General features: G+C 38.7%; 1 protein-coding gene across 11 annotated transcripts; it reads left to right on the plus strand.

Moving 5' to 3' along the window:
- Positions 1–1406: 1406 nt before the first annotated feature.
- On the plus strand, positions 1407–45653 carry MDM1 (Mdm1 nuclear protein). 11 transcript variants are annotated; one of them, XM_032288022.1, is made up of 16 exons: positions 8470–8653; positions 9648–9762; positions 13822–14189; positions 15266–15400; positions 15589–15664; positions 17899–18066; positions 19496–19599; positions 19677–19776; positions 24471–24500; positions 24834–25009; positions 25832–26164; positions 27058–27170; positions 27265–27374; positions 38109–38361; positions 43508–43567; positions 44845–45653. In XM_032288022.1, the coding sequence occupies exons 7-16, from the start codon at positions 19535–19537 to the stop codon at positions 44955–44957; spliced, it is 1353 nt and encodes a 450-aa protein (XP_032143913.1). In that variant the 5' UTR covers positions 8470–8653; positions 9648–9762; positions 13822–14189; positions 15266–15400; positions 15589–15664; positions 17899–18066; positions 19496–19534; the 3' UTR covers positions 44958–45653. The 11 variants fall into 11 exon arrangements, 10 of the variants coding, with proteins under 10 accessions (XP_032143905.1, XP_032143919.1, XP_032143913.1 ...); XM_032288014.1 differs by lacking the exons at positions 8470–8653; positions 15266–15400; positions 15589–15664 and adding exons at positions 1407–3914; positions 7237–7387; XM_032288008.1 differs by lacking the exon at positions 15589–15664.
- Positions 45654–72089: the final 26436 nt, after the last annotated feature.

Raw genomic sequence — 72089 nt, forward strand, 5'->3', positions numbered from 1 at the left:
TATCTAGACTTTCACTCCTTTACCCTCTCTCACATCTGGTCAAGCTTACATTTCTATATGAAGCTTCTTATTCCTGTACAACCTATAGTGGCTCTGATTTCCTGACTGAACCATTATGGTACAGCATGCACAATCTAAAGACATGTAGCAAGGACTTAATCAATCATAGCCAATAATAATAATAATAATCAGAAAAGGCATTGTTTAGAATAATTTGAGACCAATAGATGAATGAAGTTAAACTATGTGAGTCCCATTGTTTAGGTACAGCAAAGATGAGGAGGGATACAAAAGGAGACAATCTTCATAACCTAATGACAAGAACTGCTCCCATTTCTGTAACACTTTTCAATTCACAAAGTATTTGCATATCAGCTGTCTCTATAGTTGCAGAGTTTAGGTTTCCAATCAATGAATTGACCACATGCTTTATTACATGTACCGTTGTTACTATGCTGCATGGTAATTAGGCATAAGTGGTAGTAGCTGGTTTATAAATGACTGCAATTGGAATTAATTTTAGGGAGCCAAATTTTTTTCTTTTGGTTCACAAATATGGACAATTTTTCTTCATATTTGTTTTATAGTCTCATAGATAAAAAGGCAAGTCTGCATTTTTCCTCAGATCCATTCCTTTTTTCTGCTCTCTTCCAGGGCTGGGGTTTCTCTTCTCCTCTCTACACTCAATTCCTATCCTTCCTTTGCCTATGGACGTCATAAGAAGAATGTCCTGTTGGCCTCTGAATCTGGCTTTCCTCATTGTTTAAATGGCACCAACACTACCAGAATGTCTGGAAGCACAAGGCTGTAGACGATCCGCCCCAGGAGCAAAGCATAACCACTTTGACACAAAGCAAGGAAGGGGAGACCAGCCTAGGGAAGGGGAAGGAGGAAATGCATATCCAGTGTTTTGTCTCTGGGAGTTTTGAACCAGAAGTAGACTGGAAAGCTTACGAAAAAGATAACGGATTCTTTTCAGGATCCTGGCAGTAGAAGGAGCCAGTTCTTTGCTAAGGCAGGAACTGGACAGGATGAGTCAATGTTCCATCTGGGACTCTACACTGTGGCAAAAGGAACTCGTGCTGACAGGTACTCCCCTTCACTTCTGAAGGTTTGAAGACTAAGCATCTAACAGCTGCATTGAAACTAGCTCCCAATAGGACCAGAGGGGTGTGTGTGTGTGTGTGTGTGTGTGTGTGTGTGTGTGTGTGTGTGTGTAAGGTTTCAAGTATGTGCTGCTTGTTAGGAATATTGACTGCTTGAACAGAAACATGCTTTCAGCGATGCACTGTCCATATTTCATTTCAAGGGAGGATGTGTTGCAGCTGCTACTGGGAGTGCTCTCTGCTGTCAGCCCCATTTAGAGGTTACCTTCACCTTTTTCAAGGTTACAGCCTTCCTAAGGAGGCTCATTTTGGCCCAAGGCAGGTCACCTCTGACAAACCATTTTAGTTCATGACTCCTTGTGGGGCTGGCTGAGGCTGTCAGGCCTGCCTTGCAGCTTGACTTCTCCTTCTACCCAGTTCTGCCCCCTGGCCCTCCCCTCCATAGGTGTTGATCTCAGGGGCCCTCACTAATAAACATTCAGCACGTTAAACTTCATCTCTGGGTCTGCTTTCCAGAGAATCCAGTCTGCAACAGACTGTTCTTCATAACTTCAATATTTGTTAATATCTCTATTTTACAGTTATCTCCTCTGCCATTTTCTTTGACCTCACTGCTTTATACCTGTTTTATTCATTTACTCTCATTTCATGAAGTTTTAAGAGGAAATTGAGATGAATGCATGTGTCTGCCCTGGCATTCAGTTACTGTCATTTTATGGAGTTTTAAGAGGGAATCAAGATGCATGCGTGTGTCTGAACTGGCATTGCATTGGTCACAGTTAAATTGCAGATAATATAATTTATTCTAGCTATTCAAAACAGAAAGGGTATTTTCAGGGTATTCAGTAATGAGGAAGACTATTGCAATACTAGTCTATGGATTCTTCATTCTTCCTTTACAATGTATCTCTGCCACTCCTTCCCTGAAGGGTTTGAGTCTATTTCCCTAGAGCTTGAATCTGGGCTGGCCTTTTTACTTGCTTTGGCTAACAGAATGTGCTAGAGGTGATGGTATGCTGTTTCTAAGCCAAGTTCTCAAGGGGCCTCGCATACTTTGGAATCCTGTGTACTTTGGATCCCTTTTGGAATCTTTCCTTTGCCATGAGAACAATCCAGCCTAGCCTGCTAGAAAGTGAGAGGCTACATGGAACGATGGTGAGTTGTCCTAACTGAAGGCATCTGAGACCAGCCAGCTTCTAGCTAACCCATCAGCTGGCCACAAATTCATGAGCAGGCTTAGTCGGATTAGCCAAACACAACCTACATCAACAGAACTGGTCAACTGACCCAGACATTCAAAAGCAATAACAAATGGTTATTATTTTAAGCTGCCACATTTGGGAGTGTTTGTTATACAGCATTATTGTGGCAACAGACAATTGATACAAGTGGCTTAAAGAATCATTAGGAGAGCTGAAGAAGTAGACTCCAGGGCCACATCACAGAACAGACTCACTAAAGGAGCCTACAGTCCAGAAGTCATGGAACCAAAAAGCTGCCTGCTAAGTTGAGAAGCCTTTGCTACAAGCTCTGACTTCACCTCTGCTATGATCAGGAAGCTGCTGATAGAGCTGCCAACTTTAGAACCATGCTGCTGTTGCTGCAACTGTCATGATTTACACCACTGTAATAGATGCCTGTGCTCTGCTTTTTTCCCATCTAACTCAGTTTATGCAAGTGCTTCTGATCAGCAGAATGTAAATTATACCCGCACTTCAGCTGCAAAGGGGTCTAAGGTCAAAGGGATTTTTAGTTTTCCAGCTTCTGCAGTAGGAGAAGGAGGTTGGAATGATTTTGGAATGAGTCAGTCTCAGCATCACCACAGCATGATTAAGTAAAATATATATGATTCCTGAAACTTCTTCCATAGATAGTACTCAATGATACTAAAACAATATATAGATATATATGCAGTGTTTTACATTTGGGCATATCATTACGTTGTCAACCATCATTCATTCAATTAACAGAAGTTGAGAGGCTAAAGGATGAACTGAACAACATGGTACTAAGATTTTATGAACTAATTGCTCCAGCAGAATACATGTAAAAATCTTTTAAGGGAATCAACAATTATAAGCCACAAAGGAGAGGAAACTGACTTTCTATTCTGAAAAATTTTTGATTCCTTATTGATACTTCAGATACCATAATTAGTAGAAAGACAGGCGATTTCAGAAAGAATAATAGTAGCCATCTGGGCTTAAGCTGCAGTTATTAAGGTGCATATACATGCATTCTGTGATAAAACAAATATTTAAAAATTTATTTTGGCATAAAGGTAGGGATTTACAAGATTCTTTGAAAGGCTGATCTGACCTCAAGACACAGAATCTGATTTTATGAGATGAGCGAATTAATGCTTTCAAATCAGCAGTTAGCAATTCCAGAAATTATCTGGGTCCCTGTGAGGTCTTTCCAAAGAGATGGTGAGTTAGGACAATAAATAATCAGTGAAGAAAAGGAAAGGCAATTGTTAGAAAACAGAATCATACAGTGAAGGTATTAAAATGAAAGAAATTTTGTGCCCCAAGTTTATTCCCTGGGCCTTGTTCAGCTGCAGCACAACATTATTACGATATGTGAGACTTGCCAGTGGTTTATGCCTTACTGAGAACTGCTTTACTCAGCATGGCCTTGTATGGTGAGGAATCCTCTAGGCTCACCAAAAAGAAAAAAATTCCTGTTGTCAAGAGAACCTGGAGTCCCTCCAAAAGGTGCCCCACTGATTCAAAAGCCAGACACTCCCTTGTCAACAAAGGCATCTCCCGGCTAAAGTCTGCAGGGCAAATTGCACTTGGCTCATTGGTAAGTCTTAATCATAGACCCTATTTATTCGATTCTTACTGACATTAATGTGAAGTATCAGCAATTTTGCTTCTCAGACAGAAACCATGGATTTAATTTTGTCATTTTTCTTAGTTGTGCAATCAGAAATTCATTCATAGGAGGAAAAATCAGTTAATACCTATGGAAAAATGCAAAAGAAAGCGGTTGTCAGACTGATTGCTTTTTGGCAAAGGCTGAGCTCAAGATTTACCAATGAAAGCCCAATTAAGTGTGACCTGAGAGAATGCTACAGAGCTAAAGAGCATTACTAAGCCCCAAAACTGGAATTTCAGTTACCTTGTAAGGTATTTCAGAGAAAATTACATATATGTAAATACAAGGCTGTGTATCACTATATTGATAAAACAGTAGTTTCTAAACAGCATTACTCTGATTTCTGAAGCAACAAGGAAAAAAAAAAGACAACAGAAAGCAAGTAATTTACCTTTCTGAGAACTGATCTTGAGCACATGTGAGTTGAATCTTCTTAAGGAACGTCTGGCTTGGATTCAGCTACCCAGGGCAGAACAAAAAAAGGAAAAGGCCTCTAGATCAGGTGTTTCCCAGGATGGAATTTAAAATCAGCTCCTTTATCCTGCCTGCTCTTTAATCGCCCATCATGGATCAAACTTTCTGGCTCCAGATTTAAAAGCAATATCTTTAGAATACCAAGGTGCTCACACTTAGCCCCTTTCTCACTTTCTCCTTTCTATTTCCTATGCTCTTTGTGTACGTATAGGTCCCCTATTAGAAGATTATAATCATATTCGAAGGCAGGGGCTATGTCTTATTCATCTTTGTACCTCCCTTCTTCAGCCTTCGTCTGATGTGTTTGCTCATATACACTTTTCTTTTGTTAAATAAAAATAAATATAGCTAGAGGTAAATACAAATTCTTCAATGTTTCAACTGCTACTGAGAAAATGATAGATTATTAATTTGTGAAGTGGTTGACTTCCTTTTTTTAATAGAATGAGTAGTAGATGAGGATATCTACATTTCAAGTGCAAACAAAATTTGTTTCAAAGGATTTTGATATGTTTTTGTCTCTAAAAGGAGCAACAGCCTTATTGTGATAACTATGTCAAGATAAATCTAGAAACGGCCAATGGAGTTATTTTATTTAAGGAGAATAGCCCCAATGGTAACTATCCATACCTTAACGTTTCCTTATCTTCTCAGTAAACTGAATAAAATGCTCTTTTCTTTACAGCTGCCGCTAATGGAGCTGGACTCATGAGTGAGGAAGTGCCTGTGAATGACATCAGTATACAACATCATACAACAGGTTTTCTTTCTTTTATTCACTTTTCTTTCTTTTATCTCAACTTATGGTATACCATACAGAGTCTTCTAAGCCTTGCTTTTTTTCTTTGAGAGTTTTCTATGTTAGCTCATAAAGAGGTGCCTCTTTCTTGTTAGGGGTTATATGGAAATATCCAATTTAATAAGCAGTTGCATGTCAGTTCCAGTCTTACCCTTCAAACTCTACAAACCACATGACCAGCTCCCTGTTATGTTTGCCAAGAAAGGATGCTAGGGAAAGACTGGGATGCTCTTTTTCTTGCTGTTCCTCCCCGCAGCACCTGAACAGTGATCTTCTACTCCACAGTGGCAGTGGGTTGCAGTCTCCAGCTTTTCTTTTTTCCAGATGTTCCCAGAGGCAGTCTCATTTTGTCTCCTCAGAGGCACCCCACCAGTGGGGTAGTGACCCTTTCTCAGAGGTCTGACCAACTCCAGGAGGCCTCTCCTACAAACCTCCACATTTTAGTAACCTCAACATTTTCTTTTTGTTCTCTCAGGCTTAGAGTGTGAGCTGCTTTCTGGACGTCCTCTTCTCTATTTCTCCTTTTGGCTTTAAGTTCTCCAGTAACTAATGAACCAATAGCTTATATTAAGTTCTCTTTGTTGAAATGCCTAGCGTAGGGTCTGTTTTCCTGATTGGACCTAACGTATCTGTGCAGGATCAGAAGGCCTAAAGGAGAACAGCTTGCACTACTCTTTGGATTTGGATGAACCGTAATATATTTGACTAGTTCTCTCTAAATGGACATTTAGGTTTTTTTCAACCTTTCATAACTAGAAATAGTACATTAAACAACCTTAAATTAATATTTTTTTTTCACATATGTGTGAGTCTATCTGTAAGACAAATTAATAGAAGAGGAACTCCTGGATCAAACTGCCAAAATGCCTTTCATAGAGGTTGTGCATTCAGTCTCTCAAAGGTGATAGGCAGAAATCTTTGTATGAGTAACAGAGAAATCAATGAAGGGAAGAGTGAGCCAGGTGTGATACCATTGTCCCAGTAAGAGCGCTTAGCTAGTGGGAGAGAGAAGCACAGCATGAGATCTGCCACTTGAGGAGTTGCTTTTTGGCCTAGACTCTAAGGACTTCATTTTAAGCCCTTTGGAGTTGAGAAAGGCTAAAATACAAATGAAAAGGCGGCTCTCTAAGATACAGTGTTACTCACTTCAAAGAGGGTAACGCAAAAAGGAGAGGGGCTTTGCCGTAGATTACCACCAATGCCAGGCAGTTTGAGGAGTGGCTGTGCCCAGTTGCTATGCCCAGTGGAGACTCAGTATCAAGCTAAAGTGGCTGTGATAGCCAGTAGCAAGAGTGACACCTACAGATGTATGGCTATTGGGACAAGCGGCAGGGGCACATACTCTGTGGTTGCTGTGAGCACACGGGAAATACCTCCTAGGGACTCCCCAAACATGGGTGGAACTTTGTAGGGTACTGGGTACTGTTTCCTGCAGTAGCAGAGAAGATAAGAGCTGGTAAAACACAGGCTACAAACTCATTTACTAAGGTTGTCACTTTTTTTTTTCATTTCTATATCTTTGCCTTTTAAACTGGGGTAGGCTTTTAACAATAGCAAAGTAAAATCTTCTTCCTTAAGTCTTTATGATACATCTCTAGGAAGCCTGAGATGTGACTAAGTTGTTTTTACCATCTGCTGTTTGGTTTTCCTGTCATTTACTCCCTGCTCAGCAGAGCTCTTCTGCAGTGATCTTTGCCCTTGTTTAGCAGACAGGCTACATTTTACACATTTGCTTTTGCGGATTTCACCTTAGCATTTTGTGGTAACAAAGCAGTGTGTACAACCAGGGTTGTGCTTTTCTTACCCTATAAGATGGGCTGCCTTCCTGCAGATGACTTTTATGTTCCACTGTGTCTTGTTTGTGCCATTCTTAATTTACACGACAGAGATGCTGTCATCACCAATTAACATTAATCAAGGGCCCCCTGGATACATGGCGGCATCGGGACTAATATAATATGCTCTTTGTTCCAGATATCAGGTGGCTTCTTCAAATGAATTTTTAAGTATCTCAGTGATGATGAAGAACAGAGACATCAATCAGGATTCAGGAAGACAGCTTTTGCGGAAAATGCTTACCGGGAAGCAGCAAGGGTTGGTGTTGATATTTGAAAGTTTAGGAGAGGTATACTTTTATTCAGTCAACACATGACAAATGTAAAAGGCAGTCATTTGTTGTTCCTGGAAGAAGACTGGCAGCATTCCATTCAGACATCTGCCCTTTCATCATCCCACTTTTTATTTATTGCAGTCCTTGTAGTCTGAATATTTCCTCCTGAGGCATTTTCTGCCCTCAGAAATGACTCCCTGATCCCAGTTCCTGCAGCCCTTATCATTGACACCTTTCATTTGACACATTTCATTACACCATTATTGAATAAATATATGTACTTCCTTCCCAAGTATATTAGAGAGCTATCTGGACAGTTTATTTCTTTCCCAATTCTCAGAATCAGCAGTGTTCTGTCAAGAAATATTTATCGACGATGATGGCAATAGTCTATTAAAATCAGATGAAGTTTTGTTTTTAAAAAAAGGGTGAGAGGAGAGACAAGGCTAAAGGGTTGAAATTGAGTCTCACAAGCATCTCTAATAAACGTTTCCTCATCTTAGCGCTGTATGTGTATCATTTTGGAGAGGGTAGAGATTGAGGGAGGAAGAACATCACTGGAGGAAGAGACAGCACTTTGTCTTTCGAGTTTCAATAAAGTTTCAAAAATCCTGCCTAAGCTATATTTATTTTTGGCCTTTCCCTTTTGATGTGACAATAAACTGTAATGCGGCTGTCGGCTGTATGAACCGATATTCAGCAGAATACATCTGAGCACTTTCCTGTCAGAAAAAGAAGCGTTCGGTTCTGTCACAGATTTTAGAATTAAGAACACACTTTCACGTTTGATGCTGTCAAGTACCTGGGCCGGCGAGGCTGGCGGCTGGCGAATTCCACCAGCAGGCAGACGCATTCCTGCGCGGGAGCCCGCGAACCAGGCGCCAGTCCACCCAACCCAGGGCAGCACTACTGGGGTCCCGCCCAGCCCGGTTCCGGGAGCCTTATTGGGAGTCCTTCCGCCCGCCATCTCTATCAACCCCCAGGATTTGGCACGGGAGGTGGGCGGCTCCCTTTCAGGCACTCATTGGTCAAATCCTAATGGCGGTAAGGCAGTCTGCGAGTCTCTATTGGCCCTTAGGCTCCAAGATGGGCGGGGAAAAACAGAGCGACGGGGCTCTAGGCGGGAAGCGCGGAGTGCGCCGGCGCGTAGTCGGGGACGCCGGACCGTGGCTTTGCTAGGGAACCGACTGTTATCGCCCCGCCCCCTCGGAGCTTTTTGTCCCGTTAACTGTCCGAGTGGCTGGGGCTCCGGCGCCGGACGACATGCCGGTGCGCTTCAAGGTGAGGCTGGGGTTCCCGGGCCGGAATGTGGCTGAGAGGAGCCTCCGCACCTTTAGGCTGGTGCGGAGCGTCGAGGTCACGTTGCTCTTCTGCGCCTCAGTCCTCGGCCCGGCTGACGCTGCCAGCCCCGGGGCCTGCCTGCGGGGCCCCAGAATCTCTCCCTTGCGTCTTACCTAGCTCCCTCTCCGCTCACTCACATTTCCAGGTTGCTGTATGCGGAAGAGTCAGCTGGTGCGAGATAGATTTACTTAGGGGGACTCAAGAGGAGTGGAGATGGGAGGAGGTCACTTTGCAGAGAGCACCAAAGGCTACTTCAGATTCGGTTTAGCATTTAACCCCCATTACTTTTAAAACTTTAGTGTATGTGGCTTTTAAAGGCTTGAGAAATGGGTTCTTAGTAAAGACGGGGTATAAAGAAATACACATTTTTCATCGTGCATTTTGTCCTAGGGTATGTTAAAAGTTCCAGGTAGCTGGTAGCTGTCAGGGACTAGCATCCTGCAACTTGACAGGTGGCCACAGCGTCCCACAACTCCTGACTCTTCATTTATCTTAAAGGCTTGTATATCAGAATGGAAGGGAAGTTTGTCTTTTGTTGAGTTATCAAATAGCAAAAGGTCCTAGGCATAATGCATAATATTGTGTATTCGGTGAACACTTGCGATAAATCTAGAAAGATGAGAATTTAGATTGTCACTAGTTATCCGACAAGAACTCATGCTTTGGAATCATAACAAGTGAAAGGGTAACCCCTGAGCCTGGGATTCCTGTTAGCATCTGCCTCAAGTGGTGTTGAGGATTAAAGGATATAACACGTGTGAACTGCTTAGCATAGGGCTGGGTAAAATTAACTCTTATTAAGGAGCTCGTCTGTGTTTAATTTTCAGTCTGAAGTCTCTCTTGGGAGGTTCAGAAATTATTTTTTTTTACTAATGTCTGCTTTAAAACATCATTCCTTAATTGCACTATATTTAAAGTGTACTTTGCATTACAGGGGCTGAGTGAATACCAGAGGAATTTCCTGTGGAAAAAGTCTTATTTGTCAGAATCTTGTAATTCCTCTGTGGGGCGAAAGTACCCGTGGGCTGGACTTAGATCGGATCAATTAGGTAAGTTGAGCAAGCTAATACCCCTTCCGACTTGGGCTAAGTTTATAACTTGGGCTAAGCCGTTATAACTTGGGTTAATTGAACCTTGGGCTAAGTTTACCAAATGATTTATTAAAAGTTCGGTTCCTGATTGATATATTCATTTCTTAATCAAATATTTATTGAAGGTTTACTATGAGCTAGGACTGTTCTCAGCTCCTAGTGGGGCAGGCCAGGTTTCATTAATGCAGGCCTCCATCATAACTTTCAGTACTGACTGAATGGTTAAGTTAAATATTAAAAGCTAAGAAAAGCCAGTGCCCTTACACAAAGGCTGGGATGTAACAAAAGTCCATCAAGAGTTTTGCCTACGCCTTTCCTGGGCTGTAATGCATGACAAAATAAGGAATTCTTAACAGGACTCTTTTAGGATTAAACAAATTTTACTGGAGGTCTGAAGAAACTCCCGAGGCTTCCACAAACAAGTTTATTGGAGACCTGAAAGAACTCCCCAAACCTCTGTGATTTAGCAGGAGACAAGATAAGGGTAATCACCCCAGCACCTAGATCCACTTAGATTAAGTAAATTTACTGAGGCTGCAGAAAAAGGTCTTCAGGACTCAGACTTGAGTTATAGATTAAAAGAAGATAATCACTTATGTCCTTAGATGAACACTTAATGGTATATAAGCTCTGACAAACTTTGTAATTTTGTGTTTGTATGGCAATAATTTCCTGGCCTTCTCACTGTAACCCTTTATTGAAATAAAAACTCTTTTTCTCCCTAGTTCCTGTGCATCTTGTTATTGGGCACAAGAAATAGCAACCTGAACCTCAGTTTGGTCTGGGAACATTAGGAATATAGCCCTGAAACAAAGTCCCTTAACTGTGGAGAGAAACAGCAAGTCACCCAATAAATAAGGGAATTTCAGGGTTTTATATAAAATTGTAGGGAAGTGTGATAGGTAACATGGGGGAGGGGTGGATTGGAGGGAAAACGCTTTACATTAGATGGCTTGGAAAGGCTCTTTTTGAGGAAGTGATATATTTGAGCTGTGACCTGAAAGTTGAAAGGACAAGGCTGGGGAAGAGTACTCCCAAGGTCTTGAGGAATAAAAGCTTAGGAAGATTACATTGCTTTCCCCAGCTTTTCAGCTAGTAAGTGGCAGAACAGTGATTTGAAATCAAGTCTGTTTTGTGCAAAACAAATTATTTCAGAGGTCATATTCTTGTTATCACATATGCTTCCTCCCTGTATCCCAGAGAAGTCAGAGTCCTGGGCCAGGGTTTCCTAGAGGCCTATAGAAGAGAAAGGAGACAGACTGATTTCATTGTACCTGCTTGTTTAATTCCTCCTTACTAGCATATTAGAGCTTATTCACCACCTTGTTCCTACCCGGTACCTAACATAAGGCTTCGAACAGTCTATTGCTTCTTGATACTAATTTTTGAATGAATGAATAAGCCTAAATTTGAATCCACGATAGCTGTGTGATGTGGGCCTAATTGAGCTGATTTCACCAAGTGAGATTTTAGGAAGCAATCCTGTTGCATAGGATTGCTAGGAGGGTTAAATGAAATGTTGCATATTAAGGGCCTGCTTCATGTACATGGATCAGTGCTTAGTGTCCTACATGTGATATGTGCAAGCGGGCAGGTAAGTCACATAAATGTTAGATATTTGAAGCCAGGAAAAGACTTATGGGTAGTGTACCAAGCCTGAGAAGTTAGGAAGATGCAGAGGTATTTTGAGGATTAGGTCTGGAGAATAAAGGGAAAAGTGGGCAAGAGTGGGTGTCTCTTTTAGGGCTTCTCCGAAGCATCATGATCTGACCCAGAGCCAAACTTCAGAGACTGGGTATCCCTGCTTCCCTAGCAGGGTGCTAGGAAAATCCCTCTACTCATAATCCTCTTTTTACAAATGACCAGAAATGCCACATAGTTGAGCCTCCATTAGATTAAGAATCCAAATAAATCTCTGTTTAAGCATAGATATCCCACCCTGCTGAGAGCCTGCAGGGCAATTATGACACTGGAAAATTCGTTAAACTGCATAGTTGTCCAGTAACATTTCAGTTTAGATGAGCTGCATTTGAGGGGAAGGTGATGAAATGAGACCATAGGAGCAAAGCCACCTTAGAGTATGGTATGTAATGAAGGAAGGAATGAACTAGAAGAGGAACGTTAGTGGGAAATTTTAGGTCAGGAGGAGGGACCGAGCAAGACCTCCATATTGCTCAGAATGGGAGGTGGGAGGTTAGCAAAAAAAAAAAATAGCGGTATTACCCAGGACTGGTAGTACCTTCTTTTAGAGTAGTATATTTTTACCCTGGGGATTTGCTGGTGCTGAGAGACGACAGCAGACCAACTTAAGCATCTTCTTTCATTTTGCTCTTCTACCAAAAACCTGCCTCTGTGTTAAAGCAGAGAGAAGTCTAATTGGTGATCTTCAAGCGTTTTTGCTTTTATACTTCCTAGAAAAATTTCGAAGAACATTGTGCCCCCATCACACATTTCTAAATTGATATTTTTTATAATAAATTTTTATGAATAGTTTTGAATGATATAATTTCTGGTATATTCATAGTGCTCATATGTTTTACATATATTTTGTAAAAACTTTGGAACTGCCAATTCAGCCCATTCCATTTATGGAAAATATGTATCATACAGTTGGCAAAGTCAGTATCCATTGGGAAAGTAACTGGCCAAGAATTATTTTCTGTGAGGAAAAAAGTCTGTTTATCTTTAATTAAGGTAAATGTGTTAATATGCATTATGTACATTTCACATGACATCCCTCTCATACCTGAATTTTAATACTAAGAAAGTAGATGGAAAATTCTTGGAGCTATATGAAATAAGGTGCTATTCCTTTGTTATTTCTAATATCTACCTGCTTTGCTTTGCTGTCAAATAGTCTCCCTCGGTGATAAGCTTAAATTGTCCCTTTGTTTGGCTCCCTAACCCTGAGATCTTGTTCTACCCTGGGGGGTGCACTGGAGTAAGTTTCCAGCTGGTTAAGAGGTGTGTCTTTCTTTTGTAAAGTGGGAAAAGGGAGATTATGAAAGGGGCTGTGGGAGATGGAACTGCAGATGGCAGATGCAGCTCTCAGGCAGATAGATCAGCATCAGGCGAGAGAGCACATATGGAGTTAAGGATCTGGAAAATGATTCCCTTATGCTGCCCACTTCTGTTTACCCTCCCTGAAACATCTTTGTGTGCCTCCAAACAGATATCCACTCAGCATGAAGGCCTCTGGTCTAGGGAAGCCTTTTAAAAGGGTAAGGACCCTGGGTGCCATGGCCAACACACCTACAACAGAGGCTAAGGAACCCTGGGTTTTACTTTGTGCCCAATTTTCTTTCCACCTTCCCTTTCTTTCCGTTCTGGTCTTAATCTTTCTTCTCCCCCCTGCAACATACTTAAAGAATGGCCCTAAACTAGGGCAGTCTCTCAGTGGCTGTCATTCTGCAAAGCTCCTCTTACCTCCATAGAAAGTTAAGTTTTTGAACATTTCCTTTTCAGACAGAAATATAGAGAAATTGTATCTTAGCTCTTGTTAAAAGGGCTTATTCTTTTTTAATTCTCAGGAAATCAAGGCAGATGTAGAACTAAGATCCAGCATAATGACATCTCATCCCTTCTCATCTTGGTCTGCTCCACATAAGAGCAGCTTTGTGAAAAGTTCCAAATTTTGACAGTACCAGGGCCCATTGTTCCGTTAAGTAGCACAGGAAAGTAATTAGAAACGGAGGCAACATGTACTGCCTGGCTTGCCAGGTCTATCATGTGGCAATTCTAGTGACTTTTGTTAGGATAACTGGAACATTGTGACCCCCTGATTTTTAATTTTTGTTATGGTTAGATTTTTAATACTTTTAAAAGCAAAATTAAATATTTTATGTTGGAAAACTGAACTTTTAAAATCATATAATCTGAAGGATATTTTGTGGATATATAAATAAATATATCTGAACTAAATTTTAAATTTCATTTCTCCTTCGTAAGTGTTCCTAAAAGTTATCTTTGTAACTTTTTGCTTTGGTAACTGCTATTTTTGTATACTGTGTTTTGTAGGGATCGTGAAAGAGCCAAGTTTTATTTCAAAAAGAAGAGTCCCTTACCATGACCCACAGATATCAAAATCTCTTGAGTGGAATGGAGCTAACTCAGAGAGCAATGTGGTTGTATCACCAGAACCAGAAGCCCCGGAAACACCAAAATCACAAGAAGCAGAACAAAAGGATGTTACTCAAGACAGAGTTCACTCACTAGAAGCTTCCAGGGTTCCCAAAAGAACCAGATCTCACTCTGCAGACTCCAGAGCTGAAGGCGCTTCCGATGTTGTGGAAAATAATGAGGGTGTAGCAAATCATAAACCAGTTAGTGAAAATGTGGAACTGGAACAGTCTATCAAGGTTCTTTCGGAAAATGTAGATAATGGGGTAGGCATATTCACTGTATTTCTTTTGAAAAGCATAGAATTCTTTGTTGGTGTCATCCCCATTTCAGTAATATTACATTTTGTGTTTCAGAATTTTCCATTGTTTTCTTGTCTAATGTCTATAAGAATAGTTGATAAGAGGCTGTTGACTTTAGTTACTGTGAATTAGTTCTATTATTACTACTTGCTATTTCGTACTAGTTATACTATGACATCCCTTCATTGGATAGCCTTCCTGCCTTTGGATTTTATTCATCCTATATTTTCACCTGAGTCCTAAGGGAGAGATCAAATTGAGACAGAGAAGGGGAGTAGGTCCTTACTTCTGGCAAGGTGCTCATCTGACTTCTACCTAGTCCCTTTTCAGTTTCTTATCATGTACCAGAAGACAAACAGAAACTCAATTGATGAAATGCAAAAGGAAGGAGAGCTCTGGCTATCTCTCAAAGATCTTGCATTTCTATTCTCTGGTGTCACAGCTGGCCTGCAGCACGTCCCTGTGAGCACATAAGCAGAGGCTGCAGGAACTTACATGGGGATCTCACTGCCTTCCACATTTCTTTCTCGTTTCTGTTCCACTGCTTCTTCTCTGGTTCATGTCCACCACTGACTGGGACCCTGAAGAGGCATTTCAGACTGTTGGAGAAGAATCTCTAGCTTGTTGAAAAAGGTGGGGGTGAAAGGGAATAAGGAAGGTGATGTGTGAGTCTGGTGGACAAAAAACGGAGTTCACAGAAGCAGTGTGCAGATGAGGCAAGATGCTGGGACTTTTTGGTAATAGATTTAATGATGAATGATTAGTAGGAAAGGACTGAGAGGTATTATATTTTTCTTAGGATGCATAATAGTTCTTTGATAGAAAGGAATTTTAAATGGTTTGACGCTTGAAAAAAGATACTATTTATAAGTTGAAAAAATTTTGCTGTACCATAATGCACATGTAGTTAACAATTTTGTACTGTAGACCTAAAATTTTGTTAAGAGGGTAGATTTCATGTTTTGCATTTTTTACTACAATTTTTTAAAAGTTTGAATAGAAATTTTTAATGTCTTTGAGTGGATTCTTTTTTTGAACAGTTGGATAGACTTCTACGTAAGAAAGCTGGATTGACTGTTGTTCCTTCTAATAATGCCTTGAGAAATTCTGAATATCAAAGGCAATTTGTTTGGAAGACTTCTAAAGAAACTGCTCCAGCTTTTGCAGCCAATCAGGTAGTTTAATGGATGTAATACATTTCTGAGTACCATTATCTAGTAATGTAGATTTACTTAGAATTAGGAGTTGAAAGAAATTGGGTACTTAAGTAGCCTGGAGGTAGGTTCTAGAAAGCCAAAAATGAGAGTTTTACTAAAATCATCTGTTACTTATGATTTATAGTAGTAATATTATACTGTCCTAGGCTACTGATGATCATTGTTGCCAGATGCATCACATATACTAAATATGAGACAGGGTAATGAAAACTTGGGGAACTGGTAAGTTTTTGCATGCTATAAGATTTTTTTACTTATTAAAAAATCATTAAATTGATTTTATTCTAAAATGTTGTGTGTTGTTGACTAAAATATTGCATGTTTCCTGTATTCCAAGAGAGGCATAACTGCTTTGAATAATTATTTTAATAAATATAAAGTACGTTGACAGTAACACAAGATATGTAATTTTGTCCTTATATCAGATGAATAGTAACAGGCATTGTCAGTATAACTATATTTGTAAAATTCAAAAGCTGTAACAATATGATATTAGATTACATTATACTTTTGCACTATTTTAGTATTGAGATACCACTACTAATAAATAGTCTGTTGTTTTACTACCTTCATCCTTTAGGCAGTTCTTAGGCTTTTAACTCTCATTTATGTTCTTCATAGTACTTCTAGGCATAGACAGGAAATACCTCCACTCAGAATATCCCCAGAGACCTATAATGGCTTAGTCTTTTTTTTAATCTGGTCTTTGTGATTTTCTTTATAAATACACACTTTCACACGCCCTCATATTCATTTTCTTCTGTATGTCAACATTCACTTGTATATTGTGTACGCCCCTAAGGACTGATGGGATAATTAGATTCAGCAAGACAATAACATCTAGTCATCTTACATTAAGATAAAAAAAACCTAAAAATTGTGACAGCTTTGGGCTTAATTATTATTCAGTTTTTATTTTTGTTTTTTTGTTTTGAGACAGAGTCTTATCCTGTTACCCAGGCTGGAGTGCAGTGGCGTGATCTTGGCTCCCTGCAAATTTTGCCTCCTGGGTTCAAGCGATTCTTCTGCCTCAGCCTCCCAAGTAGCTGGGACTACAGGTGCGTGCCACCAGACCCTGCTAATTTTTGTATTTTTAGTAGAGATGGGGTTTCACCACATTGGCTAGGCTGGTCTCAAACTCCTGACCTTGTGATCTGCCTACCTCGGTCCCCCAAAGTGCTGGGCTCCCAGGTGTGAGCCACCATGCCCGGCCATTGTTCAATTTTTAAAATACCTTTGAAATTTATATAACATTTTAAAATCCTACGAGGTAACAAAGTGGTAAGTACCCTTTATTAACATGGTATATAGGATCGGTACCTCTTTTGCTTGCTACAGGTTTTCTTGAAGATTAAGTGTACCTAAAACATTACTTACAACCTGAAACTTGTAATTATTCAGTTTTTTATAGAGTATTTGACCTTTAAGCTAGAGCTGATTCAACTCAAAGCCCTATCATCAACAAATAGGACTTTTAATGTCAGCGAAAGTGTTGTGTAGAAGTGTTACTTTTATAAGAGAAATCTCTTTCAGTATATTCACTGGCAGTTTTACTGCCTTCTTTAATAAGTGTTTCACATAATTTTTAAAGAAGCAAATGCTCATTGTTCAAAGCATTTCGATTTCAGGGTCTATGGATTGAAGAGCTTTGAGACAGCTTTCAATGCTCGTTAATAGAAAACCTCTAAAAAGGTTGTTCATTTCTATTAGACACCTGCTTTCTGAAAGGATGTCTTATATTAATATGCAAAGGAGTCAGAACAGTTTTTGACAGGAAAGTCCTTGAGGTTATACTGTACTAAAAAAAGATATACTGTTTAGATCTGATCTGTATGAAGATTGTACTGTTCAGCATTACAAAGCAGTAATATAACTTGTTTGAGTTCCTTATCTTTTCCATTTGCTTTCCTTGTAATCATTGGTAGCATGCCATGAAATAGAAACCATATTGTGAAATAGTAGGGGTAAAAGGAAACATTTAACAATAGAAATGTAGCATTTGCTCAGGACATTTTTTTTGCCTTAATAAAATACACTGAAAATAAGCCAAGGGAAGAAAAGTTAAATATTGAACATATTGAGTACTCAAAAATGTCAAGAATTTTCTATTAAAGCAGGAAGAAAAATATCATGTCAGGGAGAAAGAGAAAAACCTGTAGAACTGACAACAGAGTTGCCTTAAAGCTAATGTCTATGTCACATTAAAATATGCCAATATTTATTTTGGTTATAAGCTATATTTTGATTACAAAACTATTATTCAGAACATAGTAATGAGTATATAAAGTTGACATCTGGATGTTAATAATATATGTGAAATGAAATTACAGTCATTTATGATTTTTCTATTTTTTTGTCCTGTAATTCAACTTTATGTATGTTTCATTACGTAATTGAAGACCAAAGTTCTTTGTATTTAATGAACAAAACTAAACTAAACTAATTTTTGTTTTAAGGTTTTCCACAATAAAAGCCAGTTTGTTCAGCCATTCAAAAGTAACTCAATCGTCCTTGAAACTGAATACAAAAGAAATTTCAAGGGTTTATCTCCAGTGAAAGAACCAAAATTAAGAAGTGATTTGAGTGAAAACAGAAATCTTGAAACAGTATCTCCTGAAAAGAAGGTATTCATCAACTTTTAATCTTACCATACAAAATCCCCATTATTTTAGATTCTCCACATTTTCTTTTACTTACTACCACCTGGAAGTTTTTGGTTTTTACTAGTTCATTAATTCATTTGTTCATCAAATGTTCATTGAACCGGCTACTAGGAGCAGACATGGGTTGGTACTGAGAATATAAGGCTGGCAAACACAGCCCCAAGCAGCTCTTGGCTAGTGGAGAGACAGGCATAAATAAAAATGATACAGCATGATGAGTACTTAACAATATAGCAGGTAAGTCTACTATGTTTAATATCAAATGACTGTATTTACAGTAATCTCCAGGGGTAACAGTAGTGATAGAAATACTTATTTTAGGTTATGGAAATTAAACACATATATACTCACATATATTTTATTTTATTTTTTATTTTTTTATTTTTTTCAAGATAGAGTCTCACTCTGTCACCCAGGTTGGAGTGTAGTGGTGCAATCTCGGCTCACTACAACCTCTGCCTTCCGGGTTCAGGCAATTCTTCTGCATCAGCCTACTGAGTAGCTGAGACTGCAGGTGCATGCCACCATGTCCGACTAATTTTTAAATTTTTAGTAGAGATGGGATTTCACTATGTTGGCCAGGCTGATCTTGAAATCTTAGCCTCAGGTGATCCGCCCACCTTGGCCTTCCAAAGTGCTGGGATTATAGGCATGAGCCTTCATGCCCAGGCATCATGTGTATTTTAAACCAAAGCTTTAGCATGCCAAATTATAGCCAGTGTAATTCACATGATTTACCTCAGAATATAGAAACAACTGCTTTTGTGCGAAATTATAGCCTCTTAAGTTGCAGAATCAGGCTAAAATGATTATAAATTACAGGTAAATGGGGTATAAATACTATTTTTGAATCTCCTGGAATGTTGATACCTGATGTGTTATAGGTCCTAAAAATAGAAAGTGTCTAATTACAGGTAAATATGACTGAAAGTAAAATGATCTATACACACACACACACACATTGGGCCTATGATATTATTGTGGAAAAAAAGATTGTCATTCAGTAAGGTAACCTGGTAACTAATTCATCAGGATCCTATGTTTAGTTACTGTAACACAATTATAAATTTAGAATATCAAGTTCAGTATGTGCTAACATTATTTAGATACGTATTTGTTAACTTAAAAGTTTTCTTCCTTAGCCAAAGATCTGAAATCTTCATTGTTAGAAAATGAAACTATATCCTGAGCGAAACTTCAAAAATAACCAAATATACTAAAAATTTCAAAATTTGTTTGTTGATTTCTTATGATTTTTGTTTTCTTTAGTATTTAAGCTTCTAAAAATGGAAATGTAATTAAATATTCAAATCTAACTTTATAACATCCATGTTTTCACTTTGATGTGTAACATTTTAAGCATAAAAAGCTTAAGTTATTTCCATTTCAGTGTAATAAAATAGACGATCCTTTAAAATTGGAAGCAGAGATGGAATTGAAAGCCTTACACCAGCCTAAAAAGAAGCTTACTCCTTGGAAACATCAAAGGCTCGGGTATGTATTTTAATAGGAAAATACGGTATTTCAGTGATCAAATGGTGAAATATTTACTTTCATTTCATTTCTATTAGGAAGGTGAATTCTGAATATAGAGCAAAATTTCTCAGCCCAGCTCAGTATTTATATAAAGCTGGGGCTTGGACACGTGTGAAGGGAAGCATGCCAAATCAGGTGAGTGTACATGAGCTCAATAAGCCCTCATGTTCTTCCAGCCTCTATTAACACTTTAATTTCACAATGAGTTCTATTAACACTTTAATTTCACAATGAGTTCCATTTGGTAACAGAGACCACAATTTAAAGAAGTATGATTCAGTAATAGCATTAAAAGTATCAGGAACGTATGTATTAGGATGTAAATTATCAGTGTGTGTTTTTTTTAATGGCACTGGCTCTTCAGAAATTAGTATGTATTGAAGTCTTTTAAGTTAGTGCTTTTTACTGTCAAACATTTGATTGTGCTAATAGACTCAATTTGTGGAATTATATCATTATAGATTTGATTATTTCATAATCTCCAGACCTCCACTCTATCAACTGAAAATTAATTTTCAAGATTAAATAATTTGTCTGATAGGGATGACCATTGTCAGTGTGTACTGTTACAGTTTGTAGGCAAAAGAAAGGTGCAGCCTGTGCTGTTAGAGGCTTGAGCTACAGTGTTGGGGTACTCTAACATATGGAAGAAACTCTGGGGATCTGAAGGTAGGTTTGAGGGGAAGGGTAATTCTAGAGTTGGTAAGTGCTACTTTAGTACTAGCTTCTTATACTCAAAGGATAGACAATGGAACATTTTTGTTATTGTGTAATTAGCATCTTTTAAATCATATCTTGACAGTTGTTCTGTGAGAACAGGCTAAACGAAAATGTTTCTGTTTAGATTAGGCATTAGTAAACATCCCACTTCCCCCTCTCATTGTAAACAGAAGGATAATTTGGATGGGGAATGAGTCTTTTATTTAGCTCAGTACTTAAAACCATGGCCCACAATTATAGGTAATCAACCTCTGGGGGAAGGGGCTAGTGCTCTGAGCTGCTGGTTCTTTGAGCTGCAGCACCCAGACATATGTCCTGGCAACTGCCATGCTCTGCATATTGTTTCAGGAGGTCACTTAATTCCTTCCACTTTTGCCACTCCTTTGCTTTTTACTTCTCTATTTGAGCATGGCTCAAAGACAGCACAGGCAAAGTAAAAGACAACGTTCAAAGCTGTCCCAGATATTATCTGGGGCAATGTTCATATATTCACCTTAGTGAAATCAAGTTAACACTATGAGCATTGAAAGCAGCCATGACTAGAGAAAGGCAGTGAGTCAGCTAAATTCTTGAGCAGTTGATGACCATCCCACATCTTGGCAAAGATCTCCTGACTAAGGAGTCTAATAGTGGGAGTGAGGAAAAGCAGGAAAGAGGTAGAACAATGTGTGGCCGGCAAATCGGTATCAGCCACTGCCTGTTGTGTTTAGGCATGACACTATGTTGAGGTTATGCGAAACTCCTTGTTTTGGAAGACTGTTTTTTCTGAGATTTCTTTAAGCTAAGATGAGTTTAGGCCTCAGACGTAAATATCAAATGGACTGAGAAGATTGTTAAAACTGAAGTCATAGTAAGATGAGATTTCTTATCCTGCCTTGATGGAAGAGAACATTGTTGTCAATTTAAGATAGACTTTTCAAGGTTTCCTATTAGGATATCTTAGTAATGTTAAATTAAATACTATATTGGTGGTTTTAAATATTTAAATTAGTGGTATAGTTTGCCTTAATTTCTTTGGGAAAAATAATTCAAAAAGTAAATTAAAGTTGGAAAAGAGTAAGAATTTTTAGCTAAGACGTCAATGATCATGGATGATGATAACAGTTTTAGTTGACCAGCTTATAGACATTTAATATGGGCCATGTTTTACTTTTGTCTCTTGGAAGTCATTTACTATAGGCAGCGGATTATGAGGTTCCTAAATATAAGGTACAGTACTACTTCATTTTCCCACTCCTAACATTTCAGGAAGGAGCGTATTCACACTCTTCAAATGCACTCAGACGTAAGTGACTTGGTTGTTGGAATAATAACTCATTTTTGAGTCACATTAGTTTTTGAGTCCGTATGTCATCTTCATTTCTTTCTATGTTTGAGATGTATTTTTTGAATCTGTTTAGAGTCTAGTCACTGGAAATTTTATGCTAAGTCCCAAGTACCTCTCATATAGCATTAGGGTGGTTGGTTTTATTTGCCCAGTGGTTGTTCATTTGTCTTCTTTATTATAATAACCACGTGACCATTGCTTTTTAAAGTACTCACTTAAGGGATTGTTTCTTAATAATAGTCAGCAATTACAATTTTTTAGGTTCTATCCTAAGAATAACTACTTAATCTATGTTAACCTTTTTTTCTTAATTGTCAAGTAATCTTTTCATCATCCATTGGTTGAGGTGATTTCATTCTAACATGCCTTCTACAAATAGGACTGTGTTTCAAGATAAAGTCCTGCATTTGAGAGATGTCCTATAATTTGACAGACATTGTAAAGACTAGGTATAAAGTGACCCCTCATTTTTGGAGGAGGATTTTTGGGTAAAAAGAGTTTTTATCTCCAGTTTCTTGAGTTTGAATTTTCTGCATATATTTTAAATAATTTAGTTGAAGTCTTAATTTGGACAAAGAAATTAAGAAAAGGAGACATTCTACTTACAATTATATAATACAATATGATGACATTACTTGACCCAGAAAGGTGTGTGTATGTTGTTTTGAGTTGGGAATGGTTTTCTTTCTATCCTTTTTAGTGGCTCTGGTTATTCGCTGTATAGGTCATTCTATTTAACATTGAGTTCATGCCATTGATTATTTTCCCCCCTCTTTTTAGTAGAACATATTATTTTAGGAAATGTCAGCCTTCTAATTTTTCATCTTAGTTTAGGGTTATAGATATTGAAAATCGCATATTTGTAAAATATAGTATTGGCACTAAGATTACTAATAAAGATTTTTGATATAGTAAATTTAAAGCACATAGTTTTAAATGTCAGTAACAAATAGAACTGAATAAGTCAAAGTTCTACAAAATTTTTATAGATTATCTTTTTTCCCTCCTGTCTAAATGAAGTTGATGTCACGTAAAACTGGATGGCTGTGTACATGGAGGGTATTCATCCATTCTTTCATTCATCAAGCACGGATAGATGCAGTTGCCTCTGCCGCCTCCTTCATCTCCACTGTCCCGCAACTCTACCCAACACAGTGCAGGACTGATTGGTCCCCCTTTTGAACCACTTCTTCAATTTACATTTCGTTTTTTTTATTATGGCATAGAGCCCCACCAATATTATGATAATTTATGTACAGGTTGGCCTCCTGTCTCAGACTGTGAGCTCATTGAGTGCAGGGAGTTTCTTGCTTATCTTCGGCTGCCATGTCTAGCTCAGTCATACCACTTAGTCCACACTCAGGGCAGGTGTGGACTCAGTGTTTAAATGCTACATTTTTCCCTCACCTCAAGGGGTTCTTAGGTTGTTGGAGGAGGAGGACATGTGCAATTAATTCCAGTAAAATTGAATATGTATTAATGGAGATATGCACAAAGAACTTTGAGAACATAGAGGAGGAAGTGATGCTAAGGCATATAGGAGATGGAATGGCCATGAAACATTTGAAATCTGCGGGCACTTACTAGCATTAACATCTAGAGTATATCGAGGCACTTTATAACAAGGTTCCTGTACATTCAGAATACCCTGGTTAGAAGTTCAGTAGAGTTAATTTGTGTACCGCACTTCTACCTGTTAAATGCAAAACCACTGTGAGAAATTTTCTTTAAAGTTTTAGGAGTTGACAGAAATGATAAATGAACATAGCTTATTATTATTTTTTTTGGCAATGAAGACAATATTTCAAATTATCTTTTCAGGTATGGTTCATTAGAGTAGGACTCTGTTGGGATTATATGGTTTCTTATGCAATACAGGTGCTGTATTTTGCTTTGTCCAATTTCCTGGAGATGTAACACTTTCATCTCTCTGCACTCACAATTGTATCTTGTTAAGGAGCCGAGAATATGTTTCTACAATTACTTTTGCATTGCCTTTCATTATTTGCTTTTCATTTTTTGCCCTGAAAGAGAAGCAATTCTAGAATAAAAATTTTCTATCTTGATGAAGAATTAGTGTTTTTTGAGAATAAAGATATTAAACAGAATTTTAAGGGTAAAACTTCATTATGTTTTTTACCTTGTGGAATTGTACTTGGATAAGCCAGCAGGTGGCAGTATGATGTATAAAGTGAAAGACATTGGTACAGCTCCTTTTCATAAGAAAATAATACTTGCATATTAAAGAATTCATGTTACTTTGTAAATCATCAGAGCTTTTTTTATCCTGTCATTTTGTTGAACATATTGCAATTATGATCTTATGGGCTATTATTTTTAATTATATATTTAGTGCTTTTTTTTTTTTAAGTTGAGGTTTTGCTGATTCCAGGGGAATATTGAGGAATTTGGAGAGGGAAGCCTCATAACTATCTCAGTGGGGGCTTCTGTAGCAGTAGCAGCTGTATATAAAACCGTGAAATAAAGCTAAGTTAGGGATTTCTGGCATGTATCTTCCAGAGGTGGGGAAATAGTAATAATAATTAGATTGCCTAATTTACCTGTCATCAGCAGTATCCCAGCCATGCAAGAATGTGGCTGATTTTCAAGATAATAATAAGGTATCTTGGTTACTGAACTAATTGCTAAAAATACTAAGAAATATTGATTGACAAGTTTGGTAGATACTTAGAAAGGAGAATAATATGTTTCATTGGTTTCCATTAATACTTAGTTATGGCATTAACCTATCATTAAGTGTGTTTCTGTATTCCTTCTCTAGGGTTCTGTAAATGCCATGTGGTATGCCGAGGTTGGTTGCTTTTGAGTTTTTAAAAACTATAATAATGCATATATTACTTGTGTAATTTCAGTTGGAATAAAAAGTAGGTGTCAGTATTTTTCTTAGCTGCTATGAATTTCTCCCTGCCTGCTGGTCTGAAATAAAATAACTGCATCATGCTTTAGTTTGATTGTTTTAGTTTTTGCTTAAATGCACAAAGTCTGATGACTGTATGTGGCTAATTTTGCTTGCCTTTGTCCTTGGTCCCTGGCTATATTTGTACAATGTCTTTGATATGCTACTTGGTGCTATTTGTAAACAAGCATTTACAATACTATGTGATGTCTGAACTCTCCTGCATAGGTTAAAGAACTCCGAGAAAAGGCTGAGTTTTATAGGAAGCGAGTTCAGGGGACACATTTTTCTCGGGACCATCTGAATCAGATTCTGTCTGATAGCAACTGCTGTTGGGATGTCTCCTCAACCACAAGCTCAGAAGGAACTGTTAGTAGCAACATCAGAGCATTAGATCTTGCTGGGTGAGATATTCTTTGTGGATGGTGAAAAGTTTGTTGAAGCTTATGTAGATCATAGAATGACATAGGAAAAATGACCTGACTACTCAAAATTTGTCTCCTAGTCAAATGGAAATGTGGCAGCCATTTATTTCATTTTTATTTGCTGTGAAAAATAAAGCAATGTAGACTTGCTTTATTTGTGTATAAATAATACATAATGTAAATCTGGAAGGCTGGAGTTTTATAATATTCTTTGTTGAAAATTAATAGCAGAGAAGGGATGACTATATGGTAGATGTAAAAAGACCTTTAGAAGGTAAAAAGAAAGTCAACAACAACAATAAAAACTTAGAGACTATAAGCTATTAATACATATCCATTATCATTCATTAATGGATTTTGTGGCTAATTCAGAACTTCGTTCCTGATTTAATGGGAGAGCTCTCTGCTGTTTTGGGTTTAAAGTGAACATGATTTAACTATTTGTAAGAGAAAGTAATTGAAGAACTTAGACCGTGGGGGTCCTAGTTTATGTGTGTAAATGCCAGTTTAGAGGCTAGGTATGACTTGTGTCAGCAGATGTACACAAACATATATGTGAAGGTAGGAGTAAAAGAAGATAAACATATTTTGGAATATTTTAATGGAAACTCCAGATTGTAACTTTCATTTATTTTACTATAAGACGAATTATATTTCCTTCTTCAATACCTGAACAAGGCAGTATCTAGGGAATACATATATTGTGAACAGTAGAAGGAAATGATAGACTCAGTAAAATTGATGTAGACTAGAAAAGTGCAAACTATTTACATTTAAAATAAAACTTACTTTGTTATGCAGAGACCCTAGAAGCCATAAGACTTTGCAGAAATGTCCTTCTACAGAACCAGAAGAAAAAAGAGATATCATGGAAGAACAGCCCCAGAAAAATACCATGGAGAAATTGGGCGTGTCAGCTCCCACCGTACCTGTTAGGAGGCGGCTGGCATGGGATGCAGAGAACACCACTGAAGACGGACAGAAACAGCCCAAGGAGAAAGAGGAGGAGAAGGAGGAGGAGGAGGAGGAGGAGGAGGAGGAAGAGGACAGGAAAATGGACAAGCAGGCTTATATAGGAGAGCAAGAGCAGTTGGATGTACATGAGAAATCTAAGGCAGACAAGATGAAAAAAGGGTGAGAGTTTTAAATTACTCAGTATAGAGAAGCGTTATTTACATAGTTGATATGTATTTTGTTTTGTCACTAAGTATAGTGGTTTGCACTTTTGATTTTATCACTAATAAAGTGCAGATTTTATTTCAGTGTCACAAAGTAGGCATTGCTGTATGGTTAATAATCTGATCCACTCAGGTATTTAAGTCACCACTGATTGGTAATTGAATACTTGAATTCTGGGGTACTTTGGGAGGAAATAGTTAGGTTTATTTTCATTTATGTCCTGTAATTTATGGTGTGCCATATTTGCAAATGTGTGTGGAAGAATGACTATGTTTAAAGAAATAAACTGGTGTTCTTTAATATCAGATGATTCTACCAAAAAAGAAAATGTTTTGTAACATCTTGAAAAAGGTGATTTCTGAAAATAGCTAATTCCTATTGTTTTGTGTGTAAATTGCCTTGGGGAGTGGCTCTTCTCCATCACTGATAATAGTGCCTTTTGTCTATAATCCAAATCACTTATTTATTCATGGTTGTTACAACTAATAATATGGAACTTGAGCCTTGATATAAGGAAGGATTCTCTGCTGTATTGGTTCTGACTTGCAGTGATTTCCCCCCATCCAGTATTCAGTCACTTTTTTCTTTGTGGGTTGTTTTTATCTATTGATATAGCTTATAGTATTTTTTCAGTGTTCAAATTTTATTTTTGATCTTGTGCTTAGTTGTTCTATTCATTATTGAAAATTTCAGTCACTTTTAACTGCCTGTGGATTTGGTGGTTATTTCTTCAGAAACAAAATGGCCTCCTCTTACAAGTTTTATACTTTAAGTGATGGCAAAGTATTTTTTTATCATATGTTCTAGAGGAAATGCTGTATAGATTCATAGATTGTTTCAATTTATAGGTCAGATTCTTCTTCTGTATCCTCAGAAAAAGGAGGCCGGCTTCCTACTCCCAAGCTGAGAGAACTTGGTGGAATCCAGAGGACTCATCATGATCTCACTACTCCAGCTGTTGGTAATTGGCAAACATCATGCAGTTCTTATTTAACCTGCTTTTTCTACATGATAATTTAATGTAATTGAAACTGTCATCTTCTTTATTTTTCCAGGTGGTGCTGTTTTAGTGTCTCCATCTAAGATGAAGCCTCCAGCCACAGAGCAGAGGAAAAGAATGACCTCTCAGGATTGTTTAGAAACTTCAGAGAATGAATTTACTAAGGTAAATATATTTTGGGAAAAAAGCATCTCATCTGGGACTAATCATCATAGACACATGTAAAAAATAAATGATAGGTTAAGATTTTAGAGAATTGTGGCTATGATATGAGGAGATGATACTATTAACATGCTTTTAATAAGGCAAAAGGCTTGACTTTTTTTCTGGTAGAAGCATTGCATTTTTGTTAATACACTTTCAACTTTGTCAGTAGTGACTCAATAGGAAGAGGAAGAAAGCATACTTTTATTGAGCATCTACTGTGTGACAGTGGTGTTCCTGCTATGTTCCAGGCATTGTTTTAGTGTTGGGGATATAGCAGAGAACAAACAGGCAAAGATCATGGCCGTCATTGAACTTACATTCTAGTGGTGGAGAGAGACAATAAACAATATAACCAGATAAAATATGTAGTATTTTAGATATTGATTAGTATTAAGGAGAAAAATAAAGCTGCTGAAGTGAACAGGAAGTGGCTAGGAAAATCCTCAGTGCGAGAGTGGCATTTAAGCAGGATCTGAAAAACATAAGGGATTGACCTGTATGCGGATCTGGGAAGGTCTAGGTGATGAGAACAGCAAGTGCAGATCCCTCAGGTGAGAAGGTACCTGCTTCCTTGAGGAACAGTTTGGAGGTCAGTATAGCTGGAGAAGAGAGAGAATGAGAAGGAGAGTAGTGTGGATAGAGTTCAGAGACATAATGGAGTGCTAAATTGTGTAGGGCTTTGTAAATCATAGCAAAGATTAAAAATTTTTTTCTCTGTATGAAGTGGGAAGCTATTGGAAAGGTACAGGAGTGACATGATTTTACTTAGTTTTTTCTGAGGTCTTTCTGGCTGCTGTGTTGAGAATAGATAGTAGCAGAGCAAGAGCTGTGGCATAAAAACAGTTGGGAGTCACTTACGCTATCCAGGTAAGAGGTGATGGTTGTTTGGACCTTGGTGGTGGCAGTGAAGATCATATGATAAAGTTCAATTTTGGATACACATGGATACAGCCAACAAGATTTGCTGATGGATAAGATCTGGGGTGGGAGAAAGAGAAAAATCAAGGATGACTCGAGTTTTGGCCTTAGCAATAAGGTTGGAGTCACCATTTAACTGAGCTGGGGAAGGTAGTGTGAGGAAAATATTTGTTGGGGAAGATCAGTAATTCTGTTCTGGACACACTAAATTTGAGAAGCTTATTAGACATACAAGTAGACATGTTGAATAGGGAATTGACTATATAGGTTTGGAGTGTAGAGAGGAGAAGTTGGGCTATAGATACAGATTTGAGGTTCTTTATAACTTAGGTGGGTCAGGTATTTAAAGTATTGAGACTAGAGGAAATCAAGGGAGTGGGTATAGACAGAGAAGAATAGTTGCAGACAGATCTGAGCCCCAGTTTTTTGATATTGGGAAGTTGAAGACTAGTAAGCAAAGAGATTGAAGAAGAGCAGCCAGTGAAGTGGTTACAAACAGGAGACTGGTATTCTGGAGGTGTCAGAAAGGGAGAGTCAAGAAGGGAGGTGTCAAGAAGAGATAGGTCAGTAAGACAGGACAATTGCTTATTGGATTTAGCAACACAGAGGTCATTGGTGACCTTGGTAAAGGGCAGTTTTGGTGGAAGGGAGGGAAAAAAGCCTAAGTGCGAGTGAGTTCAATAGAAAAAAGAACAGAAGAATTGGATACAGCTGCCACAGAAAATTCTTTGAAGTGTTTCTTTTCCAAGAAGGGAAGCAGAGTAATGCAGGGGTAGTTGGGAGAAGTGAGATCAAGATGGAAGACATAACAGCACATTTGTATGTTGACAAAAATAATTTTGGAGAGAGAAAAGTTGATGGTGCAGGAGTGGGGAAAGTTGTTGGAAAGATGCCTTTGAGTAGGAGAAAGGGCTTAGGATTTGGTGGAGATGTGGAGGGGCTGGCTTTTGACACCGATTGTTTCTTCATTGTTACAAGAGGGAAGGTATAATTCATGAGCACTGCTGGTGAATTTAGGAAGATGTGATGGCAGCTTTTGGAAAGCCTCTTCTGATTGCTACTTTGTGACATGTGAAGAAAGATCCTTGCTGAGACTAAGGCCGGAGAAGATGTTGGAGATTCGAGGAAAGTGAAAGCATAGAGTAGTCATCTCAGAGAGTGGGAGAGTGAGTGGGCCAGGGGAATGTATAATATTTTAGGCCAATGTTAAGGGCCCATTTTAAGTTGGTGGTCACAAAGGTGGTGGAAGACCAGTCAGGAAGGATTGTGTGCTTTCTCCAGGAATGTTTGGCTGCAGAGGTGCAGGATAGATAGAGAGTTGGATTTACCTAGGATTTTGAACTTGTCATGAGAGTAAGACAAAGTGAGAAAAAGGGTAATGGAGTTAAGGTATATATGAAGAAGGGATTATAATGATTGGCTGTTGAAGTTGAGTTGGTTAAGGAAGGACACTGGGACTTGAAAACAGTACAGAGGTAATAGGATCAGTGGATGGATGGTCTTGGTAAAATAAAAGACTTGTTGGAATTGGGGCATCCGTGGGGAATAGTTTCAAAGTTAGGAGATGGCGGTCAGAAATTGAGATTATGGAGAGGTTGTAGTTACTAGTAATGACAAGGCTTAACATATAATCATGAGTGTAAGTGGTTGGAGTAGAATAAAGAACATTCAGAGAAGAGGTTGAAAAATCTATAGGGAATTTTGCTGATGACTGTTTGTGAATTTGAATACAAAGTAGTAGTTTTCAGGGATTGGGAACAGGTGGGAGATGGGATCAGAGCACCTTCTACCTCTTAATCCCCAGTGCTTAGAACAGAGCCCAGCTCATAGCAGGTAACAGGCTGAATGAATGTTATTGAAGTGACAGAATATCCAAACTATTTCCTGTTGCTTATGTATATGTTGGTTTATTAAAGGAAATGTGACATTAGGAATACAGTCAGAAGACTCATGAGAATCAAATCTTAGTGAACTGTTCTGCTCCTCCTGAGAAATATCCAGGCTGCCACCTGGAAGGTGTGAGCGTTTAGGCAGCTATATACATGCAGCTGATTCAGCCAAAACAAGTGACTCATCCATATTTGCAGCTGGATTTATATGTATTATTTTCACTTACTCTTGAATTAATTTATTGAATGAATAGAGTAATATCGTCCCTCAGAATTTTAATGCCAATCTCTGTCTCACTGTGCGTGCTATGTACTTGTAACATTTTAATTACCAACTTCTCTAAAATAAGCAAGCTTCTGGCTCACGCTTGTAATCCCAGTACTTTGGGAAGCTGAGGTGGGCGGATCATGTAAAGCCAGGAGTTCAAGACCAGCCTGGCCAACATGGGGAAACCTTGTCCCTACCAAAATTATAAAAATTAGCTGGGCATGATGGCAGATGCCTGTAATCCGAGCCACTCGGGAGGCTGAGGCACAAGAATCGCTTCAACCCGAGAGACGGAGGTTGGAATGAGCAGAAATCACTCCACTGCACTTCAACCTGGGAGACAGAGCGAGACTGTCTCCAAACAAACAAATACATACATATATATGTATATATGTATGCAAGTTTATTATTGACAACTTGATTGGATATCCTTCCATGTGAATTTTTCTGCCCCCAGCACTACCAGGGACTATACCAGGAGCTAGCTAGATTTTGTTATTTCCCAGTGTCTACGCTTTGGTTACTGGTAGGCAGAGGAGTTGCTAAACTTTGATATATACCATCAGTTTTTCCCCTTATATTCTCTTACTAAAGCATTTATAAGAAATTACATTATTGTAATATATAAAATTAAACTTGTAGGTCATTCAATTTCCAATAAATTATCAGTATGTCCCAAAACTTTGGGGTAGAATTCTCATATTGATTTGATCATCAAGAAGCATTTTCAAATCTTAAAATTATATTAAAAACCCAAGTGTGCATTAGCTCACTTTATTCATCAGCAGATTTACCCACATGCTATGGCAATGATAATGAATAGAAACAGACATGGTACGTGAGCTTATGAAGCCTGCAGCAGTCTGATCAGGGAGATACATGTTAACTACACCAAAAAAAAAAAAAAAAAAGAAATTAACAAGAGTTTCAATATCAAAGTACTTAGTGCTATTCTGGAAGGAATTGGCCTAATCATGGAGATCAGGAACCTTTTTGGAAGCCAGCGATGCTTCTTTGAAAAACTCATAATTGAGCTAAGATGAAGAAGAGGAAGCATTAACTAGGAAAAAAGGATGGGAGAAGGAGCATAGGCTATTCCAAGATCTTGTGGAGAGAAAGAATGTAGAGTTTGAGGAAACAAAGATCAATACAGTGTGTGGCAGGGAGCATGGTGCAACATGAGGCTGGAAAACAGCAACATTGGGATTTCTGTCATTATCTCCAGAGCAGTGGGAAGCCATTGAAATATTTTAAGTATGGGAATTGTGGTGGATATATGTTTTGCAAGATCTGTTTGGCTGCCATAGGAGGCAACAGTAGATTGTGAATGCCCTTAAAAAGCCATTGCAGTAGTCCACGTAGGAGGTGTTGGTAGCTTGGATGAAGGAGGGTGGGAATAGATAAAAGTGGATGAAACTGCACAATTGTGCAAGGAGAAGAATGATAAGGCTTGATGCTGGGTTGGGTAATGGGGGATAAGAGACAGGGATGCCTGCTTAGTTTCTGGCTTTCCCATCAAGATTGATGGAGGTACCATGCACAGAGCAAGAGAACTCTGGACAAGGAGCCTCTTTGGAGGGGAGTTGTATTTTCATTCATTCAATTTGATATTTAATAGGCTCTTACTATGTGCCAGGCACTGTTCTGGATTCTGGAGATTCATTGGTAATCAAGACAATATCCCTGCCTTCATGAGGCTTATATTTTCATTGGGAGGAATGGACAAATCATTTTTTAAGAAAATAATTTCACATAGTAGTAAGTACTGTTAATGAAATAAAACTACAGATGACCTCTAAGGGATGGGTAAGGCAGCTTTAGTTTGGGCTGTTCAGGACAGGCATCTCTAAGGAGATGACATTTTAGCTGAGACCTGACTGATGAGGAAGGTGCCCGTGCAGAGATCTGGGGCAGATTGTTTTCCAGTTAGAAAGAACAGGGGCTGGGCTCAGTGGCTCACGCCTGTAATCTCAACACTTTGGGAGGCCAGGGCAGGTGGATCACTTGAGGTCAGGAATTTGACACCAGTCTGGCCAACACAGTGAAACCCTACATCTACAAAATTACAAAAATTTGCTGAATGTGGTGGCACATGCCTGTAGTCCCAGCTACTTGGGAGGCTGAGACACAAGAATTGCTTGAACCTGGGAAGCGGAGGGTGTAGTGAGCCCAGATTGTGCCACTGCACTCCAGCCTGGGTGGCAGAGTAAGACTTCATCTAAAAAAAAAAAAACAAACAAACAAACAAAAAAAATCCAGCAAGCAAATGCAAGTGTTTTTGCCTAGGGCAGGAACCCAGAGATAATTAAGAGAGTTAAAAGACTAGTGTGGCTGGAGCCTGGAGAGGAAAGAGGAGAGGGCAGGAAGTGAGATTGGAAAGGGAGGCTGAGTAAGGATCTTGGTTGTTATTTATTTATTTTTAAATTAAATTTAATTTTATATTCACTTTTTTGGGTGGGGAGGGGAGGACAGGGTCTCGCTCTATTGCTCAGGCTGGAGTGTAGTGGTATGATCTTGGCTCACTGCAACCGTTGCCTTCTAGGCTCAAACGGTTCTCATGCCTCAGCCTCCCAAATAGCTGGGACTACAGGTGCCTGCTGCCACATCTGGCTAATTTTTTGTATTTTTAGTAGAGATGTGGTTTCCTCGTGTTGGCCAGGCTGGTGTTGAACTCCTGACCTCAAGTTTTCCACCTGCCTCAGCCTCCCAAAGTGCTGCAAATTCAGGTTACAGCCACCACTTCTGGCCCATTTATTTTGCTTTTCGAGACAAGGTTTTGCTTGATTGCCCAGGCTGGAATGCAGTGGTGAGATCATGGCTCATTGTAGCCTCCTGGGCTTAGGCAATTCTCGCACTTTAGCATCTGACTAGCTGGGACCACCAATGTGTGCCACCATGCCTAGCTAATTAAAAAAAAATTTTTTTTGTAGAGATGGGGTCTCACTGTGTTGTCCATGCTGTTCTGAAACTCCTGGGCTCAAGCAGTTCTCCTTTCTTGGCCTCCCAAAGTGGTAGGCTCACAGGCCTGAGCCAGTGTGCCAGCCTGAATTTTATTTTAGATTCAGAGGATACATATGCAGTTACATTGATATATTGTGTAATGCTGGGGTTTGGGCTACTATTGAACCCATCACCCAAATAGTGAACATTGTACCCAATAGGTAGTTTTTCAACCCTTGCACCCCTTCTTCTCTTCCCCCTTTTGTAGTTCCTAGTGTCTGTTTCCATCTTTATGTTGTGTGTACCTATTGTTTAGCTCCCACTTATAAATGAGAATATGCAGTATTTGATTTTATGTTTCTGTGTTAATTCACTTAGGGATAATGGCCTTCAGCTGCATCCATGTTGTTGCAGTGAACATAATTTCGTTCTTTTTTGTGGCTGCACAGTATTCTATGGTGTGTATATGTACCACATTTTCTTTATCCAGTCCACTGTTAATGGACACCTATGCTGATACCATGAGTTTGCTAATGTGAATAGTGCTGGATTAAACCTGTAAGTGAAGATCTTTTTTCATAGAATGATTTCTTTTGGGTAGATACCCAGTAGTGAGATTGCTGGGTTGAATGGTAGCTCTAATTTTAGTTGTTTGAGAAATTTCCATACTTTTTTCCACAGGGGTTGCATTTCCTTTTCTCTGCATCCTTGCCAACACCAACACCTGTTATTTTTTTGACTTTTTAATCATAGCCATTCTGACTGGTGTGAGATGATATCTCATTATGGTTTTGATTTGCATCTCTGGTGATTAGCAATGTTGAACATTTTTTCATGTTTGTTGGCTGCTTTGCCTTTTAAGAAGTGTCTGTTCATGTCCTTTGCCCAATTTTTAAGGTAGTTGTTTTTTTTCTTGTTAAGTTCCTTATAGATTGTGGATATTAGTCCTTTGTCAGATATGTCATTTGCAAATATTTTCTCCCACTCTGTAAGATGTCTGTTTACTCTGTTAATTGTTTCTTTCGCTGTGCAAATGCTATGTAGTTTAATTAAGTCCCAGTTGTCAATTTGTTTTTGTTACATTTGTTTTTCAGTACTTAGCCATAAATTCCTTGCCTTGGCCAATGTCCAGAAGAGTGTTTTCTAGGTTTTCTTCTAGGATTTTTATACTTTGAGGTCTTACATTTAAGTCTTTAATCCATCTTGAGTTAATTTTTGTATATGGTGAGAGGTAGGGGTCTGATTTCATTCTTCTACATATGGCTAGCCAGTTTTCCCAACACTGTTTATTGAATAGGGTGTCCTTTTTCCATTGTTCATTTTTTGTCATCTTTCTTAAAGATCAGATAGCTGTAGGTGTATGCCTTTATTTCTGGTTTCTCTTTTCTGTTCCATTGGTCTATGTATATGTTTGTTTGCCAGTACCATGATGTTTTGGTTTCTGTAACCTTATAGTAGAGTTTGAAGTCGAGTAATGTGATGCCTCCAGCTTTGTTCTTTTTTTTCACTTAGGATTGCTTTGGGCCCTTTTTACCCCTTCCGTATGAATTTTAGAACTTTTTTCTAATGCTGTGAAAAATGACATTGGTAGTTTGATAGGAATTACATCGAATCTGTAAGTTACTTTGGACAGTATGGCAATTTTAACAATATTGATTCTTCTAATCCATGAGCGTGGAATGCTTTTTCATTTGTTTATGTCATCTATAATTTATTTCAGCAGTATTTTGTAGTTCATGTGGAGGTCTTTCATCTCCTTGGTTAGCTGTGTTCCTAGGTACTTTATTTTTGGGGGAGCTATTGTAATGGGACTGTATCCTTGATTTGGTTCTTGCCCTGAATTATTGGTGTGTAGAAATGCTACTGATTTTTGAACATTGATTTTTGGATCCTGAAACTTCACTGAAGTCATTTAGCAGTTCTTTTGGAGGGATTGTTAGGGTTTTCTAGGTTTAGAATCATATCATGAGTGAACAGAGATAATTTGACTTCCTCTTTTTCTATTTAGATGCCTTTTGTTTTTTTTCTTGCCTGATTGCTCTGGGTAGGACTTCCAGTACTATGTTGGATAGAGGTGGTGAGAGTGGGCATCCTTGTCTTGTTCTCAGGGGGGAATGTTTCGAGCTTTTGCCCATTCAGTATGATAGTGGCTGTGGGTTTGTCATAGATGGCTCTTACTATTTTGAGAGGTAATGTTCCTTCATTGTCTAGTTTGCTGAGGATTTTTATCATGAAGGGATATCAGACTTTATCAAATGCTTTTTTTGTATCTGCTGAGATGATCAATTTTTAATTCTGTTTATGTGCTAATACTATTCCCAAAAATTGAGCAGAAGGGATTTATCCCTAACACAGTCTATGAAACTAGTATCATTCTGATACCAAAATCTGGCAAGGACACAACAAAAAAGAAAACTGTAGGCCAACATTCCTGATGAACATAGACTCAAAAATCCTCAACAAAATATTATTAAACTGAATCCGGCAGCATATCAAAAAGATAGATAATTCATCACAATGAAGTGGAGCTTATTCTCTTGGATATTATTCTAATGGCGCTGGGACACCTCTGGAATATGTGAAGCAACAAAGCAAATATGATATGATTCACAGGGTAAATCACTGTGGCTTCTCATTGGAAAACTGCTGTACACAGGGCTAAGTAGAGCGGTGAGGCCTCTTGGCCTTTTGAGGTTTTAGGCCCAAAAACAGATCACAGAATCAGTTATGTTAAACCTGGGAACCCCGTGTGTTTTATTTTACAGGTTTCTTTCAGGTATTTTCAGCAATTGTAAAACCAATTTGACAGAGATCACAAATTTTGTTCATATGTGTAGAAAAAGGAATGAAAAAAAGCAATATCTCTTTGGAATTATTTGTATTGTACTGTGATACTCGTTTAAAAAGGAAAGCAAGTAGAAGGTTTGTGGTTTTATCCTAGATATTAATTTGAAATATGTTTATTGGTTGAGACCAACAGCAGCCCTAGGCCCCTTTGAAGCAATAAGCTCTACAATCACAGAAAATGATATTTAAGTTTAGAAAGTAATGTTTTGAATGTTACATTGATAGAATCAAAGATAATAAGTGAAGGCAACAACTACAAGAAATAATCAGGAAAGTGTGGAACTGTATTTGATTTTACTGACTTGCCTTCTTTTAATTTAATTTTTTTAAATATATAAATAGAGATGGGTCTTGATATATCATTGTCCAGGCTAGTCTTCAACTTCTGGCCTCAAGTGATCCTCCCTTCTCAGCATCCCATGGTGCTAGGATTACAGGCATGAGCCACTGCATCTGAACTATTTTTATTGTATTTTTTTAGACAGTCTGTCTCTGTTTCCTGGCTGGAGTGCAGTGATGCAATTATGACCCACTGCCATCTCTGGCAATCTCTGTCTCTCGGCTCAAGCAATTCTTGTGCCTCAGCCACCCAAGCATCTGGATTACAGGTGTGTGCCACCACACCCGACTAATTTTTGTATTTTTAGTAGAGATCGGTTTCACCATGTTGGCCAGGCTGATCTTAAACTCTTGGCCTGAAATGATCATCCTGCCTTGACCTCCCAAATGTTAAGATTACAGGTGTGAACCACCGTGCCCAGCTGCCTTCTTTTAAAAAGTAAAATTGTTAATGACTTTTAGGATAGTGATACTTAGGCATTGTAGAAAACAGCAAATGCTGACCAAACTATAAAAGAAGATAAATATCTCACATATATATATACTGTTTAGGGACATCTGCTGTTACATTTTTGAGGTATTTAGGTATATATATGTGTTAGTATATTTGGTTATTTATTATACTGTAGAAAGGTTTAATTATTTTTAGCACTGTTTTGTGAACATATTTTCATATCATGAAATATTTATAATCTTATTTTTATGGAAACATGCAGTCTATAGTTATACCAAAGTTTTTAAAAACCAGATGCTTATTGTTGAAATCTAATTGTTATTTAGATTCCTGTTGTTATTTCTTAATCTGTTTTGAAGAACTACTGTAAAGAAATCCATCCTTTAGCTACATTTTTGTTTATATTATTTTGTATATGTAACTACTCCCCAAGTATTACTGTATAGTCAAAGAAGTCAAAGAACACAAAATTTTAAGGCTTCTGCTATGTTTTGCCAGCGCCACAGAAAGATTGTACTCCCAATAGCATTCTATGAGATTCCCAATTTTTCCACATCCTTGCCAGCTCAGGTGTCACTGTTTTTTAAAAAATTAATCTTTGAAATTTGGTAAGTGAAAAATTAGTATCTCACTGCTTTCATTAATTATAATTATTTGATCATTAGTAAGGTAGAATATGTTTACTGTTTGTGATTTGTGTGTACAGTATATGAATTGCTCATTCATACTTTTTCTACTTTTTAATTAGATTTATATTTTTTCTTATTGCTTTTAAAGAAACATTTATGTAGCGATGCTAATTCATTATCAATCATAAAGGTTGTATATTTTTCCAAATTCTGCATTTTTCTCTTAATTTTTAAAATGTCTACGTATTTTGTTTATACAGCCAAGTCTGTTTGTCTGTATCATATCTTTCCCACACTGAGGTTGCATAAATTCTCTCACATTTTCTCCTGTTTTTTTGCATTTAAATGTTTGGCCTATTTATTTATATATCTACACATAGGTATCTCTCTTTTTTTTTTGTCATTTAGAAAGAAAATCGTGCAATATCCCTATTGACTTCTCCAGCTGCTGGTATAAAAACAGTTGATCCTCTGCCTTTGCGGGAAGATTCTGAAGACAGTATCCCCAAATTTACTGAGGCAACTCTTCCAGCTTCAAAAATTCCAGAACACCCAACAAATACCCCTGGACAGTCGCCTTCTCCACTGCATGTTCCATCCTACTGGCATCCCTCTCGTCGAATTCAGGGCTCTCTTAGAGATCCAGAGTTTCAGCACAATGGTAATTATTTTCATTTTAATTTTTTGTCTTTTAAAATACAGTGTTATACTGATAGGTACAAAGGCCAAGAATGCACTTTATATTAATAAATCACTTATTTCTTATTTTTGGTTAATGTATTAATGACATTTCTTTAAATAGGAAAAATCCCTCTTTGGGACACCCAATTGTGCTTCACCTAAGTTCGCTTTTTGCTGTTATATATGTGTGAGATATCTCAAGTTCTTATCTATAGACATAGAGGGAACCCATTAGATAGATGCCAGTAGCATGCCTTCTCTGTATGTGGCAACCAAAAACGTCTCCAGACACATTGCCAAATGTTGCCTGAGTGTAGAATTCACGGCCAGACATGATTTTCCTTTAGTTGTAGTAGGCATTGCTCAGCTCCTCTAGCTTCCACTGTTAATGTTAAGAAGTTGAATGCCACTTTTATTCTGGATCTTTTATATGTGGTGTTTTCTTTATGGCAGCTTTTAGGATCTTCTCCTCATATCTAATGTTCTGAAATTTTATGATGTGCCTCTGAGTGGGTATTTTTTTATTCATTTTGCTGGTACTCCATAGACCTTTCAATCTGGAAAATTCTCACTTCTGGAACATTTTCTTGAATTATTCAGTCAAAAATTCCCTCTCCTGGCCGGGCACAGTGGTTCACGCCTGTAATTCCAGCACTATGGAAGGCTGAGGCAGGTGGAATACTTGAGGCCAGGAGTTTGAGACCAGCCTGGGCCACAGGATGAAACCCTGTCTCTACTACAAAAAAATTAGCTTGGTGTGATGGTGCATGCCCTTAGTTCCAGCTACTTGGGAGGCTGAGGCATGAGAATTGCTTGAGCCTGGGTGGCAAAAAAAAAATAAAAAATTTTCCCCTTTCTCTGTTTCCTGTTTCCAGGACTCCTATTAATACAGATGTTGGACATGATTTTATGTTTTATCTTACCTCTCCTATTTTTCATCTCTGTCTTTTAATTTGAAAAGTTACTAATTTTATCTTCTGTCTTTTCTGTTTTTAAAATTTTTTATTTCAATAGCTTTTGGGGTACAGATGGTTTTTGTTACATGGATATATTCTCTAGTGGTGAATTCTGCATTTTAATGCACCTGTGGTCTATTTTGGAAAATGTTCCCATGTGAAATGATGAGAAGAATGTATATTCTGCAGCTGTTGGGTAGAATGTTTTGTAAATATCTGTTAAGTCTATTTGTTTTAGAGTATTGTTTAAGTCCATTGTTTCTTTGTTGGCTTTCTGTCTCAATGATCTATCTGTTGCTGTCAGTGGTGTATTGAAGTCCCCTACTATTATTATGTTGCTGTCTACCTCATTTCTTAGGTCTAGTAGTAAGTGTTTTATGAATCTGGGAACTCCAGTGTTAGGTGCATATAAATTTAGGACTGACTGTAGTATCTTCTTGTTGGATTGAGCTTTTCATTTTATATAATGACATTTGTCTTTTTTTAAATTGTTGTTACTTTAAAGTCTGTTTTGCCTGATATAAGACTCCAGCTTGCTTTTGGTTTCCATTTGCATGGAATATCTTTTCCTATCCGTTTACCATGAGTTTATATGAATCTTTGTGTGTTAGATATTTGGTTTATGGTTTTTAATCCATTCTGCCATTCCATGTCTTTTAAATGGAGCATTTAGGCCATTTACGTTCAGTGTTAATATTGAGATGTGACGTACTGTTCTATTCATTATGTTAGCTGTTATTTACTTTGTTTTCTCTGTTGTGTTATTGTTTTATAGGCCCTGTGAGTTTTAAGCTTTTAGGAGGTTCTGTTTTGCTGCATACCAAGCTTTTGTTTCAAAATTTAGAACTCTTAGCGTTTCTTGTAGTGCTGGTCTGGTAGTGACAAATTCCCTCAGCATGTGTTTTTCTGAAAAAGACTTTATTTGTCCTTAATTTAAGAAACTTAGTTTTGCTAAACTAACGAAATTCCTGGCTGACAGGTATTCTGTTTAAGGAAGCTAAAGATAGGACCCCAATCCCTTCTGCCTTGTAAGGTTTCTGCTGAGAAACATATCTGTTGTTAGTCTGATAGTTTTTCTTTTATAAGTTACCTGGTGCTTTTTTAAGTTACCTGATGCTTTTTTTTTTTTCTGACAGAATTCTTTCCTTCATATTGACTTTAGATAACCTGATGACTATATGCCTATGATCTTTTTGCAATGAAGTTCCTAAGAGTTCATTGAGCTTCTTGTATTTGAATATTTAAATCTCTGGCAAGGCCAGGGAAGTTTTCCTCAATTATTTTCTCAAATAAGTTTTCCAAACTTTTAGCGTTTTCTTCTCCCTCAGTGTCACCATTTATTTTTAGGTTTGGTTGTTTACATAATCTCATATTTCTTGGAGACTTTGTTCATTTCTTTTGATTTTTTTTTCTTTATTTTTGTTTGGGTTAATTCGAAAGCCTTGCCTCTGAGCTCTGAAATTCTTTTTTCTGCTTTATTTTCCCCTCGTACCTGGCATGCAGCTATCTTCTACTTATTCTAGCCTGTTTTTGAAACTTTGCACTGCATTTTGTATTTCTCTATTTTTTATTTCTAGAAGTTCTGATTGAGTTTTTATTACGATATCTATCTCTCTGCAAAGTATTTCATTTATATCCTGATATTAAAAAAAAAATTTTAATGTTGGTTTTTACTTTTCTCTGGTAGCTTCTTGAGTAGCTTAATAATCAACCTTCTGAATTCATTGTCTGGTATTTCAAAGATTTCATCTTGGTTTGCATCCATTACTGGGGAGCAAGTGTGATCTTTTGGAGATGTTATAGAACCATGTTTTGTCGTATTGCCAAAATTACTTTCTGGTTCCTTCTTTTTTTGGGTATACTATTCTAATTGTTTTCAAATTTATTTTTGATTTGACTGTGTTTTTTTTATTTTATTTTATTTTTTTTCATTTTTTCCCCTCTTAAGAATTTGACTTTGGTGATTATAATTTGTTATAGTTTAATTTGGTTCTTGGTGCTTTTAGGAGTGAAGTGTCTTTATAAGTTCTTTGGTTATAGAGAGACTTTGTAGGATGGCTTTCTCAGATGCTGGTTGTAGTAGCTGTGGTACTCAGTGTGTGCACAAGTTCACTGTCTCCTGTGGGGTTGGAATGGCAGAGGTCTCTTGAAGCTTATCTCATTCCCCTGTGGTGTGTACTTTTTTATTTATCTAATTTTTTTCCAGTATTTTGTTTACTGAGTTGATAGTTCAGGCTTCAGGCCAGTAGGGGAGGTATCCCTGGGTAGGAAATTACTGTAGCAAACAAAAGCAGGTGGGTGAATGCAATACACACTGGTGGGCAGAGGTGACAGCCTTGGTGAACGTGGGTGGAGGAGCTCTCAGTTAGATGCAATGGGGTCTCATCAGGGTGAAGGGTGGGAGCCACCTCACCTCCCCTGCCAAGCCAGCAGGAAAGCTATCCACCTCCCAGCCTCACTCCTGTCTCAGTGGCCCAGCTATTCAGATCAAACAGGCACCTCTTTTTGTCTGTAGGAATGTTGATGTTCCAAGTAGATAGGAATTGTGACTCTGCCTCTCATGCAAGCCTGTACCTGGGGAGTGTTCCTCCTGTGGGGAAGCAGTCACCCTGAGGTGTTCCAGGAAGGTTGTCTATAGGCACACCCATACCGAGTCCTGTGGGAGAAGCCCCAGCTGTGTCTGCAGTGGTGAATGAGGGGAAAGAAGACCCCTTCTCCAAGACCCTTCATGAGCACTAAGGCTGCCTGACTATTGGGTAATGGGGTAGACTCCCTGCTGAGCCTAGCACTGCAATTGTGTCTCTGCTGAAAGAAATTTCCCACCAGTGGAAAGATCTGGGACGCCTGAGATTCCTTGGTTATAGATAAGGTTAGAGTGCTGGCTTTCTTGTATGTTGGTTGTAATAGTAATGAACTTGTCCCGTAGACAGATTCAGGACCACTGGTTTGCTAGGTTGTTTGCAGGCAGTGGTGATAGCTGAGGTCACACACTGGTTTTCTCTATTCTGGGCACAGCATTATTCTACCTAGAGATGGTGTAATGGACTGTGTCAGTTGGCCTCTAATCAGGAGGTGCTGCTTGCAAGAGTACCAGCTGCAGTAGTAGCAGTGGTATTTGAGCTTGCCCTATGTTGACCAGGGGAGATACCCTGGCTTTTCACACCATGGGAAGGGTTATAAAGCTCCCCAAAATTATGTCCTTTGTGTTAAGCTACCAGGGTGGGTGGAGGGGCACAGCCAGGCGGGGGCTGGGTCAGGTGGGTCTGCTTTTTGACTTTCCACATGCTGTCTGTTAGTTTTTTAAAAAGATTTTTCTCTTTCTGTTTTAAACATTGCATATTCCTTTTATACAGTATCCCATTCTTATTTCATGAATGGTATGTCTTACCTCTTTGAAGAGGTAAATGATATATATAATGCCTCTGTTTTGAATATGGTACCCCTGCCCACAGTTGAACCTGGTATCCTTCAGTCACAGTAGCTCTGGTAAACTTTTAGAGACAAAACTTGCATGCCTCTTTTGGGAAAGAGGGAATTGCCCAGCTGTGCAAATTTAAAGAAGGATCTGGCATATTAACTATTTTTGTAAAAAGATTTTTAGCTAGCTTCCTAGTTCAGTCTTGCCCTCATTCCAACTTTCAATGGTATTCCGTACTCTCAAACCCACAGCCATGAGGGGAACAAATTGGTTGTTTCTTGATTTCAGTCTTCTGCTGGCTTAAAAGTCAGCTTACTTGGGTATAATTATACACTCACTGCCTTTACATTTGCTTTCTATGTTCCAAAAAGTTTCTTGCTGTCTTATTTGCTCCCATTCCTTTTGTTCGCTGTTTGTTGTTCTTGTAAATGTGTATATTTATCTTCTCTAATCAGAAACCTACATTTCTTTAAAGTTAGATCAATATTATCATTGGAAGGAATTTTAGGGCATCCATAGTTTGTTTACGTACTTGCTAAGTGCATTATAAATTACGAATGGCCCTTTTATGGTATTCTATTAAGATATAAAATTAATAATTTTTTTTATTTTTTTAAACCTTTACTCACATGCAGGTTTGATAATTAATAAAATTTCTGACAGTCTACTTTTGCTAACAATTTAGTATATAATTGAGACAAGCTGTTTGGTGGCATTTGAAGGATAATTTCTTCTACCTTTTTTTTTTTAAGTGGGAAAAGCAAGGATGAACAATTTGCAGTTACCTCAGCATGAAGCCTTTAATGATGAAGGTATTTCAGTATTCGCATAACATAAAAGTTTGAGTTCTAGTCAATGATAGCTTATAATAGTATAATGGCTTTACATTTGATTAGCACTTTATTATATAGTTTATGAAGTACTTCCACAGTTTTTTCATTAGATCCTTGAAGCCCTGTGAGGGAGGTGAAATTACTCCCATTTACAAATGAATAAGCTGGGAGTAAAGTGGTTTTAAAAAAAAATTGTTTCTAGGGCAAACATGTAATAAGAGATTGTGCCTACATCACAGCTGATTCTCTTTTTCCACCTTGTCTAGCTGGGGGCTCAGGAATTTGACCTAGCGTTATATCCATCTTTTAAAAAATGCCTATATATTTTTGTCAATTTTCAGTGCTCAAAAAAATATATGATTAGAGAAAATTGACATTTTTCTTTTCTTTTTTTCTTTTTTTTTTTTTTTTTTAGTTTTTATTCTGATATTTATTTGCTTATAAATAGTGGCAGGAGGAACTTGAATTCAATATGAATAATTGAATCACTATTTTAATTCATCCTAAGAAGTATACAATTACTGAATTTATAAATTTTGAATTGGAAGTAAATTTAAATTTCATACTCTCTATCATACATTAAAGACTTTCTCTCCCTTTAGCAGGTTTAGGACTTTTTGTTATAATTCATTGAGCTAGAAATCAAGTCGTATGTTTTGAAATGCAAATGTCTGGCAACTTTGAATCCAGTCCTGTTTTCTTTCTAATGGAGGAATAATAGGTTCTATAAATAACCTTATAATAGACTAGCTTACCCAGAATGAGAAATTTCAGTACTAATGAAGGTTAGCATGTTAAAGTCAAACATTATTTCTACATTTAGTGAGATTAGAAATGTAATGTAAATAGCATGTTATGGTATAGCATTTTGTTTTGAAAAAATTTAGAAAACCTTTTTGCTCAGAATAGCTGTGCTTTTTAAAGTAGGATAAGATAGTATTATGATGAATTATTTTCAACTAATACTGAAATCATAGGCCATGTGCTCAGTTAATGACATTAGGGGATTTCAGGAAGGAAAAAATTTAATGTTAAATTTTAACATTAAAAGGTTTGATTTCTATGTGTAATAAACCTGGAAGACTACTGTGAGCTGTCATGAGAATGTTAGTATCTTACATTTCAATAGGTTACATTTTTCTTGATGACTTGACATTGATACACAGTTTGATACTTTTAATTTTCTGTTATATAAAACATAATATTTAGTATATATTTTTTGCTCTGAATATAATCTCCGGATCCTTTCATTGCAGATGAGGACAGATTGTCTCAGATTTCTGCTCGCTCTGCAGCTTCTAGTCTCCAGGCATTGCAAACTCTGGCTCGAGCTAAGAAACGGAAGGAGAATTTCTGGGGTAAAACATAAACCTAGTTGAGTTGCCTTTAAGGAACCACTGGCATAATTTTTCTTTATTGCTTATTGTGTTAAAACTTTTTGAGTGTTTGAATCTTTTCTTAACATTTCCTACTTTGAAATATTTACTTTCCAATAGAACAGTTTACTTGGAGATTTTTAACATAGGCTTATAAAAATTTAATTTTTAAAGAATTCCTTTTACATCTATCTATCCCAGAGTACAAACCAGATTATTGAGTTTTTCACATGTTGTAACTTTTATAATAGGTGTCATGGATAGAATTTCACCTATCCAGAGAATATTTCTAAAAAGATAAACACAGTGAAGTAGAAGTTAAGATCCCAGTGTGAAGTATATTTTCACCTATGGTTCGATATATATTTATATATGTATCTTTATAATTGATGATGTCATAAAATGAATTTGTTGTTTCTTTAACCTTTGCTGTAGTGTTTCTTTTTATTTTAGTTCCTTCTATATGTGTTTGCAGTGTTAATGGTACTTTGAAAATACCAACTGTATATATTTTTCTTATTTATGTAACAAAGTTTGCTGAAAGATGTGTATATTTTTGACCTTTGAGTGTATTCTATTTGTATAAGGACTTTGGCTTACATTCGAATAATGTCTAGATTTTGAAAAATTACTTGTATAATAGAGAATTAAAATTTTGTAGACATTTTGAAATAAAAATTGATCAAGTGTGTTTGGCTTCTCCAGAAAGTTATTACATGGAACAAATAATTCTTTTAGAAGAATTTTACTCGTAACAGGTTAATGAAAAGTTATACTTGTTTTGCAGCTATCAGAATGAAATGGAGCCAAGTCTGTGACATTTTTGCACAAATGTAGGACAAATAATTTCCAAGGCAGACTCATTTACAAAAATTTAAAACTTTTTTTTAACCGTATTTCTTCACTCACAGGACATGTTCTGTTGTCTTACTGCTTATCATGCAAATCATATAAATTTAAGTTTCTAAAAAATGTGGATGTTACAACTATTTTGTATAAAATCTTTACAGTAACACATAGAAAGTCCTAAAGCTAAAATACACAGACTATTCATGCTTGTTGGTTGGAAAACAAGTGAACAATCTGTTCTAAACTGATAATTTGGTCAAAAGTACATTTGCAAATCATTGGTTCACAGTAAGTTTGTTAAAGATCTTACATTATCATGAGGTAGTAAAGAAGTGTAGGCATACAAATACTTGCCTAAATTCCACTGACCTTTAAACTGGTTTGTTCATTAAAAGTTGCTACGGCATTAAATATGAAAGTAAAAGTTTGAAATTGGAGTATAACTGGACTTTAGAACACAAATTGGCTTCTATACATACCTGCACTGAGGCATATTAATTGCAAAATAGGTTTGAACTTTTCTCTCTAGACATATAGATATATCATTATTCTCTTCCTCAAAGGTTGGTTAGGACAGAGTTTTCAATGGGTTGACCACTGATGTATGGTAAAGAAAGGAATTATAGCTAGCTTGCAGGGAATTTTGCATAACTCACGGTCTATTTTATCTAAGCTATAGATGTAAAATCTAGGTACACCCATTGGAGTGAATCACACCACATAACTTGATCTATCAGGTATTAGATGGATTAGGATATGGTTCTTATGGGGACAAGGTCATGACCCCAGTCTCTATGCAACAATTTAGCTCTGCATTTATTATTGACCGCTTCTCTTAAAAACTTTATTCAGGCCGGGCGTGGTGGCTCACGCCTGTAATCCCAGCACTTTGGGAGGCTGAGGCGGGTAGATCACGAGGTCAAGAGATCAAGACCATCCTGGTCAACATGGTGAAACCCCGTCTCTACTAAAAATACAAAAATTCAGCTGGGCATGGTGGCGTGTGCCTGTAATCCCAGCTACTCAGGAGGCTGAGGCAGGAGAATTGCCTGAACCCAGGAGGTGGAGGTTGCGGTGAGCCGAGATCGCGCCATTGCACTTCAGCCTGGGTAACAAGAGCGAAACTCTGTTCTAAAAAAAAAAAAAAAAAACTTTATTCAGTGGCCCGGGGGAGAGAATAGTGTTGAGGGTCCCATACTGTTTTATCGCTCATACTAAGGGCAACTCAGATGACATGCATTTGAGTTGGTGAGTAAGTAGTCTTAGTTACATGATAACTGCTCCTTGAGATTTGCTAGTATTCAGGAGCTGGGGTTGCAAATTCAATTTTTTATTTATTTTATTAAAACATACTTCTCTGTACAATAAACCGCAATTGTTAAAAAAATTACTGCTCAATGAATTTGAACAGATGTACATATCTGTGAAACTAACACCACAATCATGATACATTATGTTCCATCACCCTAAAAGTTTCTTCATGTTCTTTCGCAGTTAGTCTGTCCTTCCACCCCAGTCCCCAAGGCAACCAGTAATCTGCTTTCTGTCAGTATAAATTAGTTTACAGGAATTTTATATAAATGGAGCCATCCTTTATGCCTGCTTTTACTCAGCATAATACTTTTAGGAGTCATCCATGTTTTGGTGCACATGTTCCCTTTTAATTTATTCACTTGCTGGTGGACTTTGGCATTGTTTTCAGTTTGGGTTTATTATGAAAAAAACTACTATCAGTATTTGTGTGCAAGTCTTTGTATAGATATATGCTTTCATTTCTCTGCAGAATATCCAGGTAATTCCATTTTTATTCACCTTGAATATAACTTCTGCTTTGAATATTCAGTATATACCCAAATAAATATTATAAACTGGTAGCTTGGTCTTTTTGTCTAAATTAATATCTCACAAGCCACACGGGAAGCCAACTGCAGAATTGCAAGGAGAGGTTTTTCTAAAATGCATACACCTACCTGCTCTTACCCCTGCCCCCTTCCCCATCTTCACCCCAGCTATTGAGATTCTCAGTGTATCTGTATTTGATAGCCCCTAAAAAAACACACCAAAACACATACATGGGAGGTTTTGCATATTAATTTCTGGTCTAATCCCCATGGAATTCTGAACTCCCAGGTTAACCCTTGAAAGATGGTTTTGAGAATTAAGGATAAATAACATGATAAAATGCTTGGTACATAGGAGGAAATGTTACCATGAGATTTAAGCATAAATATCCTCATTTTACAGATGGGAAGACAGATAAAATAACTGGCCCAAGATCTCAAAGCTGGTGAATTAAATCTAGGTCTCCTTACTCGAAATCCACCCACGTTAACTCCTTTGAAGTGTGTATGCTAAAATTGCAAGTCCCACTGTTATTCAATTCTCTCTCTCTTTGATTCATTTGGGAGTTAATTTTCCACTTTGCCTTCTTGGAAGATAAATGTCTACCTTTTCTAGTCGGGAAAAAGAGTATGTGAGCATTGAATTATTGTACAAATGGATTCCACCAGAATGAAAGCAAATTAATATTCAAAACGAGCTTGTCCTTATGCAGAACAGTGTTGATTGGCTACTTAGGGAGCTCAAGGATGGATTATATATTTTTGTTATAATTGTGCATGCACATATCAGACATCCACAAAATATCCTGACTTCTAGAAGTTTACCAAAGGAACAAATAATATAAAATGGTAGATGATCCTAGAATTATTTCTATTTGGTTTTGGAATATGTTTTTGGTACTTTTATATCTGATGGTGGTAGTCATGTTATTGTGCTCAGAGCCCAATCTGTCAAACCACCATCACTCAGTTTCCCAAGGGGGGATTCTGCTGACAGACTACTCCAGGCCAAACAACAGTCTGTGTCATTGGACTAGCTCAAGTTGTGCACCAATGGGTCTGGCCACATGGGGTCTCTGAGAAGCCAACTTGCCCCATGAGCTTAACTCATGGACTAAAAGGCTGCTGGTCTCTTCAGCTCCATGCTGATGCACTTTCTTGCTAATGTTGACCCCGCAATCTAACCATACATGTCTTTCTCCCATGGCAAGTGGAGGCACAGAAAGACCCAGCCCTTTGCTCTCAGGCTTAGAGCCAAGCTTTTTGAGAGCTTGTTTGGAGGTTCTAGCAGGGGAGCGCAGCTACTCGTATACCCTTGACCGAAGACCGGTCCTCCTCTATCGGGGATGGTCGTCCTCTTCGACCGAGCGCGCAGCTTTGGGAGGGACGCACGTGGAGCGGTGAGGGAGGAAGGGGACACCCGCCTAGCCAGCCAGATCAGCCGAATCAACCCTGGCGATCAATGGGGTGACAGATGTCGCAGCCAGATCGCCCTCACATCTGAGCCAAGCTTCTTTAAATCCTGTGTCATGTTTCATTCCCACCCTGATGCTCTCACACAGGAGGCAGCCCCCCATGCTGCTACCCCTGCCATGTGGCAGGTAAGAGCAAAGGAGCAGTCATCTTAAAGATGGCATCTATTTCTCTTCTAGGAAGTGCTCTACCCAGTAGTCTCCATCCGTGGTTTCATTCTGCCCTAGATCCATATAAAGCGTATGTGGAAATTGAGAAATGAGGACTTGGGGGACACTGAGCCACCTTTGAAAATCAGCACGAGACCAACAGGTAGGGTAACGTTTGGGGAATTTACACCAATTCAAACCACATAATGGACAATTCAGATAATGCTGGGAAATTGTTCAGTTTCTCCCCTATTCAGTCTACATGCCAGTAATATGTTGGAGCTGACTCATGGGCCAATCATTAGATATTCAAGAATGTTGTGAGCAAGTTGTTAAAGTTATCAGTAGTTTGAAATTGGCCATAGTAGGAGTATTTACACCACCAAAATCAGCAGATGCCATAAATCAGGTCTTCTCCCATTTACTGGGAGGCGGTTTATAAGCCCATCACTGTAGCTACTACCTCAGTCTCTCTTATTCTTTCCATATTATTTGCCTGACAGAGAAAATAATTACTTCAGAAAGCCAGCTCAAGATAAGCTGCTATAATATTTATTATACCACTTAACGCATTCCTTGGCTTATAAAAATGGTTTGGTTTAGTTTCTTTTCTTGGCTGAAGTCCACCTAGAAAATAAAAACAAACCACAAATATGAATAGACTTACAGAGGGAGACTATGCAGAGATGGCCTAGAAATCTATATGTATAATTTTTCAGATGATTCTGATACTCAAGTAATTTGGGAACAACTGGCTTTGGGGTTATGGTAGCCTGTGTTCTAATCCTAACTCCACCTTGAGCAAGCCAATTGAACTTCTTTGAGCTTGTATTCCTCATCTTGCAGATGAAGATAACTCACCAATTTAGTTTTAAGATTAAATGGCGTAAGGTCTGTAATGTTTTTGTATATACTTTTTAAATGTTTTTCACTTCAAAATGTTTAGTTTTATTATGTTGGCAAATTTTCACTGGAACAAGAAAAGAAAGCCTTGTTTTAGAGAGGCTAAGGTTAAATCCAACAAGCAGGTGACAGGGTACCCTGAAATCGTGGCTTCTCATCACAGACCTATCAGTTGTGACCTACATTCAGCTTACCCAGAGGCAGTTTCACGTAGGAGTGCTGAAATGATTTGTCTATTTCCGTTATGTGGTAAAGCGAAACAGACTGACTACAGTGTTGTGACTCAGCGACTCTAGAAGGTGGAACTAATTACCTGATATATGCAAACTATATTAGCGTAACCATGAATTGGAGATGTTATCAGGTTTGAGTCAGGAAATGCAGCGATAAAGTACCCACGATAATTACTGATGAAAGGAAAGATAGTCAAGGTTGGTCCCTGAATGAATGTGTGCCCAATATCAAAGATTTCCTATGTTTGCTGCAAGTTTTTGTTTTAATAAGATAAATAAAACTCAGTTTTGTAATTGTAAGAAGAAAATATAAACTAACTTAAATGCCACACATTATGAAAAGATGTAGGTGCTTTACACTCATAACTTCAATTATAGTCATAGTTAGGGCATCTCAGAAAAATTTTGCCTACAATGAGTACCTTAGTATTCAGTGTTCCTGTCAAAAGATTATTCATGTCAAAACAGTTAAGGTTCTGGGGAAAACAAAAGAAAATTAAAAATAGGTTGCATGACAACACTAAATTTTGATTCCATAAGGAACAAGTAATATTATAAAGTTTAACTTGCAATTTTGCAAAGATGAAACACCTGAAGTGCTTTATTAATTTGGAAACATATACCTGGCACTAACAAATACCTTAGCATGATCATTTAAATCAATTACTGGCTGGGCCTGGTGGCTCATGCTTGTAATCCCAGCCCTTTGGGAGGCTGAGACAGGCAGATCACGAGGTCAGAAGTTCGAGATTGGCCTGGCCAATGTGGTGAAACCCCGTCCTTACTAAAAATATAAAAATTAGCTGGGTGTGGTGGCGGGCACCTGTCATTCCAGCTCGGGAGGCTGACCCAGGACAATTGTTTGAACCCTGGAGGCCAAGGTTGCAGTGAGCCAAGATCGAGCCATTGTACTCCAGGCTGGGCTAGACTCTGTCTCAAAAACAAAACAAAACAAAACAAAAACCAAATCAATTTCCATGAATCATTGCTGCCAAGACTTTAAAAACTATGGATCAATACACTAAGAACATGTCAGTTTCTTTTAACAATCAGAATCAAAATGTCAGAACCAAAAAAAATGTTATTCAGATTTATTTTAATAATTTGAAGAAATATAAAAATACAGAATAATGGAGACATATATCAACGTGTACAGTTCTTCAGTCACTACTTAATAATAAAAATAAAACTCAGAAACAGTATTTTTTATTAGAGAAGCTTCTCGAAAAATGATGACCCTCCTTATTATGCAGATTTAGTGATTATTTTCATTCTCTAATTAAAACTGCCTGCAAAAATTCCAGATATTTTCTGCTATGTACAACACATTAATCTTAGTTTCTAAGCAGAAATATGTGTAATCTTAAAAAGTCACAGTCACAAATTACAAAATAATTTACTCGATAGCTAGCTTTTTTTTTATTTGTTAATTTCATATAAGGCGAAGGATGAGTTTCCATTGATACTTCAGGGAATTTTAGATTTTCTGTGACAAGTAATTTCCATTTCCTCTTCTCTCTGAATGACAGCATAGCCAGTGAGTCTTACTTTTTCTCATGCCAGGTTCCTTTCAGTAAACTCTATTTCCTAGTTGCTATTTTAAAATAAAGTCTATCTAAGCTAGATGAAAATATATGAGTTACGTGGCTTGTGTGTGTGCATGAGTATATGTTCGCATGTGTTAATGACAATACCAACTCACTCCCATTGTGTCATTTACCCATGTTCCTTTTTGTGCACTGAAAGATAAAGACATTACAAATCCTGTACATTTTTCCTTCTGCCAAACCAATCTGCTTTAAAGAATATTTGCTTTGTCTTTGCCCTTCTGGTTTTCCATGAGAAGCATGCAGCACATTCCATTTTGTGTCTAAGGCACTGGTTACCGTAGGACTTCAGAATTCACCTTTTCCTTGGCTTTTTCAGGTCATCTTGAATCTAGACATGGCAATGACACCAACTCAGGTGTGTTTAGAATACATTCACTGACCTTATTTTTCTGAGTGAATGATTCAGTCTCCACAAGTCTCCTTACAATAGATTTTCTTTAATAAACTTAACAAGACCACCAAGGAGCTAGAAAAGAGAATCAACCACAAATGTTAATTTTTTTTTTTTTTTGACAGTGTCTCACTCTATCACAGGCTAGAGTGCAGTGGTGCTATCTCAGCTCACTGCAACCTCTGCCTCCCTAGTTCAAGTGATTCTCCTGCCTCACAGCCTCCTGAGTAGCGGAGATTACAGATGTGTGCCACCACTCCTGGCTAATTTTTTTTTTTTTTTTTTTTTTTTCAGAAGAGACAGGATTTCATCATGTTGGCCAGGCTGGTCTCTAACCCTTGACCTCAGGTAATCTACCCATTTCAGCCTCCCAAAGTGATGGGATTACAGGTGTGTGAGCCATCACACCTGGCCCACAAATGTTAATTTTAAATGAGGCTTATACTCTTGGGTCAGACAACAGCATGTTCTGCAACTTGTTAGCCCTGTGATCCTGGGCAAGTTACTAAAGTCAGAGCTCTAATTGCTGAGTAAATAGGAATAATAATTATATGTTTTCTGAAATGGTTGTTGTGAGAATAAATCATCTCATGCATTGAAGTACATAACACTGGCATGTAGTTAGCGCTCAATAATTGCTAACTATTATTGCTATTTTCTCTTATTTCTCTTATTTCTATTTTATGGGTGGTGAGAGATTCGGAAGGGATAAAAATTATTTTAACTTGGTATTTAAAAAAAATGTAACTAGCAAGTGAAACATGAGTAGTTAGAGCAGTGGCCTAAGGGCCAGGAGGGTCAACAGGCACTACAGCACATTTGCATCTTTTGGTCTGAGCCCTGCGCCTGCTCTTGAGGCATTCACTGAAGCACACACTGGGTCTTCATCTCCTGAGGAATGGGCAAGGGCTGGCAAGAAGTGGTCTAATCCTTGGCAGACAGTGCTGGCAGGGGCTTTGGGAGATTGGAGAGGGAGTGGATTGTCAGTAATATAGTCAGGTATTGTTTTGATATAGTGAATATAGATTCTTCTCACCTCTTTCTCCCAAATCTGATATTTTAAATTAAACTCTTTTTTTTTTGAGATGGAATTTTGCTTTGGTTTGCCCAGGCTAGAGTGCAATGGCTCGATCTTGGCTCACTGCAACTTCCGCCTCCTGGGTTCAAGCGATTCTCTGGCCTCAGCCTCCCGAGTAGTTGGGATTACAGGTGCCTGCCACCACACCCAACTAATCTTTTGTATTTTTAGTAGAGACAGGGTTTCACCATGTTGGCAAGGCTGGTCTTGAAGTCCTGACCTCAAGTGATCCACTCACCTTAGCCTTCCAAAGTGCTGGGATTATAGGTGTGAGCCACCACTCTCAGCTCCATTAAAGTATTTTTATCTTTCAGTTCAGCATTAGTCAAGAAGCCATGATTGTCTAATGGCTTATTACATAAGCCAGTACAACCAGAGGGTTGTCACTGCATGACTAGAGAAGTAGAGCCTGGCTTTTGTTTTTGAAAGATAAAAATTGGATGACAATGTGGGCAGGCAAAGCCAATGTTTCTAGCCCCCAGCTAGACTGGGAATGAAAATAGAAAAGAGAAGGGGTAAATGCTGGCGCGTTCCTAAGGAGGGGCTGTTCCCATAGACTCTCTTAAATGGAGCCCAGAGTTGACTGAGTGAGGACTGTAGACATTTTGGTTAGTTTGGGACAATGGTGTGCTGGGGACAGCCTCACCCTCAGGAGTCACTGAGGCATTTCTTCCCAACTCTGCATTTGGTGCTTTCATGTTGCTTACTTGGCCATGGTGGGAATATTTACACTGTAGAAATTGGCAACCGCTACGAATCAGAAGTTTTCTCTTTGGAGAGCTGATTGCACCTGAGCTTGTAGCCTGCATTTTGTAGGCACCACTTTAGCACTTCAGAAAGTTGTAATACCATCTGAGGTGTCTCTGCAAGAACCAGTTGAGAACCACTTCTAAAAGCCCCTAATTGCACAAGTTCTAAACATTTGATAAGTGAAAGCAACAAAGTGTTCATCAGCGTGTGATTTCTTTTCAGGAAAGCATCTGTATGGGAGGTGCAGTGGTTAAACACACAGGCTGTGCACTTTGACCGGGTTCAGATCTCTGCTTTGACAGGTACTATGTCATCTTAGGAAAGCTACTGGACTTTTCCAAGCCTGTGTTGAGTTTCTCACATGAGAATTAAACAAGCAGGTCCACACAGGATTCTGACATAGCCACCGGTAAACAGCAAACACTCACTACACATTAGCTATTACTAGAAGGGAAGTAACAGAAATCAGGAATAGGCAGATGAGGAACACCTCCAGCTTCCTCTCAAATCAGTGACCAACTGAGAGCTAGATGCCAAAGTTCAACCAAAAACAAGATTCTGACTCCAGATGCATGAGGAGTCTACCTTATTTAGTTCAGTTTTCTGAATGATCTTGAGAATACCGTCTTTCTTCTGCCAATAAGAAAATTGAGGCTAAGATGAAATCCAGACTCAGGTCTTTTGCCTTCAAAGCCACGTTACGTTGGTCTCTACTGTTGTGGAGAGGTGGATGAGGGGACCTCTGGCTTCCTCTCAGATCAGTAGCCAGCTGACAGTTAGATGCCAAAGTTCAACTGACAGCAAGAGATTCTGACTCTAGATCTATGAAGAAGCTCATACCATTTTTTTTGACATATGAAGTATAAGTGAAACATGAAAAGGTTTTCATTAGAGAAGAATAAAGAATACCAAGTTTATTCTAAATAGGCAAAGACAGCTGTTCAACTATGTCAGTATAAGAATGGTGTCACAGTGGACCTACGTACTTATTTTTATTTATAATAAGTACCTTAGTCTAAATTGCATATTATTTTGTTTTTACTAAGCAATTAGATCTTGGTAAAAATAATTGCACTAGATAGTTAATGAAGCTGTATTTTGGGCATGCCTGGGAGAGCCTAGCTGGCTGTTCCACGGAGCCTGAGGTTGGGGCACCACCATGTACCTGGTGGCAACTATGTAAATGTCAAAAGTGATGACCTAAGGCTGGGTGCAGTGGCTCACGCCTGTAATTCCAGCACTTTGGGAGACCAAGGTGGAAGGATTGCTTGAGCCCAGGAGTTCAAGATCAGCCTGGGCAACAGTGGGAGACCTCATCTCTACAAATAAAGAAAAAATTACCTGTGCATGGTGGCATATACTTGTAGTTCCAACTACTGTACTAGGGAGGCTGAGGTGGGAGGATCACCTGAGCCCAGGAGGTCAAAGCTACAGTGAGCTGTGATGGTGCACCACTGCACTCTAGCCTGGGCAACAGAGTGAGATCCAGACTCAAAAAAAAAAAAAAGAAAAAAAGTGGTGACCTAGATGAAAATACCAGTCCAAGGGGCTGGTCCTTAAAAGTACAACCTTATGACATCACATATGTAATTAGATTGTACTAAGAAAAGTTGCATTTGCTTCTTTGAGACAGCAGGTTTAAATTAAATGAAGATTAAGTTCAATTATTAGATTGAGCCATAAGAAATTGCTATTTTTGGCCGGGTCTGGTGGCTCATGCCTGTAATCTCAGCACTTTGGGAGGCCAAGGTGGGTGGATCACTTGAGGCCAGGAGTTTGAGACCAGCCTGGCCAACGTGATGAAAACCCGTTTCTACTAAAAATAAAAAATTAGCTGACATGATGGTGCACGCTTGTAATCCCAGCTACTCAGGAGGCTGAGGCACAAGAATCATTTGAAACCGGGAGGCGGAGATTGCAGTGAGCCCAGATCAAGCCACTGTACTCCAGCCTGGATGACAGAGTGAGACTCTGTCTCAAAAAAAAGAAAGAAATTGCTAGTTTTTTACAGGTAAAAAGTGGTAAAATATCAGCAATTGAGGTGGCTCAAGCTATTGAATAAATTAAAACTTCAATTCCAGGTTAATTTGTCTTCATCCCTAAAGAAGGGCTGGGTAATAATTGTAGTAATAGGAGGCAGAGTCTTTGTTATCGGAGGTCTTATACTCACTGAGCTCTTATGAAGATCTCACTTCTAGTCTGTTTATATACATTAACTCAGTCCCACAATAATCACAGGAAGTAAAAACAATCATTATTTCTACTTGACAGATTTATCAGGTTACATGTGGCAGCTTTATTAAATAATACCTATAGTTTTGGGTGCTGGCAATGTATTGAGTGTTGTACTAAATGCCCTTCACAAATGATCTCTTTACCTCTGAGATGCACAAGTGACCTCATTACCTCTCATTACTAATATTTTCCTTATTCTTCAGAGTTGGATCCTGGGGTGAGGGGTTCAGAAATTCTCTGAGGTTCACAAAACTAGTAGGGGACAGAGGAGAAATTTAAAGAGATTGGTCTACTTCTGGGCCTCATTGTGTAACTATGAAGCAACTCTATTTCAGTCTATGCTTTTTCCATCTGACTTTTCCAAGTCATAGCAGCCTCCCCTATCTTCTTTGATAATTTATCGAGTTTCAATAAGTACTTGATAAATATCCTTACAGGCACACTGATTTCATATGGGCTGATTTTTGAGAATGTAACATTGCCAAAGTGCTTGTGAGACTAGGCCAATCAAATGTATTGATTCCAATAAAGGTGTTACTAAATTTGATTTCTCCTTGTAAAATTGTGAAGTGGCAATAGAAACACCACTAGAGTTAAGTATGCTCAATTTCCCTAAATTGAATTCTCAAATAAGCATTAGCCTCTTAGAGCTTATGATGGCTGAGAAAATAACAGATAAACACCCCTGCAATGATGTGGCAGTGAAATGATTTCTCTGGTAGTGGCTCATTTCTTAGTCACCAAGTAAAGTATTTACGGAATCTTCCCTCAGGTACAGATATTACTATTATCACGAACAATGAGATGAGAAAATTGAGGAACCAAGGTGATTACAAAACAGCTAAAGCCAAACTGGCTATCTGGCACCCACATGGAAAAGATTTTCTGAATGATTTAACTGGTTGTAAAGGATGTGCTGAGTTAAATCAAAGATGTCCAACCTTAGTTTAGATTTTCCTTTACACATCATTAAATTTCTGTGAGTGGCCTGTTGCCTGCTGTGCGGGGTCTCCCTCCAGGTTTGTATATGAAGAGTAGGTTCTCTTGGGAGACTAGCCTCACTCACATGCACCCCTTCACTCACATGGCTCCAACAGGAGCTGTGAAAATGGGGCATTACTCTTTAACTTAAAATATAAGTTGAAATAAAAAATAAAATGAGGGGGATAGTAGTGCAAGTATTGATATTCCTCCTTCAACATGCAACAGGATGCCAAGGCAAAAAGATTGCTTGAGCCCAGGAGTTTGAGACCAGCCTGGGCAACGTGATGAGGCCCCATCTCCAACAACAAACAATAACAAAACCTTGCAATGGTGTCCAGCCTTGATGAGGCACGAAATAGGCCCCCTTTTGTGCAAGCCAAATCACATTAATGGCTTCTATTTACTAAGCACTTACTATATGTCAGACATTGTACTAAATGACTGAATGTCGATAATCTTATGTAATTTTGCCTATTATTGCCTGTATTTTACAGATGAGGAAACTGAGGTTTACAGAAGCTGAGTAACTTCACCAAGTTCACATCCTTCATAAATGATATACTTGGTGCTGGAAGCTATGCCTAACTGACCTTGGAGACCTCAGTCTTGAGCACCACGGTATATTGCTTCTCATAGAAAATATAGCTCATACGCAGCCAGACTGAATCTGCAAGCTGCAGTCCCTTGACTGTAGAGTCGTACTTTGTTCAGCACTCCTGCACAGTACATTCCAGATTCCCTGTCTTGGGTGAGGGATTACAACGGCTGTTTATCTCCAACCACACGCAATGCCCTCATGTCCTGCCTTCCCTTCAAATATGAAGTCTGCCTGTGATCCCATTCCTGTGTCTAAGCAGGTAGAGCTTCCATTCCTCTGCCGTTCTGCAAGTAGAGGCTCCTGTCCATCTGTCATGTAATAAACCTTCTTTCAGTGGGAAAAAGAGTAACTCAGTAAATATCCCTGGGAAAGCATAGTTCTGCAAGGCTTGGGCACATTTTTACCAGAGGATGTGATTGACATGTTACAACAAAAAGAGGAGGCAAAAGCATGTGGTGTTTTTCAGTTTTTATATCTTATTCTATGCCAACATTATAGTTCCTTAATATTTTACTTCATTCATTCAATAAATAATATATACATATACAGTTCAAAATCAAATCAATATAAAGCAATTATATATAAAAATGTATTTTATTTCTATCCCATCCTCATTTACCCTGATTCTTTCTCTAAATTAATAAGCATTTTTCTTAGTTATTCATCTCATGCTTTTAAAATGTAAATATAAATACATTTTTATTCTCCTTTTTTACACAAAAGTTGCACTCTGCCCTCACCTTTTTTACTCTAAGTATTTTAGCAATACATAGAGAGCATTCAGTTTTCACTCTTGACATCTGCATAGTATTCCTTGTGTGCCTGTCCCACGGCGTATCTAACCAGCCTCCATGAATGAGCATTTAGGTAGTTTGCAGTCTTGTAATTACAAGCAACATTGCAATGAATTTGCTTATGCCATGGTATCTGTAGGATAAAATCCCAGAATTGAGATTGCTAGGTTGGAGTAAAGACACTTTGGATAGTTATTGCCAAATTATCCTTCATAGGACTCTCCTACTAACATTAGATAAGGGAGTCTCCTCCACTGCCCTGTCAATAGAGTATGTTGTCACACTGGATTTTTGCCAATCTGAGAGGCGAGAAATGGTTTCCTAGTGCAGTTCTGACTTAATAATTTTTTTAAATGACTGAGGTTGAGAATATTTTCATATGTGTAAGGGTATAGTTCCTTTCTGTGAAAAATATGTGCAGGGGAGTCTGTGTTGCCTGAGATGAGTTACAAATATTTTTGCAGGCTTGCCACTTTTCTTTTGACTTTGCCTTGGTGTGTTACTGTTATTACTACTCTTACTGCCTTCAGAGGGCATTTGTTTGTTTATGTAATTGAGCGTCATTACTCTCTCATGATCTCTGGATTTTCAGCAATAGTTAGAAAAGCCTTCCCTACGCTGATGTTGCAAAGGGATTTGCCTGTGTTTTATCATATTTTGACAGTTTCTTTTCCCTCATGTTTAAATCTTTGAGTTATTTGGAGTTTATTCTGATGAGTATTATGTTAGATATGGATCCAGCTTTGTCCTTTTGCACCTGACTACCCAATCGCTCCATCACTGTTTTATTTAAAAATCATCTTGACTGATTTGAGATGCTCCCTTTATGACATACCAAATCCCCAGAAGCACGTGCTTATATATCTGACTTTGCATCTTTTTCACTGGTCTATTTGTGAATCCATTTAGCAGTACCACTCTGTTTTAATTATTAAGGCTTTATAGCCTCAGTAATATTTCCAGCCTTGTGGTATTTCTTTTAGGGAGGAGAGAAAAATCCTTTAGTGCTTTTGATGAGATAGAGAGTAGCCCCTGTCTATTATTTTGAGTATAAAAGTTTCACATTTTTACACATCAATACATAGTAGGACTGGGTATCCTTATATGCTTGATGCTGGATGATACAGGATGCTCCTTTTGGCCTCCTAATTTGCCAGGAGGCATGAGGAGTGTGTGAGTTTGGGGATGAGAGGGGCGGAGACCTCCTGTTTTACATGGAAGCTTGAAATGATTTCAGGGAAGGAACCTCACTGGAGGAGCACTGAGAGACCAACACTGGGAATATCTAATTGCTACCAAATGGCATCTAAGTTGAAAGCGTTATGCTCAATGCCTGGCTTGGAGTTCTAAACTTTTTGCTCACTGACTTTAAAAAAGATACTATGAATTTAGAGCTCTGAACTTGGCTAACTAAGCCCCTAAAGCATCTTTTATCCCCCTAAACTATGTTCCCAAAAAACATAACCACTCTGTGGGAAGCTCTCTGGATTGTCTTCAAGCAGGACATATGTACACTTAATGATTTGCACTTCAAACAGTGCTATAGAACAATGTTTAATTAAGAGAAGAATGTGTATGAAGCATAAAAGAAATGTGTGACTTTCCCCAAGGTGTATGCAAATTGAGGTTGCGTTTTCATTCAACTCCTGTGATAATAACTTATTATGAGCCTGCTGCTGGCTTAACCACTTCCATAAATTCTCAAGCAGCCCTGATGGAGTTGGCTCTGACAGTTTAATACCTTGCAAACTGCACACAGGAGTGTGGCAGAGCTGGGCAGAGCTGTGTGTGCGTGCTTGGGTGACTGTGAGCTGGGCAAGGAGTGGGGAGTAGGAGTGGGCAGGAAACCCTCTATTCTTGATACTACAAATCTCTGAGTCATTTTCTTTCTCAGCAGGAGCCTTTGTTATTAATCCCTCACTTCTCTGTGGTTTGTTTTTAGCACACCTCAGCCTCTCACAGTGGGAATGTCTCTCTCTTTCTTCCCATCACCTTCTCTTTCTCCTACTTTACAGTAGCAATTGTATCTTCTTCTATTATCCTTCTAGATTGCTCTGATGTTTAAAGGAACTTTCCATGGCTGTTCCGGGGTGTGGCAGGCGACTTCACAAAACTTGTTCTACATGTTGCCTAAAGATCCCCTAATTTCCTGCTTAGACAACACTGTATCATCCAGTTCTAACAGTAATGGAATTTTTTCTATAAACACTTCAGTTGTTTTTAAAATTTATTTTTCTCAACAGAAGTAATATATACATTAAAAAAATTTAAACACTGAAGAAATATGTAGTCTTAAAAGTGAAGGTGCCTTGTAACTCTACCTGCAGAGAAAAATACTTTTAGTCTAGTGATCCTCGATTTTTTTTTTTTTTTTTTGAGATGGAGTTTTGCTGTTGTGGCCCAGGCTGGAGTGCAGTGGCATGATCTTGGCTCACTACAACCTCTGCCTCCCAGGTTCAAGTGATTCTCCTGCCTCAGCCTCCCGAGCAGCTGGGATAACAGGCATGCACCACCATGCCCGGCTAATTTTGTATTTTTAGTGGAGATGGGGTTTCACCATGTTGGACAGGCTGGTTTCGAACTCCTGACCTCAAGCGATCCACCCACCTCGGCCTCCCAAAGTGCTGGGATTACAGGCGTAAGCCACCACGCCTGGCCAATGATCCTCACTTTTTATCAATAGGTAAGCCAGCTAGATTCTTCTTCTTCTTCTTTTTTTTTTTTTGTGACAGTCTGTCTCTGTTACTCAGGCTGGAGTGCAGTGGTATGATCTTGGCTCACTATAGCCTTCACCTCCTGGGTTCAAGTGATTCTCCTGCCTCAGCCTCCTGAGTAGCTGGGATTAGGGTGCCTGCCACCATGCCTGGCTAATTTTTGTATTTTTAGTAGCGATGGGTTTTTACTATATTGGCCAGGCTGGTCTCCGACTCCTGACCTCAGGTGATCTACCTGCCTCGGCCTCCTAGAGTGCTGGGATTATAGGCATGAGCCACAGCACCAGGTCAGATTATTCTTATTTTACAAAAATGGGGTCACAGCATACATACAGCTTCTCATTTCGCTTTCTTCACTTCAGAATCCTATCCAGCCTGTCCATATGTGGAGATAGCTGTTGTAATGGTGAGGCAAAATATTTTTGCTCCATTTCCATTTATCTCATCTTTGGTCCCATTGTAAAGAAAAAAGTACACTGAAGTAAAAGCAAGGAGCCTTGGGTTTCTAGCATAGTTTTACCACTAGCTAGCTGTGTGGTTGTAGACAAATTTGTCAACCTCATTGGTTTCAGTTTTCTTTGTAAAGGGTTGGGAACATGATTTTAAAAGCCCCTCCTTGCTCTGTCAGACCAGATACATTGGTAACAGTATGTGTTGAGGACCACTTTGTTCCAGGCACTCTTCTAGGTACTAAGAAAGCAGCAATGAATGTAGAAGAAAATCCCTATCCTCACAGAACTTTCATTTCAATGGCGAATGTATTCCCCTGGGAATAGCCCAACAAAGCATCTGAAAACAAGTGCCTCTCCTCCCTCCATTTCCTCACCTCCTTATTACTCTCCAACCAGCTTCAAACCCTCCCACGGAAGTCCTCTAACAAATGCCAGCAGTTCTACTCACAACATCCAATGGATTCTTCTAGTTTGCATTTTGCTTAAGCTCTAGGTGGAATGCCACACTACTGTTTTCTTCTTTTACTAATCGTCTCTTTCAGCACTGATTTCTCTCAAGAATGACCATTCCTTTCCCTGACCCTACATGTAGTCAACCTTTAGTATTTATGGAGTCTGTTTTTGCAGATTTGCCTATGCTAGAATTTACTTGTAACTCCAAAAGTGACAGTGACTGGGTTTTTGAGGTCACTCATAAATATGTGCAGAGGAGCACAACATTTGAGCTCCCGATGGGCATGGCCTCAGCTAAGGCTGACCAAGGTGATGCTTTGCTTTCTTGTTTCAGTTCCCATACCATTAAGAAGTTTCCTTATCATGGCCTATTTAGTGCACAGTTTTCACGTTTCTGTGCTTTTTGTTGATGACTTCACTGTTTAGCTCCAGGCCTAGTGCTAAAGCGCTGTTTAGTGTTTCTAAGCACAAGAAAGCTGTACTATGCTTTATGAAGAAAATAAGTGTGAGATAAACTTTATTCCGGCATGAGTTACAGCGCTGTTGGCTCTGAGTTCAACGTTAATAAATTGACAATGTAAATTAAATAAGTTGTTTTTAAACAGAAACACACATAAAACAAGGTTCCCATTTATAAGTTGGTGAAAATGTGACCAGAGGCTTGCAGGAACCTAACCCTGTATTTTCCCTAAAAGAAGTGTTTCAACATTTTCTAATTCAGGGTTCACAGTGGCTTTAGAGAACATAACTGCCATGAATAATAAAAATCAATGTATTTTTAAATCCAACTTCTCTTTCCTACCATTCCTTAAATGTTGGCATTCCTTGGAACTCTCTCGGTCCCATTGCTCTTTTTATCCTATGAGTTCTCCAAGAGTACCCCTTCTCTCCTAGAAAGGACTCCAGACATGTATATCCAACTGCTGTATATGTATAAAGTCCATATTCCTGGCCCCAGCTAAAAATCCCAAACTACACTTACTACCTTACAAACGTGTTCTTCTTTGAATCGTCCCAGTTTAATAAATGATACCACCCAAATAGGTAAGCCAGGTAATGGAGAATCCTTCTTGACTTCTCTGATTTCTTCCCCACTCCCTCCAGCTCCCTGGTGTTGACACTAGCTCCTTCATGTCTCTCAGCTTGCTCTCCTTCTTTCGGCTCCCATGGTTACTCAGATCTGGCACCAAGGCTGTTGCCTAGAGTTTCTGGTTTCGGGTTTCTCAAGTCCGCTGTCTACAGTCAGTATTGTACGCCCATCGCTACACCTTCGACCTGTCTTCCACATTTGGGCCCAAATGAGAGTTCTATTTAATAGCAATGTAATAGCTGACATTGACTTCATCGGTCTGTTTCCCAGGCATCATGCTAGAAATTTGACACAGGTTATCTATAACCCTCAGGCTGCAGGTATATACAGTTATACTCATTTTCCATCAAAGGAACTGAGATTCACAGGTGATAAAACCCTGACTCCTAAGCACTAGAACACAAGAGCCTTTATGATTTAGTCTCTGGCCACTCATTAATTTCACATGTTGACAATTTTTTTTCTTACCTCTTAATGTATCCTAACCTCTAGCAGTTTCAAACCACATGTGGTTTTCCCAAACATCTTGTGCAGCTTCACATTTCCTGCCATTCTTTAGCTATGCCCTCTGCTTGTCATGATCGTTCTTTCCTTGTCTATGAGAGCCTACTCAACTTACTACACTCAGCTTAATAAAACTGCCTTTAATAAAACTTCTAGAGCTTTCCAAGTAGAGCAGGCCACACAGTCTTTTCTGTTCCCGTTATACTCTGTGGAAACTTCTACTGCAGTGTCACCTTACCACATTTACTGCTTAAAAGTCTTTCTCTACGTAGTCTCCTCTTTACACATGACACCTTTGCTCTGGGCCAACTCATCTTTGCTTATTACTTGTCTGATGGTCAATAAGATCATGAGTTTCTAATCAATATTGTGGCTCAGTTGCCTCTACTCAGCTGCCTATCCTAATATCTGCTTACTGGACCTTTGTACCAGAATGGTCCAAGCCAAATTAATTATTTTTTTCTCTAATTTGCACTACTTCTAGATGCTGCTCTGTGAATGAAACTCCATCTGTCTGCTGTTCAAGCAGAAAAATTTGGAATTGTCAATCCGCCCCCCTCCCGACTTCTGTCCTCACATAGTGTCTATCTCAAATTCTATTTATCCTAGGACTATCCTATTAATACATCTTGTACCCATCTCCTTCTTTCCGCCCCAGTTGGCCATATCAGACCACTATCTTCCCATCAAGGCACCATGCTCCTAACTTGTTTCTCTACCTCAAATCTTGCTAAAATGATTCTCCTTATTCTCACCAGAGTGCTGCTTATCAGGAACAATGGGATCTCTCCGGTTCATTCCATGATAATCCTTCAGTGTCCTGCCATGGCTAGTAGGATGCCATGTAAGCTCACAAGCATTGCGGAACCCTTCAGGCTTTTCTCTCCAGCTTTCTCTCTCTCTACTTCTCCCTTTTCTGTAAGTCTTTCAGCCCGATCTAACTACTCACGGTTCTTCAAAGGTGGATTTGTGCATGCTCTTTCTTTTTGGACTGGGTGAATTGCATATTTTCTTTTCTTTTTTTGAGATGGAGTCCCACTCTGTCACCCAGGCTGGAGTGCAGTGGCACGATGTCGGCTCACTGCAACCTCTCCCTCCCTAGTTCAAGTGATTCCCGTGTCTCAGCCTCTCAAGTAGCTGGGACTACAGGCGTGAGCCACCACGCCTGGCTAATTTTTTGTATTTTTAGTAGAGATGGGGTTTCACCATGTTGACAAGGCTGGTCTTGAACTGCTGACCTCAGGTGATCAGCCCGCTTCGGCCTCCCAAAGTGCTGGGATTACAGATATGAGCCACTGCACCTGGCTGAATTGTATATTTTCTTTATGACTTGGCTCAGAGAATCTCTAGCTTGGATTGTTTCCTTTACGTTCAGAGAACTCTGCCTCTGACTTTGCACACTGTGCACTTTAAACACCTTAAAGGCAGGAACTGTGTGTAATACTCAAAGCATTGCCTAGGGGCCGGCATGGAGGAGGTGAGGTACAGATGTTTGTTGAATGACTGTATGAACTGACAATTTTGATGGTGCTGACCATGGGCATTGTTGACCTGATATATATTTGATTGACCAATAGGATCACAAGTCATGTTATTGACCAATGTACAGGATCACAAGTCATGGCATCTTCTGATGCCATCAAGGGCTGCATTCCCAGGAAAAAAGAAATTACTGGGATTGTAGAGATGAGCTCCCTTTCCTATGCCTTCAGAGACATGTCTAAATTTAGCCATACTTTCTCTCATCCTCTGAGTTTCAGCAACAACCACCCATAGCAGTGAAGACAATTTCAAATAGCTTTAAGTTAGCAACAAATTACCTTTTGCATAATGTTTGCATAATACTTGATGCAAAATGTTCCTATGTCACTAATTTTTTTCATGGAAAAAGTGGTGTGCTATATCTTTTTAATTTATGTTTTAATTTCTACGTATTCTTCTTTCCTCCTGGCAAAGCTAACCATAAGGTCAGAGACTTGAATGCCCAGTGACATTTGGTGATAATCTGAAGCCACCAAGAAAAGAAAATATTTCTTTTTTGTGGCACAATTGTTTAAAACATGGTTGTAAGCAGGTTTAACTAGAATTTTTTAAGCACATGTTGATTTTAGCAGAAACTTGAAAAATAAAACACAAAAAGACAGCTACAAAATAATATGCATAGCACGATCCCATTTTTGTAAAATAAGAAGAATCTAGTTAGCATAGCTTAGAAAAATGAAAGAATATACACTTGGTTCTTAAAAGTGTTTTTTTTGTTTTTTTTTTTTCTGGAGGTCATGATTACAGTGGACTTTCACTTTTAACATTACTTATTTCTAGTTTTGCTATGCAAAAAAAAGTGCAGAAAACTCCAGGAAAAATTTTATTTATAGCTTTATCCTGGGGGCTGTTTTACTTTTCTACATCTTAAAAGTGGAAATGCTGTCTAAACCAGTCAGTTACTAGTTTGGTTAAATATTATTACTGCCATTATTTTGCTTTGCTGTGACACTGGAAGAATGTTTTTTAGCTTTGTCCCTTGTCCATGCAAACATAACCAATTTTTTAAAAAGAGACTGTGCACCATCTTCAGAAATAGCCAAGTCTAGCATGCATCTTTTGTTTAAACGTGTGGGGATAAGTTATTCTATAATAATATGATTATATTATAAAATCTTAGACCTTTATAATTCAGTGAGTAATGATTTCCCAAAAAGCTAAAATTTGTCAGTTACTTACAGCTAGTAATTTCCAGGTTGTGAGGCTATGTGGTCATTAGGTGAGACCCTGCGGGTTGCTATGGAGAATGCCTCCAGCACTGCCATAGGGGCCACACTGTGGGTCAGAAAGGACCTCAGAAGAAAGGAGTTTAAATGCCCAACTGATGCAAGAATCCCTCTGCAACATCCACGATGCCAGACTCCTGTTTAAAACTTTTTGACAGCTTCCCTTGTTCACAGGGCAAAGCTCAGACGCCTTGATGTGGTTCAGGAGGCCTTGAACAGTCTGGCTTCTAGTTACATATCCAATTTTGTTTCAAGTATTCATCAATTTGCTTACTAATTCCTTTATCAACCCCTGCATCAAATATTTACTGAGTGCTTACAGTGTACCGGGCACTATTTTAGGAATTGAAAATACACAACAATAAATGAAACAGATAAAACCCTCTTGGAGCTCATGTTCCAGTGGTCTCAGAAACACAGTAAAATAATAAATAAAACATGTTGTGTCAGGTAGTAATGAACGGCATGGGGAAAAATAAAGCATGGAAAATGTAGTGATTTTAAATATATCCACACATTCTTTGATACTTCTCCCTCCAAGAGGTTGAGCCTAATTCCTTTTCCCTCTGGTTTGGGCTGGATTTAGTGGCTCACTTCAAATGAATGAAATACAGCAGAAGCGATGATGTGTGACCTTGGAGCCTGGGCCATAGAAGGCACTATGTCTTTTCTTCTCTCCCGTAGATCACACTCTCTGGGAGATGTTAGCTGTTACGTTGTAAGCAGCCCTAGAGAAACAGCCCTATGTGGTGAGAAATTGAGGCCGCAGACAGCAGTCGTCTGAGTGAAACTTCTTGGAAGTGGATTCTCCAGCCCCTGTCAAGCCTGCAGATGACTGCATCCTTAGCCAACTCTTGACTACAATGTCATGGGTGACCCTGAGCCAGAACCCTTAGAAATGATATGAGATGACAAATGTTCGTTGTTTTAATCTGCACTTTGTTACACAGTGTTAGGTTAACTAATACGAAAAGAAAATAGGGCAGGTGTACGTTGGGTGGTGCTGGCTATTGCCAGGGTAATTAGAGGAGGCCTCGTGAGAAGGAGCCTTACAGCTCACTCTTGGAAGGGGTGAGGGAGTGAGCCATGAGTATGTCTGGATTTCTTGCCACTCTTGCTATTGTGCTGTGTGGTCATACAGAACTTACCTCATTTGTTGGAACACACCATTTTCCTTCTTAACTCCAAGACTTCCCACTGTTACCTTCCTCTACTCACAACTCAAACCTCCTCACCCTTCCCTGCCACCCCACCTCACTTCCAATGCTGGCCACCTCATTCACTCCTCACTTATCCATCAGGTCTTGGCTTAGATGCCACTTCTTCCAGAAAGCCATTCGTATCTGCCTAGCCTTGGATAAGTACCCCTTCTACGTGGTTCTTTGTGGTTCCCAGTCATAGCACTTGACACTGTAGGATAATGGGCTTTTTTTTTGGTCTTTAGGTGGATTATATTCTCTGTGAGGACAGGGCCATATCTTTTGCAGTTGTAACTGCCATAGCCAGCAGAGTGACACTCGGTAGGAACTCAGTAAATAGCTCCTAAGTGCATGAAGATATTCTTCTTCAACTTGAACACAGCTCTACCACCTAATGGCAGTCACACACACCCTCACAGTCTCAGTTTCCTCATCTCTGAAATACCTCCCTTGCAGGATTATGGTGAGGATCATAAATGCACTTTGTAAGTCACGTAGCAGAGTAAGTTCTATAGAAGCAATAGTCAAATTCTAGTGCAGGGAGTCTGTTTCCTTATAAGACAGTCCCTTCCATTCTATTGTTGAGAATTTCTCATTAGGAGAAAACAGTTGTCTTGAAACTGGAAATATTGAGGATAAATACATTCTCTGAGTAAGGCCCATTTTGATTTTTCATTTACAATTAGATGGATATTTTAGGACACAAGAGAACAATTCTAGTCAAATCTTTCTTTCCTTCTGTTCGTCAGGTTTATTGAGGTATAATTTACTATAGTAGAATTTACCCTTTTTAGGAGTGCAGTTCTATGAGTTTTGACAAATGCATGCAGCTTTGCTACTGTCACCAATCAACAGGTTTTCACTTTTTATTAATTCTCTGTTGACAGCTCAAAGTAGTGTATAGTTCCTACTTAGTACTGCTTACAACTTCCACCCTCTGCCAAAATGAATTCTCTAATTTTAAATGATCTTGGCTTGTTCGCTCAGTGTTTGGTGCCTGGACATCCGGGGATGCCTATGTTTTTGGCTGAATCTCTGCCAGCCAGAAGGGTTGTTATTCCAATGCATAACCAGCCAAAATATCATTACATTGATTCTGATTCCTTTTATCACCATCTCTTGGAGCAGAAATTGTGAATGGGCAATGATAGCTCTTTAGCTTCATCTGGGACCCTGAAGAGCAAAATTCTTTCTCCTCTCTAATAGAAAAATAAAGATTTTGAAACAAAGAGGTGTTTCTAACAAGAAATTCATACACTTGCGTGTTTCTCCCTGCTCTGAATCTCTATTATTCTTGATGTCAACACTGTTTGTCACTTTAAAGCTCCCTAATTGCTGCTCCTTTGTGTTTGTCGCCACTAATTTGATTACAAGATGAGGAAGTTTTCCCTGTGTTTCTTTCCTCCTACATAACAAGGATGAGAACAGGACTGGGTACGCAGTTAAAATCCAATAAATGTTCTTTTGAGAGACCGACTTGTAGGGAGAGGTGGCTTTTGGTAAATTCATGGGAAGGTTCTTTGCAGATAGATCAGGATTTCTGAACAGAGCTTCCGTTTAGAAAGCCAGATCTTTTAATTTATTATGATGAATAAAGGTTTTGCCAGATTAACTGTGGTTTCACTAATAAATTATGAAATAAGTTGCTTAGCAATATGGCGTAAGAAATGTAGACATCTAAGAAGGTGGATTATTTGAAAAGATCAAAGTAAAGTTTAGGTTCTGTCTGTGGGTACAAAGAAATGAAAGAAGGAAGCATTTGTGGCTCTTGAGGTAAAATGATGCTAGTGTCCACTTCTTTCCCCCAATCCTCCTCCGTTTATAAGTCATTGTCGAGAATACTAAACCACCAGGGCGATACAGGGGAATCCCATAGGCGAAAATGACATTAGAACATGCTTTGGAAGAGGGTCTCTGAAAGAGGTTTTCCGGACATCCTGGGGGAGCTCATGGATACCTGGCAGTAAGTATGCAGTGATGTCCCAGAAATTAAACTGATGTCAAATACTGCAATTTTCTGTTCTTGGATCATATACGAAAATATCGAAAGTACTTTCTGCTCTTTCTAAATAGCAGTGAATGCAATTAACCACAAATATTTCCAAAGAGGTTACAGAAATTTTAATGTTATGAGAAAGTCAGAGGGTCGGGGTAGGGTTGAGCCTAACGCATATGTGTAAGAGGCACAGGAAATTGCTAAGAGACAGTTATCCAAAATCTTTACAGCCATTTTTTTCTACATCATTAATTTTTTTTTTTTTTTTTGGCTAAGATGTTAAAGGATCTTGCGGAAATGCCTACCTGCATTTAAACTTTTCTAGCGATTAATGTCTAGGTATGCATTAGTTGGCCACTACAGTCCCAGCGATCTGGTGCCACCTTGGGTAGTGGCAACACAGGCCAGGTGAATTTTTTCATAAGGTTGTGCAGGATGTAGGATTCAGAGCATGGGGGGCTTCTGTGGAGGTTGTGCATCCATGGGAGAAACACTGGAGATCCTGAATAGCCAGGGGTCAAATAAGGGCAACCAGGGCTGGTGAAACAACAAGAGGAGAACAGGTCTAATAACGAAGATGCGCGTGGCTGTCACTGTGGTTTTGCATCTAGAGTGCCCTCAAGAGGGACCTGCAACTGTGGTGGATGGGGCTGGGGAAATTGGGTAATCATTGTCATTGGGTCACCCTGTGGCATCCATGCTGTCTGTGGTAGGAAGAACTGGACAACTCTCTGAGACACAGAGGCATCGACCTTCATGATCCAACCTTCCTTGATGGGTCTCCCAGGCCCAACTTTAGCCTAAAGGACAAGGCACAAAGCGGCTGCCGAGATCATGAGGGCAGCCCAAATCCTTCACAAGATGAGGAGGCGGCAGTTTGCCCCTCCTTTTCCCGTGGTCCCATATGTACTCTCGCTCTTCTTTCTTGTCACGCTTTCAATAATTCTCGCAACCTTGATTTCTAAAGGGAGGGGGAAATTTTCTATATGCCTCCTCCCCACATTCAGGTTGAATAATCATGCAATTTCTGGGAAGTTTTGTAGGGTAGCCCTATTCTTACTTCCTATTCTTTTTATTTTACCCCAGGCCATCCCAATATCAAATATAAAATGGTGTAGCGTGTGTGTGTGTGTGTGTGTGTGTGTGTGAGAGAGAGAGAGAGAGAGAGAGAGAGAGAGAGAGAGAGAGAGAAACAGCGGTATTTAGTGGAATTACAGAAAGAAGCCAGGAAAATCTGACCTGTTCAGGTTTCTTGCCCTAATGGAACTGGCCATCTAGTCAGGGAGATAGAAAAGTAACTTGCACACTTTAATTCAGATTTACATGGCCATATGGGAGCAAACACAAGGTCCTATGTGCTTTAGTTAGGAAGTGGTATAGTCTTACGGATTCCAGAAAAGTCTCTCTCTCTCTCTTTTTTTTTTTTTTGGAGATGGAATCTTGCTTTGTTGCCCAGGCTGGAGTGCAGTAGCATGATCTTGGCTCACTGCAACCTCCATCTTCCAGGTTCAAGTGATTCTCCTGCCTCAGCTCCCCAAGTAGCTGGGGTTACAGGTACCTGCTACCATGCCCAGCTAATTTTTATATTTTTAGTAGAGACAGAGTTTTACCATGTTGTCCAGGCTGGTCTCAAACTCCTGACCTCAAGTGATCTGCCCACCTCAGCCTCCCAAAGTGCTGAAATTACAGATGTGAGCCATCGTGCCTGGTCCAGAAAATTCTCCTTTAATGACCTCGTATATTGCTTGCCTGCATCCCTAATAGCCAAAATCCAGCAAACAGAGATGAATTTAGCTTGACACTTCACTCTGAGATAGCATGGTGAATGGAAAAAGCCCTGTATTAGTCCTGGATTTGTCATTTTATTACCGTGTGACTTGGGGAAAGTTATTTCTCCTTTCTGAGTTTTATATTATGTGTAGAATTGGAATAACAGAATTTGATGGGTTATTATGGAGCTGAAATAAGATAAAATCTAGGGGATCAGCTTGAAAATTATGATGTATTAGTTTTATGGTTTATGACAGTGTGAATATAAAACAGACTAGGGTAGAAGGTGCT

This window comes from Sapajus apella, unplaced genomic scaffold, assembly GCF_009761245.1.
Source record: "Sapajus apella isolate SASKATOON/1434 unplaced genomic scaffold, GSC_monkey_1.0 scaffold2, whole genome shotgun sequence".
Lineage (NCBI taxonomy): Eukaryota > Metazoa > Chordata > Mammalia > Primates > Cebidae > Sapajus > Sapajus apella.

Coding starts and splice junctions, on each gene's coding strand:
- MDM1 (XM_032287999.1), top strand. Junction 38,362..43,507: donor TCCAGAGTTTCAGCACAATG/GTAATTATTTTC, acceptor TTTTTTTTTAAG/TGGGAAAAGCAAGGATGAAC. Junction 43,568..44,844: donor TGAAGCCTTTAATGATGAAG/GTATTTCAGTAT, acceptor CTTTCATTGCAG/ATGAGGACAGATTGTCTCAG.